The sequence below is a fragment of the Pongo pygmaeus genome, chromosome 19 (genome assembly GCF_028885625.2).
Source record: "Pongo pygmaeus isolate AG05252 chromosome 19, NHGRI_mPonPyg2-v2.0_pri, whole genome shotgun sequence".
Lineage (NCBI taxonomy): Eukaryota > Metazoa > Chordata > Mammalia > Primates > Hominidae > Pongo > Pongo pygmaeus.
Genome location: NC_072392.2, coordinates 74,465,681 through 74,535,282, shown reverse-complemented (window position 1 = coordinate 74,535,282; position 69,602 = coordinate 74,465,681). Strand labels below are relative to the sequence as shown.

Sequence of the window (69,602 nt, the reverse complement as noted above, 5' to 3'; positions counted from 1 at the left end):
TCTTTGTCCAGATTTAATTATGGAGCCCTAAAGTACCAGGTATAAAGTACCTAGGCAAAAATGAGAGAGGGGAAGACAGCTGAAAGCAAGGGATAAGGAGCTGCAGATCACCATCAGGCACCTGGCTATTCTTATCTTTGGTAACTGACAGCCCCTGCTATGGCATGAGCGACTGGACTGGGTCCCAAGATGCATGATCTTAGGCAAGTCAGTTGATCTTCCTGAACTGCAGTTGCCACAGAATACGAAGGCAAAAATGTATATTGTGCAATGTAGTGCTGTGATTGCTTCATTAGACCATGAGCTCTTTGAGAAGAGGGGCTGGGTCTAATTCACCTTTGAGGCCAGAGGGCTAAACAGAGTGAATAAATGAGGATCCAAGTGTGGGAGGTACGAAGCCAGGGCAGCCGAGAGGGGCTCTTGGGGGCATTCTTTTTGACCCCGTACCTCCTGTGACTGAAGGCTGGAGAGTGAGCGCTCCCTGCGCCAGCTGGTGGAGGCGGACAAGTGCGGGACGCAGAAGCTCCTGGATGACGCGACCCTGGCCAAGGCCGACCTGGAGGCCCAGCAGGAGTCCCTGAAAGAGGAGCAGCTCTCCCTCAAGAGCAACCATGAGCAGGTGTGGCCCTGGGCGCTCAAACTCCTGGGGAGGGCGCTGGGCAGACAGGGGAGCTCCCTAGCCCTGGGGCTCTCAGAGCATTGCCTGGGCTCAGCTGGTATCAGGATGGAGGGCTGAGGTGGGTCTGAGGGTCCAGAGGGCCTCTGTGGAAAGTGCAGACTTGCCTTGGGCATGAGGAAGGTGTCCAGGTGGGCTCTCCCGAATGCACTCTGGGCAAGACTTTCCCATTTGCTTGTGTGTGGGACTCCCCTCCTACTGCTTGCCAGGGACGGGGTCCTGGTGCTGTCTGCTCCATCAAAGACCTTCTCCTCACACAGGCTGTCTGTCCCTTCCTCATTTCTGCAGGAAGTAAAGATTCTGAGGAGTCAGCTGGGAGAGAAGCTCCGGATCGAGCTGGACATTGAGCCCACCATTGACCTGAACAGGGTGCTGGGGGAGATGCGGGCTCAGTATGAGGCCATGTTGGAGACCAACCGCCAGGACGTGGAACAGTGGTTCCAAGCCCAGGTGAGCAGGGGGGTACAGAACCAGCGGATACCTGGCCTCTATCTGGGCAGGGAGGTGACCATGTCTCTCTGTGCTCTAGTCTGAAGGCATCAGCCTGCAGGACATGTCCTGCTCCGAGGAGCTGCAGTGCTGCCAGTCGGAGATCCTGGAGCTGAGATGCACGGTGAATGCCCTGGAGGTGGAGCGCCAAGCCCAGCACACCTTGGTACGTGTCCTTCACCCTCACTGCACTGCAAATGCCCGGTGCCATGGCCTAGGAGCATTTTATTTTGGAGGTCTCACTACCCAGGTTTCTCCCACCTGTTATCACCATCAAAATTTGAGGCATGTAGCAGTTTCCCTTGGGGCCTTGTATATTTTATCCCCTTATTTCCCACTACAGAAGGACTGTCTGCAGAACTCCCTGTGTGAAGCCGAGGATCGCTTCGGCACGGAGCTGGCCCAGATGCAGAGCCTCATCAGCAACGTGGAGGAGCAGCTGTCTGAGATCCGGGCCGACCTGGAGCGGCAGAACCAGGAGTACCAGGTGCTGCTGGACGTGAAGACCCGGCTGGAGAATGAGATTGCCACGTACCGGAACCTTCTGGAGAGTGAGGACTGCAAGTACGTGTGATCTGGGCAATTCCTGGCCAAATTATTTACTCAATTCTGATGAGGTCCTCAGGGCAGCAGAAGGACTGTCTCTACGTAGAATGAGGCTCTCTGTGCACTCCTTTTCAGTGAGTCATTGCCCTGTCCTGCACACTCCATGTGGTTGACAGAGTGACGGAATGACCATCCACTTAGAGGACATTTACCAGGTCTCCACCGGGGCTGCTTGGGGTAGCCATGGACTGATGAGAGTAGACACAGGGTCGCTGCTCAAACAGGAGATATGTCCATAGATCCAGCAGATTTTTGGACTTGCTTTTCTTTTCTTAAATTCTTCCTAGGAATTTTTATTCTATAGGATAACTTTAATCATGGAAGGCATTTAAGAAACCACTTGTCTAGTCTAACCCTGGAGGTGCTCACTAGATGCTAATGGTCACAGGGTCCAGCTGGGTCCATGTTCTGTTGTTTTGCAGTGGGGATCCCTTCCTCATGCCCCTGCATGGCACTGAGACCCCATTCATTTCTTGCCTCTCACTTCCCTCACCTTGCTGTCTCTCTGCAGACTCCCCTGCAACCCGTGCTCCACGCCTCCCTCCTGTGTGACTGCCCCCTGTGCTCCTCGCCCAAGCTGTGGCCCCTGCACCACCTGTGGGCCCACCTGCGGAGCCAGCACCACCGGAAGCCGATTCTGAATTCCTGTGGACCCACAGGGGCTGGCTAAGGCAAGGGATACCCAAAGAGAGATGCTTGTTATACCTTTAGAAAATCTGGCTTCTAACTTTCTGTATGTATAGGCCTGTCCAAAGGCTATGAGATACCAGGGACAGTGGAATCTTGAAGGAAATCCTTCCTTTCTTGCTCTTGGTTTTCCCAGGTGAGCTCTATGCCCTCAGTGGCTGGATTGCAGCCACCCATGGTGGCTCAGAATATCTGGATTGGAGAGGCATAAGGTTGAAAAGCATTTTGGAGTAGGAACACGGCGTGATTTAAAATTGCACTTGCACTTCAAGAACACCAACTTTAACTTGAAATTTTTATAGTTTATGACAAAGAAGTGAAGAACAGACTTCACTGTCTGAGATTTCCCACATTTCTTGGGTTGCTTCTAACATTGGCAGCCTGGATTATGGCCCTAGGGAGAAGGAAATAGAACCAGAATTGTACCTGACCCTGTCTTTTCTAATTCCCTTCTCCTATCCTCCTGCCTCCCTACCTTGGAAGCTGATTAAGTGGAAACTTTCCTTGTATCAAATCCTGAGTTTTCTCTACTTCAGGGTTTCTAGCTTTGACAAAGGACCAGGCTTGCCTTTTCTGTGGCAACACAGCCTCTTACCTATGGCTTCCATAGCTTCTTGCTATGTGAAAGGAACTTTCAGATTAAGAAATTTCTCTTTTTTTCTCTATAAATTCTGACTCTCAAGACTTGTCTGGCTATAACCCCTGTCCCTGTCTAATTCTCCCAGTCTAAAATCTAAACAATGACTTCATTTTTTTCTAGTACTTTCTCCTGAAGTATTGAAACCTATTGATTTAATGGGTAGAGATTTGCTAAGTATGATGTGCTTCCACCTCTTCTCTTCATACTCTCTACCTTCCTTACCACGATTCAGCCACACTGGCCTTTCTGTTCCTTGGACATGCCTGAAGACGTGTCCCTGCTCTTCCTTTTCTCTGGGGTGCTCTTCCCCCTCCTTATAAATGTTCAGGTCAGCGGAAATGTTCCTTCCTCTGAGAGCTCCTGCTTGGCCACCAGCCTAAAGGACTCACAACCCTGGCACTCTGTCCTGCTGATTAGCACCTCCAACAGCTGAACTTGCCTCTGTATCTATTGTTTTCCCAATCAAAATCCTTACCCAAGATTAGCAATTGTTCATTGCTGCATCCCCAGAGCCTAGCCCACTGCTTGGTACATAATAGATGCTTAATAAATATCTGTTGAAAGAATGAACATGTCTAGTCCTGACTTTATCTCTGACTTGTTGTGGGGTTTTCGAATCATCACTTCACACGCCTAAGCCTCAGCATTTTTTTTCCTGAGATAAAATAGGGATAATGTTATTGTTCATACTTATATCCCAGATCTGTCATGGATTCTAAGATAACAGAAATAAAAATACCCTGAAAAAGAGAAAGCACACAAAGAAACCTCACCCGGAGCCAGTATTGATTGTATAATATTTAAGGAGTGCAGGGGCTGACCCACATGGCCAGGTTTAAGGGCCACCCGTGACCTCAGGCTTCTTCTTATGGGCAGGTAAATAAATTTCCTCTAGCATCTAAATTTAATCAGAAGCAAAATGGTGCACATAACAACTTGCTTCCCAGAGCAAACTGTATTTGAGTATTTGCATTAGGCCAAAGAATGAGAAAACTTTCTTTGAGGGGCAGAACCTTCTAAGCAACTCCTTTCTATTGAGTCCATCCAAGGAGAGAGGACTCACTTTCATGGGTGGTCTTGTTTCCATTTTTCCCCTTTGGGTTCACCAGGGTTAAAGTGATGGGAGAACACACCTCAGTCTTGTGAGGCACTCAGTAATTCCAAGGGCCATTATGATCCCTGCAGGACTTCAATTTGGAGACTTGGAGGGAATGCAGATTAGGCCCATTTGTGGTCCTGATTTCTGAATGCGATTACCAGCTATTTTTCGTTGGAAAAATAGCTTGAAGTTTAGCCTCACTCCTCATCACGTCTTGTAGCTTCATCGGAGAAAAAGCAACCGGGGATATGGAGAAGTGACATGGACTGCTGATGTCAGAGTAAAGGCATGGTTCAAGCCAGCCTCCTTTTCCTACGGAAGGAACTGTCTGGTTGCATTTGGGGGCTTCAGCTTGCAGTGCTAAATGTGGGCCTGGTGGTAAGGCGTGTCCTTCTGGAAGACCCTTTCATGCTACCAAGCCATTTTGTCTGAAGCTAATTGGCTAGGCTATGTTATGAAGCAAAAACAGGAATCTTCCAGGAAACTGGCTTTTTTTTTTTTTTCTTCATGATCTGAGCTAGAAAGCTCCCTCTACAGGGGTGACTTTTTCTGAGAAGAGAAGCAAATGAACATGGGACCTGTTGTGTTGATGTGCCCCTTGGAGATGCTACTTTTTAGGGTAGAGTCTCCTGCTTCAGGCCAGCCTCAGCCTCCTGACTGTACCTTGGTAGATTTTTTATTTTATTTTATTTTTGCTCCTCTCATACTTTAATGAGGAATTTGACCACAATTCTAGTATAAAGATTTCTTGCCTTACTACGAACAGCAGCATCTACATCACCTGGAGCCTGCTTTTGCTTTCTTTCTCTTTGATTGTTAAAATAAACATTTGAAAGTAACTGGATGGTTTTCGAATGGAGTTTTATATAGCAGTGGTTTCCTCCTGCCTGGTGTTAAAGGCTGTCTCCTCCCTCTGAGAACAGAGTGCCGCACTACAGCACTCTTGTAGGGCAGACATCATAACTGCTTCTAAAAGACGAAGTTCACAGATGTTAAATAACTTGACTGAAGATATGCATTTAGCAAGTGTTTGAGCCAGGACTTGGACCTAGATTGCTCTGGCTGTAAATCAACTCTTACTGTATCACATCACCTGAGTATCTCATCTGTGTTTCTTCAAGCGGCTCTGAGTTGCCTTTTAAAGGGAGATCCTGCAATGTGAGCCTTGGATGCCCGTGTTTCTCAGGGTCACCGACATAGTGTGATTTGGAAAGGAGACAGACGTGGGTTTGTTTAGCACAAGACTTATAGAAGGACAGTTATAAAAGTCAGTTTCCTGAACCAGCTACCCTACCCTGAGCTCATTGCTACCCAACTGTTGCTAAGTGCTTTGTCTGTGTTGAACATTTCAAGGGTCAATATCAGTGTTTGAGAAGGGTTAAACACCGGCTCTTGAAGACAGAGTATGTCATTAGCAGAGAAGAGCCCTTCCCAGTGATGTAAAACCAAATGAGCTGGCCCTTCTCTTTCCAGAGATTGCCTGCGCGAGTGGTGGGGTGAAGCAGTTGTGGGCTTAAAGGCGGCCAGACAGCCAATTTATATAATTCTCTTCTTTTCATAAAAGGACATAAGTTAAATGCAAAGTTAAATGTGATCTGCCTTTGAATGTTCTGTAGGACTTTTCATATAAATAAATTTTTAAATGAAAACAAGTCTTGCCTTAATTCTGACTTGATTTAGCACCACGGAGTTTAGAAGTCAGGGATTTTGTATCATTGGTGCAACATGCTATGGTTTGGCTTTATACTGTGTCTATTCATGTACGCATGCAGGCATTCCCTCAGCACACAGTTACTGAGTATCACCGTGTACCGGATACTGTGAAGGATAATACTGAGTATGATTTGCTCCAGAGCTGAGCTCATTTAGTCACTTCTGTTTTTATTGATTGAGTGCTTCATTATGTCAGGTGATGTACTGGGAATTACAGAGATGAACAAGACAAAAGCAGTAAGACAAAATTCCTGTTTTCCAGGGACTTCCAAGAACACTAACAACAGAATGAAGAGGGTTACATCAAGGTAAACTATGGGTCAATATGTGTAGAGAGAAGAGGAACTGATTGAATGCTCAGTGAAGCTGGAGAAAGCTTCCCCTTGAAGGCATCTCTTGAGCTGAGAAATATAAACTCTCAGGGGTAGACTTGACCTTCAGAACCTTTCAAAATCAGAGTATTCAATACTACTGGATTTTTTTTTTTTTTTTTTTTTTGAGATGGGGTATTTCTCTGTTGCCCAGGTTGGAATGCAGCTACGCTACCTCAGCTCACTGTAACCTCCACCTCCCGAGTTCCAGCAATTCTCCTGCCTCAACCTTCAGAGTATCTGGGACTACAGGCATGTGCTACCACGCCGAGCTAACTTTTGTATTTTAGTAGAGATGGGGTTTTGCTACTACTACTACTGCTACATGTTGGCCAGGCTGGTCTTGAACGCCTGACAGGTGGTCTGCCTGCCTCAGCCTCCCAAATTGCTGGGATTACAAGTGTGAGCCACCAGGCCCAGGCACAATACTATTGTATTTTTAATGAAGAAAATGAAACAGGGTTGTCAGTATTTCCCTATTTTACTGCACATAATTCATGAAGTGGGCCAAATAAATAGTTCTACAATGATTTATTCAGAATTTAATATTTTCCCTAATTCCTAAATCATTCACTCTTCAAGTTCCCAGGATTGTGCTTTTCTCCTTTCTACTAACTGCATCTTTGCCCCATGATCATCCACAGCTTAACACCCATAGGAAATGGTCCCCTGAAAGATACAGAGGAATGGACTGAGGAGACATTGAGGGGAAATCCATAGGCTGAAGGAGGCACAAAACAGTAGAGATTGTTCCTGGCTTAACACCCCAAGGACTTCTATAGGGTACCCTTATACTTTTTATCCTTATACCTCTGTCTATGTAAGTATGTCTATAGGATAAATTCCTATAGGCGGAAATTATTGGTCAATAGTGTATGTGTGGGCACGGTGGCTCACGCCTGTTATCCCAGCACTTTGGGAGGCCGAGGTGGGTGGATCATGAGGTCAGGAGATCGAGACCATCCAGGCCAACATGGTGAAACCCAGTCTCTACAAAAAACACAAAAATTAGCTGGGTGTGGTGGCAAGTGCCTGTAGTCCTAGCTACTCAGGAGGCTGAGGCAGGAGAATTGCTTGAACCCGGGAAGTGGAGGTTACAGTGAGCCGAGATCATGCCACTGCACCCTAGCCTGGCAATAGAGTGAGATTCCATCTCAAAAAAAAAAAAAAAAGCATTTGTAATTTTAACAGATACTGCTGAACTATTTTGTAAAGAGGTTGCACAACTTATTCTCCCCCTCAACAGTGTATGAAAATGCATGTTTTCTATATTTTGCTACAGTCATGACATTAATCTATTTTGTTTTATTTTACTTTATCATAGAAAGAACACCTAACATGAGAGCTACCCTCTTAATAAAACTTTAGGTGTACAATAAATTACTATGGACTCTGGGTATAATGCAGTACAGTAGATCTCTAGGCCTTACTCATCTTGCTTGACTGGAACTTTATGTTCATTGATTAGTACCTTTCCATTTCCCCTTTCCCCACAGCCTCTGGAAACCACCATTCCACTCTTTGATTCTATGAATTTGCCTATTTTAAATACCTTGTATAAGCAGAATTATGCAGTATTTGTCTTCTGTGATTGGCTTATTTCATTTAGCATAATGTCTTCAGGGTTGAATCTGACTATTTTAGATACCTTATATAAGCAGAATCATGCAGTATTTGTCTTTCTGTGATTGGCTTATTTCATTTAGCATAACATCTTCGAGGTTTATTCACATTGCATATTGCAGAATTTTCTCCTTTTTAAAGGCTGAATGGAATTCCAGTGTTTGCACATACCAATTTCTTTTTCTGTTTATCTGTCAATGGACATTTAGATTATTTCCACATTCTGGCTGTTGTGACTCCTGCTGCAATAACCACAGGAGTCTTAACATCTCTTTGAGATCCCGATTTCAATTCTTTTGGATAAATACCCAGAAGTGAGATTGTTGGATCATATGGTAATTCTATTTTTAATTCTTTGAGGAGTCTCCATACTGCTTTCCATAGTGGCTGCATCATTTTGCATTTTCCCAACAGTGTGCAATGGTTCCAACTCTTCTATATCCTCACCAATACTTGTCGCCTTTTTTTTTTTTTTTTTTTTTGATAGTAGCCATCCTGAGTGGTGTGAAGTGATGTCTCATGGCTTTGATTTGCATTTCCCTTATGGCTAGTGACTTTGCATTTTTTCATATACCTGATGGCCATTTGTATGTCTACTTTAGAGAAATATCTATAGAAGTTCTTAGCCCATTTTTAAATTAAAAAAAAATTTTTAATTTTTTACAGTTGAGTTGCAGGACTTCTTTATATATTTTGGAGGCTAACCCTTTATCAGATATATGATTTACAATTCTTTCTCCCATTCAGTAGGTTGTATTTTTACTCTGTTGTTTCTTTTGCTGTGCAAAAGCTTTTTAGTAAGACTAAACTTCTGGTCTTTGCTAACTTAAATAAGTAAAAGATAAGTAATTTATTAAGCATTTTTGAATTATGAATGGTGTAAGCATGTAAACACACCAGTAAAATCCATTAGAAAACACAACACTCATTTAGTGCTTACCATGTACTCTGTGCTAGACACTATTTTATGTGATTTACAGGTATGATTTTTTTTAAAACTTAAATCCATTAGCTAGGTGCTATTGTCACTCCATTGTGCATAAGCAGAATTTGAGGCACAGAGAGGTCAAGTCACCAGCCCAAGTTCACATAGCTAATAAGTGGTAGAACCAGAGTCTGAACCCAGGCAGGCTGGATCCAAAATTCATTGTCTTAAACCTCTACTATGCTGCATTAAAGGATTTTGTAATAGGTCTTGGTATGAGGTAAATAAGGGGAAATGTCCTGCCTTAGCATGTAGGTAAAGAAACTCTAGGATCAGGGAACAAAGTGGGGGAGGGGCAATGAAGATAACTTTTTCAGTATTTAGTCTCTGATGACCTTAAGACCTGGGATAAGAATAAGGCAAACTAGGCAGGGCGCTGTGGCTCACTCCTGTAATCCCAGCACTTTGGGAGGCCGAGGTGGGTGGATCACCTGAGGTCAAGAGTTGGAGACCGGCCTGGCTAACATGGTGAAACTCCATCTCTGCTAAAAATACAAAAAATTAGCTGGGCGTGGTGGCATACGCCTGTAATCCCGGCTATTCAGGAGGTGGAGGCAGGAGAATCTCTTGAATCCAGAAGGCAGAGGTTGCAGTGAGCCAAGATCAGACCACTGCTCTCCAGCCTGGGCAACAAGAGCAAAACTCCATCTAAAAAAAAAAAAAAAAAGAATAAAGCAGAATAATAATTTAAAAAATACTTAAAATCAAACCAAAATTTCCCAAGTAACTAGATTTTAAAATCCTTAAAGTATAATAATAATAAAAAAGGATATGAACAAATACTTCTCAAAAGAAGACATTTATGCAGCCAAAAGACACATGAAAAAATGCTCATCATCACTGGCCATCAGAGAAATGCAAATCAAAACCACAATGAGATACCATCTCACACCAGTTAGAATGGCAATCATTAAAAAGTCAGAAAACAACAGGTGCTGGAGAGGATGTGGAGAAATAGGAACACTTTTACACTGTTGGTGGGACTGTAAACTAGTTCAACCATTGTGGAAGTCAGTGTGGCGATTCCTCAGGGATCTAGAACTAGAAATACCATTTGACCCAGCCATCCCATTACAGGGTATATACCCAAAGGACTATAAATCATGCTGCTATAAAGACACATGCACACGTATGTTTATTGTGGCACTATTCACAATAGCAAAGACTTGGAACCAAGCCAAATGTCCAACAATGATAGACTGGATTAAGAAAATGTGGCACATATACACCATGGAATACTATGCAGCCATAAAAAATGATGAGTTCATGTCCTTTGTAGGGACATGGATGAAACTGGAAATCATGATTCTCAGTAAACTATCGCAAGGACAAAAAACCAAACACTGCATGTTCTCACTCATAGATGGGAATTGAACAATGAGAACACATGGACACAGGAAGGGGAACATCACACTCTGGGGACTATTGTGGGGTGGGGGGAGGGGGGAGGGATAGCATTAGGAGATATGCCTAATGCTAAATGACGAGTTAATGGGTGCAGCACACCAGCATGACCCATGTATACATATGTAACTAACCTTCACATTGTGCACATGCACCCTAAAGCTTAAAGTATAATAATAATAATAATAATAATAATAAAAATAAAATCCTATTTAATAGAAAAGAAAATGGTGACTTTTTTTTTTTCAAAGCCTGCTGAGGTGGACTTTTGAAATGATAAATGTGTTTCGGGGTATCCTTCCTCAGACTCTGTTTTCACTCAGCAAGTCTGAGAGCCTTGTAGGCACCCTGGTATCAGTACAGCCCGCTGGTCGTGGTTTGCAGATGTTTTCTTGGCATAATTCACATCAGGATGCGGTGTGTGGGCAGCCCCTGTTTCCTTAGGTGTCTTCAGAATTTTTCCTCTGCAGCTGGAGCAGGTGGTTGCAGATGGACTCACACCCTGTGGGCCGCCCAGTGCCTCTGCTTTTGTCTCACTCAGAGATGTGTCAGAATGGTCAGACTCAGAGATGCGTCTGCACTGTGGCACCAAGTGATGCTCTTCTGAACCCAGTGTTTCCCCTCTGCCTGAAGACAGATTACAGCTCAAAATCTTTTACTCCTGAAGAGAGAAGAGGTGGCCCCTGTGAAGGAAGGAGGGCTGCAGGACTACCTCTCTCTTCTGTCTTCATCTCTGATACTTCCCTTCATGCAACTTGGCATATATGTTTGTTTTCAGGGGCTAGAAACTCTTTTTAAAGAGGAGCAAGAGGGCCGAGCACGGTGGCTCACGCCTGTAATCCCACCACTTTGGGAGGCTGAGGTGGGTGGATCATGAGGTCAGGAGTTCAAGACCAGCCTGGCCAACATGGTGAAACCCCGTCTCTACTAAAAATACAAAAATTAGCTGGGTGTGGTGGCAGGTGCCTGTAATCCCAGCTACTAAGGAGGCTGAGGCAGGAGAATCGTTTGAACCCAGGAGGTGGAGGTTGTAGTGAGCCGAGATCGTGCCATTGCATTACACTGCAGCCTGGGTGATAGGGGGAGACTCTCTCTCAAAAAAAAAAAAAAAAAAAAAAAAAAAAGGATTAAGAGGAGGCTCATCTGTTCATCTGCGATGTCAAGGATGGGCTCCTTCCCACCTACACAGCTGAGTACATCCCAGCCACCTGCCTCAAGCCTTCCACCTACTGCCCGTTCCTTTGAGACCAAAGAAAATCAGAAGAGCCCTCTGCTTTACAAAGGACTAGGCAGTGTCTATGTCATTATGCAAAATGGACCATGCAGAGCCCAAGCTTTGGGGAGGTGTGTCAGGACGCAAAGGATGCAAAGCTTCAGCTGTGATGCTTAAGAATTAACAAGTGTCATATGTTCTGAGACGAAAGGAACCATGATTTTAGCCAATGGGATAAAATCTTGCCAGAGGATAGGGTCAAGAGAGGGTTCCTATTTAGCAAATCAAAGGGAACAATTTTAATGCTTCAATTCTCTGGATTATAGTGATGCTATGTGTTGAGGCGGAAGATAGGAACAAAGGGATCTTTGAAGATGGAAAATGCAGATTGCACCCAGAGGCCTCTGAGGGATGGTCTGGCAGGGAGAGGCCCTCTAAGGATTGCCCCAGTAAAGAATGAGTCATGGCTGATCTCAGGGCCGCTGGAGCCACAGCTGACCCACAGTGGGTTTTCCTCTTGGGAAGAATTCCAGACCCCTTATTTCTCCTTGAGAGAATTCCAAGAGCCCAGGTTTCATCAACACCCTCATCCCCTGACTCCCTTGTGGTTTTCATGGGGGTGCGTGTTCAACTTTTTCTCAGAGCAAAGATGTATTTATGCTCTTTAAAAATATATGCACACAGTTTTATATATAATGCGGCATCACACCTTTTAGGGCATTTACTCTTACTTTATACATTCAGATATGTTTTTTTTTTTGAAATACTTCTTAAGGCTACACAACAGGACAGAGAAAAATAAACAGGAACATATTCAACAATTACAAAACATGATATGATAAAGAATATAAAGTACTAGTTTCCTTTCAATACTTCAAAAGATACGTATATAAACTTTAAAAAAAAATGCTCAACATCACTAATGATCAGGAAAATGCAAATCAAAATCACAATGTGATACGATCTTGCTCCTGCAAGAATGGCCATAATCAAAAAAATCAAAAAACAATAGATGTTGGCGTGGATGTGGTGATCAGGGAACACTTCTACACTGCTGGTGGGAATGTAAACTAGTACAGCCACTACGGAAAACAGTGTGGAGATTCCTTAAAGAACTAAAAGTAGAACTACCATTTGATCCAGCAATCCCACTACTGGGTATCTACTCAGAGGAAAAGAAGTCATTATGCTAAAAAGATACTTGCACACACACATTTGTAGCAGCACAATTCACAACTGCAAAATCGCAGAACCAACCCAAATGCCCATCCATCAGTGAGTGGATAAAGAAACTGTGGGCTGGGCACAGTGGCTCACACCTGTAATCCCAGCACTTTGGGAGGCCAAGGCGGGTGATCACCTGAGGTCAGGAGTTCAAGACCAGCCTGGCCAACATGGCGAAACACCTTCTCTACTAAAAATACAAAAATTAGCTGGGCATGGTGGCAGCACCTATAATCCCAGCTACTCGGGAAGCTGAGGCAGGAGAATCTCTCGAACCTGGGAGGTGGAGGTTGCAGTGAGCCGAGATGGTGCCACTGCACTCCAACCTGGGTTACAAGAGTGAAGCTCTATCTCAAAAAAAAAAAAAAAAAAAAGAAAGAAAAAAAAGAAACTGTGGTACATATATATGATGAAATACTACTCAGCCATAAAAAGGATGAATTAATGGCATTTGTAGTGACCTGGATGAGATTGGAGACTATTATTCTAAGTGAAGTAACTCAGGAATGGAAAACCAAATATCATATATTGTCACTGACATGTGGGAGCTAAGCTATGAGGATACAAAGGCATAAGAATGATACAATGGACTTTGGGGACTTGGGGGGAAGGGAGCGGGTGAGGGATAAAAGACTACAAATAGGATGCAGTGTATACTGCTTGGCTGATGGGTGCACCAAAATCTCACAAATCACCACCAAAGAACTTACTCATGTAACCCACCTGCGCCCCAATACTTATGGAAAAAAACCCCACCACTTATGGAAAAAATACCACCTGTACTCCAATAACTTATGGAAAAAAACCTAAACTTTTTTTTTATAAGTAACATCACAGATGCTCACATCTTCACATGCTTTTAAGTATTATTTGTACTCAGTGTGTAAGACTATTATCATTTTTCATACATAAAGTTTTTTTAGCTGTGTAACAATACAATTTGTAATCCATTCAAGTAAATTCAACCCCAAAGTTGTTGCTTCCCAGCATTAAGACCTGCGCCCACCCCTCTTCTAAGATTTTCTAAAACTTGTATTTCAGGGGAAAAAAGTGTAGCTGAAGGGAATGCATATTTGATGCATATTTGGCTACACTATTTCTGTTTACTGTATTTTGCTTCCTATTTTATGTCTAAATCCTATTATTTTCATTTAAAATCTTAATAATGGCTCATTTCCAGTATGTCAATTTCAAAGACTTAAGGTTTTGCTACTAGTATCAGCCATTTACTTTCCCACTAATTGGGATTTTTTCTTTTTTTTTAAAGAGGTTATTTATACTCTTTTAGAGCTTGTCCCATGGTCCTTCTGGTTTCCCTCTACCACTTGGGAGGGATGACTCCTGGCCACACCCCCATTAGTTGACTTGTTTTCCAGCTCTACTGGAAATCTCTGGGATTTGGGATATACAGTCAGAATGTTTCTGTCAACGACAGACCACATATATGGGCGGTGGTCCCACAAGATTATAATGATGCTGAAAATTCCTGGTCTCTAGTGATGTGGAGGTGGTTATAATGTTGTAGTGCAATGCATTACCTTTTATATGTTTAGATACACAAATGCTATTGTGTTAATAACAGTTGCCTATGATACTCAGTACAGCAACATGCTGTACAGGTTTGTAGCCAGGCGCTATACGCTGTACTATACAGTCTAGGTGTGTAGTAGGCTCTACCTTCTAGGTTTGTGTGAGTTCACCCTATAATGTTTCCACAATGAAGAAATCTCCTAAAGAGGCATTTCTCAGAACGCACCCTGTCTTAAATGATGCATATGTTACAAACTAGTGTAACTTTTTTTTCTTTTTTGAGACAAAGTTTCACTCTTGTTGCTCAGGCTGGAGTGCAATGGCACAATCTTGGCTCACGGAAACCTCTGCCTCCCGGGTTCAAGCAATTCTCCTGCCTCAGCCTCCTGAGTAGCTGGGATTACAGGCATGTACCACCATGCCCGGCTAATTTTGTATTTTTAGTAGAGACCAAGTTTCTCCATGTTGGTCATGCTGGTCTCGAACTCCTGACCTCAGGTGTTCCGCTCGTCTTGGCCTCCCAAAGTGCAGGGATTACAGGTGTGAGCCACCGCGCCCGGCCTAGTTTAACTTTTTAATGTGCATTTTCTTGTCCTCACTGCCGTAGTATTTAAATCTTTTCGTTTGCTGGAACACAAAGACCTTCAGTAATTTTCTTTTCACCACAATTTCTCGTCCAGTAACTAAGCCCCTTCTTGCCCTCCCCTTAGGTCCAGCACTGATGGGGCAATGACACAGTTGTTCTCACTGGGGGCCATGGTGAAGTGAAAAGAGAATGGGCCTAGCAGACATGAGGCTGAATCAAGCCTTTGCCAGTTCACAAACTGTCAATCAGAAAATGTACAAATGTACTTCACTCTAGTTTTCTCATCTGTACCTTGAGGCAATGAGTAACCACCTCATAGGTGGTAAGGGTTAGATAGGAAAGAACACAGTAGAATGCCTAGCACACCTAAGTACTCAATCAATGTTAGTTCTGGAACTTTTGTTTGAATACTGCTTGAGCTCTGTGCCCAATCTCCGTTTCCTGGATCAAATAAGATTTTTGTTAGTAGTTTCTTTCTAGATACTTCCTTGGCCAGAACTATAGAGCCCCTGTCTTTCAGTAACTCTTGTTGATCTGTGGTTCTCATTCAAGTTTGTGTAGAACACCCAGAGATTTCAGAGGCATTGTTTACTCCTGATGAACAGGGAACATTGCCTGTCCAGGAACCAGCACACTGCCTGAGTTATGGGGGATATTCAAGAAACATGCTGAACCAATGAACAAATGAACAAATGAATAGCTGATTCTGACTTGTCAACCAAACGTAATTAGCGCCAATGCGTCCAGATGTTTTATTGCTTCTCAAGGGAGTATGCAATGTGAAAGAAGAAAGAAAAAAAGGTGCCTCAATCATCAAATATCAGTAGATGCATTGGTTTTATAAACTGATATTTTCTCTTCAAAGGAAAGGCTGATTAAGTCTTGCACAGGCGAAAGAGCCACTGGGTCCCATTGGTTCTCAGTGTCTCCTGCTACACAAATTACTGACGGAAAGATTTGAGCCTTCATTGTGACCACATCCACAGAGACCATAGTCCAGAGAGAGCATTTGGGGCCTGAATCAACTGCTGGTGTTTGTTGAGCAGAAACAATGAATCTCTGACTTCCCACCAACAGCCAACCTGATATCAAAAAGCCAAGAGGCATCTCAGATTTGTCAACATTGCTTTAATGAGCTGAGGAACTTTTCATGGTAAACTCAGCAGCTGAGTAACAGGATGATGGCACCACAACAGGTAGATAATCAAGGCAGGAGGTCAAAGAACTGGAGCCAACACCCGCCCAGGATGGGGTATAAAAGGGTTGGGAGGAGGCTTCAGTTTCAGTAGCTCAGCCTTCCCAGCTGATCTGAAGCTCCTGTACAGCCTCAGCCCTACACCATGACCTCCTTCTACAGCAGCTCCTCATGCCCTCTGGGTTGCACCATGGCTCCTGGAGCAAGAAACGCCCCTGTCTCTCCTATCGATGTTGGGTGCCAGCCCGAGGCAGAGGCCAATGCTGCCTCCATGTGCCTCTTGGCCAACGTGGCACATGCCAACCGAGTCCGTGTGGGGTCGACTCCCCTGGGCCGTCCCAGCCTCTGTCTGCCCCCGACCTGTCATGCTGCTTGTCCCTTGCCAGGGACCTGTCACATTCCCGGCAACATCGGAATCTGTGGGGCGTCTGGCAAAAACACCCTGAATGGCCATGAGAAGGAGACCATGCAGTTCCTGAATGACCGCCTGGCCAACTACCTGGAGAAGGTGCGCCAGCTGGAGCAGGAGAATGCAGAGCTGGAGACCACACTCCTCGAGAGGAGCAAGTGCCACGAGTCCACCGTGTGCCCCGACTACCTGTCCTACTTCCGTACCATCGAGGAGCTCCAGCAGAAGGTGAGGTGTGGGATCGCCTGGGCATGCTGGGTCTGAGAAGGCAGAAGCCTTCGCAGGAGGAGTCTGCATAAGGTCCAGAGAGCTTTGGGTTCTTGGTTTCTCTTGGACATGAGCGTAAATACCACACGTGGAGTGGGAGCTTAGAGTATGGTGCTTTGTGTGTGAACTGTCTTTCCATTTTCCTCAGATACTGTGCAGCAAGGCTGAGAATGCCAGGCTGATTGTACAAATTGACAATGCCAAGCTGGCTGCTGATGACTTTAGGATCAAGTAAGTCAGGCTGAGGAGGGTCAGTGTGACTTCTCTCCTGCTGTATTTCCAAGGGCCCGCCCCATTACTCAGCCTATGTTGTAGGTGTTCAAAAACAGTTTTTGACTAGAAGAATATTTCTCTCCACACCTTAAATTAGCCTATTGCTAGAAATGGTCATTATATAGGAGGAAAGTGAATATAAGCATTAAAAGAAAAAGAAGGGCTATAGTATATATTGGTTAGAACCTATGTCATTTTCTCCCATATCTAGAAGATGAGAGGATTTTGCTTTTCAATCAGAAGTAAAACTGAGTCATCACAAAAATAAACTGTCAATGCATAGGCTGTTGCTAGACTTATTGACTCTTGGCCAAATCCGTCAGCTGGAGGAATTGTCATTGAAGCTCCTTGGTAGGTAGAGTTGTGTTTGAATGAAGGGGAAAAGCAGGAAAACAATGAGAAGTAATGAACCCAAGAGGAAAAGCAGCAAACTGAAGGTCCAGAGGCTTATTCTTAGCCATTCTTTTTCCTGGCCAAATGACTCCTATTATGGTAGAATAAATGCTGCATTTGAAGTCAGAACACTTAGGATAAGTCCGTGCATTTACTATTAACTGGGCATAGAATTCTGAACAACTCATGTTTTGTTTCTGAGCCTCAGTCTTCCATCTGGTCAATGGGCATAATGTCCTGAGTACAAACTCTGTCGCTGCAGGGTTGAGCATAGTGTATACTGCCCACGTGAACAAATGAGGATCCAAGGTGGTGTGGGAGGTACGAAGCCAGGGCAGCCAAGAGGGGCTCTTGGGGCATTCTTTTTGACCCTGTACCTCCTGTGACGGAAGGCTGGAGAGTGAGCGCTCCCTGCGCCAGCTGGTAGAGGCGGACAAGTGCGGGACGCAGAAGCTCCTGGATGACGCGACCCTGGCCAAGGCCGACCTGGAGGCCCAGCAGGAGTCCCTGAAAGAGGAGCAGCTCTCCCTCAAGAGCAACCATGAGCAGGTGTGGCCCTGGGCGCTCAAACTCCTGGGGAGGGCGCTGGGCAGACAGGGGAGCTCCCTAGCCCTGGGGATCTCAGAGCATTGCCTGGGCTCAGCTGGTATCAGGATGGAGGGCTGAGGTGGGTCTGAGGGTCCAGAGGGCCTCTGTGGAAAGTGCAGACTTGCCTTGGGCATGAGGAAGGTGTCCAGGTGGGCTCTCCCGAATGCACTCTGGGCAAGATTTTCCCATTTGCTTATGTGTGGGACTCTTCTCCTACTGCTTGCCAGGGACGGGGTCCTGGTGCTGTCTGCTCCATCAAAGGCCCTCTCCTTACGCAGGCTGTCTGTCCCTTCCTCATTTCTGCAGGAAGTAAAGATTCTGAGGAGTCAGCTGGGGGAGAAGCTCCGGATCGAGTTGGACATTGAGCCCACCATTGACCTGAACAGGGTGCTGGGGGAGATGCGGGCTCAGTATGAGGCCATGTTGGAGACCAACCACCAGGACGTGGAACAGTGGTTCCAAGCCCAGGTGAGCAGGGGTTACAGAGCCAGGGAGTATCTGGCCTCTATCTGGGCAGGGAGGTGACCGTGTTTCTCTGTGCTGCAGTCTGAAGGCATCAGCCTGCAGGCCATGTCCTGCTCCGAGGAGCTGCAGTGCTGCCAGTCGGAGATCCTGGAGCTGAGATGCACGGTGAATGCCCTGGAGGTGGAGCGCCAAGCCCAGCACACCTTGGTACGTGTCTTTCACCCTCACTGCACTGCAAATGCCCCGTGCCATGTCCTGGTAGTAGCATCTGTTAAAGTCTCACAGATCAGTTCCTTCAACATTAAGTCAAGATCTGGGGTCCTCTATACCCGATGGAGACGTCTTGCTGTCAAGTTCAGTGTGACCCAGGAAAATGGTTTCTTCAGAAAATCAAGTCCACTTCCTTTACAACACAGTGCAGAAGTTCAGGCACTCATGCCACAAGATTTTACGAGGTGCCTGCTTTTTGTCAAGCACTGGGGATACAGGGATGAACATGACAGTTTCTTAAGTTAGATTTGTGTGTACGAGAGGCAAGTCATGGTCATGTTGACAGTGATTCCTCCAGAGCTCTGAGAATGTCCTATGACATTTTGGAATTTGCCCTATGTGTGATGAGTTTGGTCATGATTTTCACTGCTGAGTTTTGGGGCACCTGGATCTCTTACCCCATTATTTCCCATTACAGAAGGACTGTCTGCAGAACTCCCTGTGTGAAGCCGAGGACCGCTATGGCACAGAGCTGGCCCAGATGCAGAGCCTCATCAGCAACTTGGAAGAGCAGTTGTCCGAGATCCGGGCTGACCTGGAGCGGCAGAACCAGGAGTACCAGGTGCTGCTGGACGTGAAGGCCCGGTTGGAGAACGAGATTGCCACATACCGGAACCTTCTGGAGAGTGAGGACTGCAAGTACGTGTGATCTGGGCAATTCCTAAGCCACACACATGACTGTCAGGCAATTCCTCAGAGGTAATGGAAGTGCTTGCAGAAGATATCATCTTAACAAACAAGCCTTCCTGTGCTCTCTTGCTCACTGACTCATTAACCTCTCCTGGTCTGTGCAGACTGGATTATTGAGAAAATGTTCTCTAAATGATAGCCAGGTCCCTAAGCCAAGTCTTCCCCAAGGACTCCTGGATGTGAAAAGACACAGATGAGAGAACTGTTGGTATAGATTCTCTGGTCTGCGTGCCTTGTTGGTGGCAGGCCCAGCCTTCACCCTGATCTTACCCTTGTCCATCAATCACTGAGACGTCTTTTTAATGTAACTCTTCTTTCTCTCCCTGCAGACTCCCCTGCAATCCCTGTTCCACGCCTGCCTCCTGTACTTCTTGTCCAAGCTGTGGCCCTGTCACCGGTGGGTCTCCCTCTGGCCATGGAGCCAGCACAGGGAGATGATTCTGAAGGCCCGAGTTAGGAGATTGAGGCTGGTTGCACTGGGGTCAGGAGTGCCCTCACCTTGCTCAGTCTTCCTTCAAGACCAGACTCACTGAGGCATTTTCCCTAAATCAACCAGTAGCAGATACTTCCAAGGAGTGGCTCTCTGCCTATGCCTCTAAGCTGTATTTTTTGTTGTTGCTAAAATGTTGTAATTATCTTCCATGAAAGCGATTATTTTTCCCGGTGTCTCTTCTTGGTTCTTTTGGTTCTATTCCAGTGTTTCAGAATCTCCTAAAATGTAACTGGGTTCCCTGCATTAAATGGTCAATAAACCTCCTTCCTGCACCAAGTGCTGTCCCCCCGGTGTTGGTTGTATGTGAGATGTCGGAGAGTCCTGGTCGTCAGGTCCTGTGTCCTCACTGGCTCTGACATTTGCTTCCAGGAGCTCCCTGGGGTGCTCTGGGGCCTCTGGATGAAGGTCCTTTCCTGACCTTGGATGTGTATTCACCTTTCCCAGGGATCCCTATAGACTGGTGGAAGGAAGTGATGCCAGTTGCCAAGTTTGAATTCTTTCAGAACAGCTCAGAGCTAACATGTCCCTACCATGCTTTTGGCATCTTCAGCCTCTTGTTATTTTGTCCAAGAGCAAAATCACATCACTTAGCATTCTAATCTTGTCAAAGGAAGGTCGTGTTGAGAATTGCCTGAGCCAAGTTGCCAAGTTTTTCCTCTCACTCCAGTTGGCCCCTTTGACACAGCCATGGAATTCTCGCCCACTCTCCCAAATGCAGAGGCCCAGATTGGGCACTGGAGACTGGGGTCTTGGTCCTGGGTCACTTCTAGGCTTTAGTTTTCTCTAGAGAGATGCTGCCACTGATGTTTCTGCTGTCTATTCTGCTGCTGTCTTGGAGGTGCTGGCGGTGAGGGCTGCCGCTGCCATCAGAGCACTCCAAGTCCCTGCCTGCCTCTCGGATGTGGCTTTGGCAGTGGCCAAGGTGGTTCACAGCCAGATGCAGTTATAAGCAGGTGGAGGAGCAGCCTGGAGAGGCTGCTGCCTCCCACGCCATGCTAGTCAGTTTATGGCAAGCACCAAGTGTGTCCAGAAGAATGAAACTCTTGGGTCTCAGCTTGTCCATGTGCCCTGGTGCAAAGAGCAACAAACAACTGGTCCTTCTTCATGGCGGCATAGTGTGGTGGAGGTGGATCTTCTCTAGGGTCAGGGAAACTTGGGTTCAAATCCCACCTTGGTGACTCTGAAGTGGGATTTGAATCCACCTTGCTGAGTGAAGTTGGCCAGGTTGCTGCATTCTCTTGAGACCTATTCCTTCTTTGTGGAAGTAGGATAGTTGTATTTCCCTCTCACTGTGGTTGAGGGGTAATGCATCTAATGTTCCTGGCATCTAGAAGGTGTTCAGTGGATATTGGTTTATTGGGGCTCCCTAGGAACCAGCAGGTACAGTCTCTTCCTCCCAGAGTGAAAAAGGAGCTGAAGAGATAGTAGCAGAACCCACTCTCAGCATCGGGCCCCTAGATTCTACGTTGATGTCTGGGAAGTTTGGCCATATTCCTTGTTCACGTACATGCAGTAATAAAAGCCATCTTCTGTTGTCATTAGGCCTGTTTCTCACTCCAAGTAGCCTAACTGAATCCAAAAAAAAGCATTCATTGGGCTGTCAGAGGACAAGACTGTTTGGTGGGCTCTTCTAATGAGGAACCCACAAGAGTCATGTTTTAAGAAATGGCCATGACCCTCCCTGACTCTCAGTGTGATGGGGTTGTGGAGATCCGACCTGTCCCCACCTTTCTTGGCCAGGTCACACCCTTAACAAGCTCTACGTATGAGGTCCCATGGCTAGGTGTGACAGGAGGTGCCACTCAGCTACATAGAAAATGAAGGCTAGAGGCTGGCAGGTGGGTAACCAGTGCAGTTAGGACACCTGGACCTGGGGTTTTACTGACATTCGTTATTCTAGCCTGAGAGCTTAGGGCCCCCTCTGGTACCAAATCCCAGACATCTTTTCTTGCAAGTGATTCTCCCGCCTGGACATTCTATGCCTGTCCCTGGCCTCTCTGCCTCACATACTCTCACCGACTGGATGGATATAGCCCTGAATGTGGCACAATAGGCTTTGCTTTGGCCACAATAATTGCAACCAAGTGTCTCTTATTTTCCCCCGAGGGTTCTGCTCCCTTGGCTGGGGGCCACATCTGGTTCTGAGCCACCTAGTGCTTAGCCCGTCCCTCTTTAGTTCACCAATCCTGCACTGCCTGTGGGCTCATGTGTGATATTTCTTCCCAGCCTTCGCGTGGTAATACCAGTTGTGGCTCATGAGGCCCATGCACTTACGTATTGTTTGACACCAAATGCCATTTCTCACAAATTCCAGCAAAGTGGAAAGGAGAAAGGGTAAACAGCTACAGGCTGCTGGGGTGGACACTGCAGTCACCGAGAGAGCTCTGGGGAAGGGCCCACTCCTGCTCCCACCACTGTCTACACTGGGAAGCCAAGAAGATTGAAGTGAATTTCTGGACTTTCCTGAACAGGAGCATTTTTTATTTGGATAGTTTTTTTGTAGACGATGATATGTGATAGCTAAGGCTGATGGTGTGTGCCCCACCCTCCCCTCCTTCCCCCCAGCATCTTCTCTTTGTCTTCCTGACCAAAAACAAAATCAATTTCATCTGTTCTCACGGCCACTTATAATTTTCATGAGCTCAGCTTGGTGAACCATTTTTAATTTATCTTTTTTCTACCTAATTCAGTGTTTCATAACCATGCCTTCCCATTTAATGAATATAAAGATACCTTGCCTTCTCACTTAATGTTTTAACTTTCAAAAATGTAAATACCAAACTCGTATCATGACTAAAAGACAGCTCATTTCGAATACAGGTTATGCTTGTTTTCAAATGACACTTCCTCTAACTAAAATAGCTTCCCTGACATCTGTTTTAGATATTCCAAACATCACCTCCCCGCTGGGGCTTGGGGGTGATACACAGACTCTCCCAGTTAGAATCACCATTCCTATTCAAATATGAGCCCCTGGGCTAAGCTTACCTGCTTTACCTGCCTGCTAAGTGTAATACGTTTTAGCATCTGAGGAGGAGGGTTTCTCAGTGATCCAGGCTGCTCTGCCCTGGCCCCAGGCCTTTGCCTCTGACCCCCTAGTGGCCAGTCCCAGGTAGCTATATTTCACACTCATCCTTTCCAAACTTGAATGCAGCTTCTCCCGCTCTAGCCAGCTATTTCCTTTGACTTCTGAGCTCCCTTGAAGCACACAATTGTCCTAGGAACTTGGGGGTGACCTTGGGGCCACTTTTGGTTTATCTTCCTCCTTTGACCCCATATACAGTAATTTGCCCTGTCTTGTAGAGTCCTTTTGCAGCATCTATGTCCTCTGTGCCTTCCTTTGCATCAGCACTGCTGGTGGTTGGTTTTGGGTTCCATCACATCCTGCCTGGATTCTTGTAAGAGCCTCCTCCTGCCCTCTTCTGTGCCAGGTTTGCTCTGCACACACCACCAGCCCTTCACTCTTTTGTGTTCTATTTATTGAGTAAATATTATGTACAAGGCACTGTACTGCATGCTAGAGAGCATACGAAATGGAGATGGAGTGTTCCCACTCCAGGGTACATACTGGGCATGTAAAAAAGAAAATGAGGCTGGGCGCAGTGGTTCACGCATGTAATCCTAGCACTTTGGGAGGCCGAGGCGGGTGGATCACCTGAGGCCAGGAGTTCGAGACTAGCCTGACCAACATGGTGAAACCTCATCTCTACTAAAAATACAAAATTAGCCGAGCATGGTGGCACGTGCCTGTAATCCCAACTACGCCGGAGGCTGAGGCAGGAGAATCGCTTGAACCCAGGAGGCGGAGGTTGTAGTGAGCTGAGATCACGCCACTGCACTCCAGCCTGGGCGACAGAGCGAGACTCCATCTAAAACAACAACAACAACAACAAAACAAAAAAACAAACAAAAAGAGAAAATGAAATGTCAGGGCTTTCTAAATTTATTATGCTGAAGTGAAAAATTAAGCCTTGGAAACTGGGTCATGCCATATAGCTGTTTTTCTTCTCTCCTGCAAAGACAGTTGCTTCCTGACTTGTGTGTTGACATGTTGCATAGTAACCAGGCTCCCTTGTCTATATTCAAACCTAGAGTAAATGACATTGGAGAAGGAGGCCCTGTCTATATTCAAACCTAGAGTAAATGAGATTGGAGAAGGAGGTCCTTGTGACTGCTACCTTTTTACAATAGAATGTTAAGCAACCCCATGAGAGTGTAATCAATAGCAGTCAATCAGATCTTACATCTGTACATTAGTCTTTGTGTGGAAAACGTCGTAATTCTGTTCAGCACCTCTATTTTTGCCTATATAAATGATTTTCATTTTCCCCCCACACTGGGAGTACTGATTGCCATTCTTTGGTGTTTGTGTGTCCCCAGAAGACGGCTCTCACATGCCATGCTTGAAAAAACTCTTTTAACCAGATCCTGAGCCTTTTAATTATTTTAGGTTTACAGGCACTGGGTTAATTTTCTAAAATTTCTCCTTTGATTCTCTCTTTCATCTGCTCAAAAACCTCCAGAGGACTCTGTTCTGTTTCTAGTTCTTCAGGCAGGTTGTGTGGCCCAGAGCAGGAACTTCATAGCTATTTGTTGAATAAATCCAGTTGGACAGCTGGCATCTAGGAGTGTTGGCCTGGTGTTCAGTCCAGACTCCACTATCTGGCCCTTTCTGGGTCACTGGGCAGAGCAGAAAGAACTGGGGCTTCAGGGTCAGGCAGACCTGGGCTGACATTTCAAGGCCCATACTTTCATTCCAACTTGGTGAGTTCGGACAACATCCCTAACTGCTCTGAGCTTTGTTTTCTTTACTCTACAGTGGGATACTTGTAACTGCTTTGTAGTGTGGTTATAAGGATGAAAAGACACAACTATATGGGAAGCATATGGTATAATACTTGGTGGCACATAGTAGGTGGTCAAATAATAACATAGTAGGTGGCACATAGTAGGTGTCTATCTAATTTGGGCATATAGATTTGTGAGTGTGTGAGAGAGAATTAAGTAAAATATTGTATACCAAGTGCCAAGCTTGGTTCCCTGCACATAATAGATGTCAATAAATATTACTTCATGTGACCTTTATCTGTCCTTTATGAATATTGTTTTTCACGTGGACTGGCCTCTTTCCCACAGGCATAAGCAACACAGTGTGCATATTTTCCTTCTTGTCTCCTCTCTCCTTCATCCTACATATCCTTCTAAAACAAACCTCAGCAAAGAAGAGCGAACTAGGAAAACAAACAGAACTAGCTTACTACGTTGGAGAAAACTGCATGCTAACTGATTCGAAGTACAGTAATCCAAACACTGGCTCCTCTTGAATTCATCAAATCCTGTTTTGTGACCTGGTGCTTCATTTACCTAGGATGAAGTCACCACAAAACTTGTCTATTGCTATGGAGCAGTGGTTCCGTCTTCCAAGGGTGGTCCCCAGACCAACAGTATCAGTGTCATGTAGGAACTTGTTAGAAATGCAGACTCCCTGGCCTGACCCCAGACCGCTTGAATCAGAAACTGTGGCATGGGGTCTGAAAATCTACATTTTTGCAAGCCCTCTGGGTGATTCTGATGCTGGTTAAAGTTTGACAACCACTGGTGGAGATGTTATGAAAATAGAAGCAGACAATATTTTTAGCATAGAGGAGTACAAACTTCAGTCTTAGAGGCTTTAGAAATGCAATTTGGCTCTTTGGGTTGACACTTTGTGTCATTCAAACTCATTTCTTTGGGGGTCCAGTACTTGGGACAGGCCTGTTGTTGGCTGTTGCATTTCTTAAGTTGTACCCAGTTCTCTTGAGCCCACTTCTACTTCTGAGTGTTTTCTTGTGTTCATCCTCTTTTTTTTTTGTCACCCAGTCTGGAGCACAGTGGCGCGATCTCAGCTCACGGCAACCTCCACCTCCCAGGTTCAAGCAATTCTCCTGCCTCAACCTCCTGAGTATCTGGGACTACAGGCACGTGCCACCACACCCAGCTAATTTTTGTATTTTTAGGAGAGATGGGGTTTCACCATGTTGGCCAGGATGGTCTTGATCTCTTGATCTCATGATCCGCTTGCCTCGGCTTCCCAAAGTGCTAGGATTGCAGGCGTGAACCACTGCACCTGGCCTGTTCATCCTCTTTTTCTGGAAAACTGTCTCCCGTCTTTCCTGCCCATCCAAGTCTTCCCAATCTTAAGTTCTAGACAAAGTGTCTTTGATGGCGCCTCTATATCTCTAAGCCCCAGTCACTTCTCCCTCCACTGAGTTACATGAACTCTTTTTCTGCTCTCAGCTTTTTGAGGGTGGAAATTTCTCCTTTTCATCTCTGCATCCCCCATTCCCTTGAGAAGGGCTTTGGTATAACAGGAGTTCCGGAATATCAGACATTTAGAGTAAGTCACCAGGACAAGGCAAACCATGCCTTGGAGAATATCACCCACATCTGTATAGAGTTACAGAGAAGGGTCCCCCTGGGTCTCATTGACTGTATATGGGACCAACTGGTGGCTGGCTGGTTGTCATGGCTGAACAGCCAGTGGCTCCAGCATGGTTTACACAAAAGTCCTGGGCAAGAAGGTTTTCTGGCCATCTACTGGCAGCCTTTCAATCTAAACTAATCAGAAATCCCACTGTACAGCCCGCACTTAAGAGTGATAGGAACTGTTACATCATGGAGCATGTCCAGAGAAACATTCTTGGAATGGCAAGGGGACTTTGAACCATGCTGAATGCAGAACCAGGAGTAAGAAATCTCACATCTGCCACAAAGAGCTGAGAATATGGCAGAATGATTAGATTTATCCTGTATGGGACACCATGGGGAGAACTGGAGAGTAAATGAACTAAAGGGCCAACTCTCTGACTTACTTGCCAATGTATTACTAGCCTCCAGCTCAGTCCCTGATTGGCACAGAATAGGTACTTCATAGGTATTTGTTGAATGAATGAATGAATGACCCAACAAAAGCTATAGGGAGAGGTAACACGAAGGTAGATTTGTGAAGACTTGCTAAAAATTCTTTATAATGTGAGTGCCTTAAGGCTGAGCTACTTGCTGTTAATTTTCTGGATACCAGTGTCTTGCACAAAGCCTGGGAAGCTGTTTGTAAGCCACAGGAACTGATGGTGTGAGCTCTCCTGGAAAATGGTGGACTGGATGACTAGTTGGAGGAAGGTCATCAAAGGGATTTAATGCAAATGGGTACTAGACTAGAGGACCCTGAAGTCCCTTTCGTCCTGGAGATGCTATGTTGTAGGGCCAGCTGAAACACACACTTACTGCTTCAAGGGCCCTTGTGGTGAATTCATTCATCTTAGGAATGGGGTCAAATTAACATCTTTGTTAGCATAGACTGGAAGCTGGCTAGCTGCCCTTTTCCAGGGTTTATTGAACAAATGGCCACTGGCTTATTTGTTTTAGAAATAGGGGAGGCCATAAAGCTTCTGATGCTCTGAGTGTGTCTGAAGATTAAGGAAATTTAAATTTTGTTCTAGAGTCTCCCAAGCAATGGATAATCAAGGTAGATGCATTTCAAAGAAATGCAAAAATATTTCAAAAGATGAAAGATCAAAGTTCTTGAGTATGTATCTTCTGTAAACAAGGGTGATGAGGGACTCAGTCTGGTGAAAGGGTCAATAGAAAGGAAAGATGCCTGGGAAGGTGGGTGAGGCCCTGAGAACAGACACCATAAAGTGTTAATCACTGCCTGCCTTAGTTAGCCTGTAGACTCCAGTACACAGAAGCATAATTTTATTTTCTGAAAATTGCAAACCATCAGTTTTATTATGAGCCGTTTTTTTCTCACTCCCAAAATGCTTATCTGTTTCATGTATGCACAGGGAAAGTCTTAATTGCCAAAATCTGTTTTATAGGTTGTGTATTGATTTTAATTCAGTTCAAAATACTTAAAAATTTTTAAATTTGATTGCTTATTTAACCCAAGGAATATTAAAAAGTGTGTTAGTTTTCAAACACCAAGATTAATTTTTGAACTTAGGTTTCATTTTCAGTTTTCTAATAATTTGTGTAAAGGAACTTTCCACCTTTTTTCTGCTACTTTCCTTCAAAAGGAACCTGGCTGTTTATTTTTCCTTATACTTGAAAGTCGTCTTCCAGGGCAGATCCCTACCTTTCACTCACCTTTGCCTCAAGACCATGGTCCTGGTATTCAAGACTTTTCACAACCTGGACTCAATGCAACTTTCCAGGGCTTGGGGATAATGTCTCCATTATAAATACCAACACAACTAGACTATTTTCCATTTTCCAAATGTTTGATCGTGTTTATTTTGTTCTGTATGAGAGAAACTCACTCCCCAACCCTTTATAAAAAATATCATTAAAAACATATTTGGAAAATCCCCTACTCCATGAAGTCTTTTTCTGGTCTCTCAGTGAGCTTTCTTCCACCTCAAAATTTTTGCAGCTCTCTCTCTTTTTTTTTTTTTTTTTTAAATACCTCCTTTTACTGTCTTCATACTATCAAGATCATTTACTTTCTTATCTCTCTTATTAAAATCTAAAATCTCCTTCTTACAAGACAGCCTAGATGTGCGTTTGTTCTGCACTGGGCACTCTACAAATATCTATCAAAACAAACAAATCATGATTTTTCCCTTTCTTCAATGTGCCTGATTGACTAATATTTTAGGTTTTGCTGCATTGGGAACATTCAGAGGTAGGAAAAGAATGTGGGAGTGAGAGAGACTTGCAGGAAATTTTAGGAGCCTTTAGTTCTTGATTATTTCATAGACATAAGCTGACAGAAGGGGAAAGATGTCACAGCCACAGAAAGTGGGCTGCTTGAAGAAGACCTTGTTTTCTCTGTTTTCCAGGACCCTGAAGTGATGGGAAGAAAGAGGTTAGGGCCTCTTTCATGAGCTCATTAACTCTTTATAGGAAACAAAAACCACTGACTAATAGAGTGATTGTATAACAATTGACATAAATATTAATGAGGAAAATGCCAGTTTTCTTGCACCAACACCCACTAAGGCTTATATAAGGTCTACAGGAGAAGGAAGATTTTGGTTTCAAGCAGATCCAACTGTGGGCAAAGCAGGATCTTGCCTCTTAGCACCATGACTTCTGGCCATTGCAGTTCCCTCCTCAGCAGGCAGGTTTCAGAGGCCAACGCTGCCTCTCTGTGCCTCTTGGCTAATGTGGCACATGCCAATCGAGTCCGTGTGGGGTCGACTCCCCTGGGCCGCCCCAGCCTCTGTCTGCCCCCAACCTGCCACACTGCTTGTCCCTTGCCAGGCACCTGCCACATTCCTGGCAACATCAGAATCTGTGGGGCCTATGGCGAAAACACCCTGAACGGCCACGAGAAGGAGACCATGCAGTTCCTGAACGACCGCCTGGCCAACTACCTGGAGAAGGTACGCCAGCTGGAGCGGGACAATGCAGAACTGGAGACCAAACTCCACGAGAGAAGCAAGTGCCACGAGTCCAGCGTGTGCCCGAACTACCAGTCCTACTTCTGCACCATCCAGGAGCTCCAGCAGAAGGTGAGGTTTGCGGTGCACCAGATCAGGGGTCAGGAATCTACTTACTGCCTGTCGGACAAATCCGGCCCACCACCTGCTTTTGCAAATAAAGTTTTATTGGTTCATGGCCATGCTCATGCATTTGTATGTTGTCTGCAGCTGCTTTTGTACTACAGTGGCAGAGTTCAGTCATTGTAATGGAGACTGTATGGTCTGCAAAGCCTAAAATATTTACCATCTGACCCTTTACAAAAAAAGATTACTGACCCTGGGTCAGCAATGGATTTTTTTTTTTTTTTTAAATGTGGGAAGAGAATCTCTTGAGTGAAGGTGAATGGGAATTTGTAAAGGATGAGATGTAGAATTTATCACTCCAGGATTCTGAGTTCATGCTTACTTAACTTCAGCACAAAAAATTCCTAAATCGTAGTCACAAAAATCATGCTATTTTCATGAAAACCATGCAAAAACCATGCTAAGTTTATGAAAGTTGCAGTATACTGAAACTTCTGGTGCAGTAAACAGGGCAAAAGGAATATTTCCTAACATCCTTGCCAAGGCAGTGTCTATCCACACAACAGCATCAACCTCTTATACATATCTATTGTCACCTTTGATTATCCAGTTAAAGCTTCTGAAGAGCCTACATCTTAGTTTTGGAGACAAGAAGACAAGGAATGTCAAAATAGGGGTTACAGAAACCTGGCTAGATTCAGAGAAGACCTGTGGGGAGGTTGGACAACCAGAGGAAAGATCTTCTTTAGAACAGATCCTACTTTATCTAAAACATTCATAGCCTGTCCACTGTTCTGTGGCCTAGATTCCAGATTTTTTTTTTTTGAGACAAAGTCTTGCTCTGTCACCCAGGCTGGAGTGCAGTGGTGCAATCTCAGCTCACTGCAACCTCTGCCTCCCAGGTTCAAGTGATTCTCATGTCTCAGCTTCCTGAGTAGCTGGGATTACAAGTATGCGCCACCACTCCTGGCTAACTTTTATATCTTTAGTAGAGACGGTGTTTCACCATGTTGGCCAGGCTGGTCTTGAACTCCTGACCTCAGGTGATCCACCTGCCTTGGCCTCCCAAAGTGCTGAGATTACAGGCATGAGCCACTGCATCTGGCCAGATCTTCTTATTTATATTGGGCTAAGCATCATATCTGGCAAAATGAAAGCAAGTCTTTGTTATATGTTCAGTTTGCTACTGTCTTCCATCTCCTGGTTCCTTTGACTCTATGTCTTCATCCTTTTCCAAGAAGTCTCTTGCACATCTTCCTTCCCACACCCACAAAAGCATCTCTTGCATGTTTGAGAGTTTGTGTTGTCCAGGCGGATGCTGTAGATTCAACTTCAGCCAATAAAACTTCCTCTCACCCGAGGCTATAGGTGTCTCTGGGATCAGTAAGTCACTTACTGAGCCTACTTTCTTATCCCAGATTCTGTGCACCAAATCGGAGAACAATAGGCTGGTTGTGCAAATAGACAATGCCAAATTGGCTGCGGATGACTTCAGGACCAAGTGAGTTGGGGTTGGACAGGGATGGGAAGGAGCCAAGTGAGAGTTGGGGTTGGATGGGGATGGGACAATGCCAAGTTGGCTGCTTCTGTCTCATGTGGCATCGGATGTCATTGACCCCGACGCCAACCCAGTAGTTACAGCAGGAGAGAACAAAGGGCATTAAGCTCAAGATCCTGAAAAACTATCCACTCTCCAGTGGTTTAGCATTAACAGTTTACAACATGTGCTAGAATGCACCATCCACCTGGTAAGCAACTTGTGAAGCAGGCGGGCAGGGATAGCCTCTCCTCCACAGGTGGGGACCCTGAGGCTTGGGGTGCTGGTGTGACTTGCCAGAAGCCATGTGGGTACTGAGTGGCAGAGCTGGGACTTGGCTTTAAATTTTGTACCAAATTTTCCTTTCTTGAAGCAATTTCCTGTGAAACTGTTGCCTTAATAAGGATATGTTTCTGTGCTGCAGCTTGATTAATTTGTGAGTGCTGATAATTCATAGCAGAAATCACGCTCCATAGCCTAAGACGAAAACATGTGAAAGTCAAAGGGTTGACACCACCTGAGGGGGGTCTACCCCGGGTGCTGGAAGGGGCATTGTGTTTTTTCATCTTTCTTCAGGGCACTGTGCAAGTCTCACTCTTCTAGAGCTAAAGAAAGCCATTTCCTTCCTCTCACGCTGGCAATGTGGCTTTTACTCTAAGAGGGAATCCAGGGTCCCTTTGGGTATGGGGCTTGTAGAGAGGGGTCTGCAGTGATTGCACCGTGTTGCAAATGCCTGGTTACTTTGCCTCCTCCCTTTTGGGCCATTGTCTGTAAAGGCAGGTGCTGGCTGTGTGTCCATCACAGTATCCTCAGTACCAGCTGCTCCCCTTGGTTCATCTCAGGTGCTTAGTATTGACTGAGTGGGGAACATCCTGTTGCTTTCTGGGCTTTGAGCACACTACACAGGATAAGCCAACTCACAATTAGATGGCAAAGGGCAGGCCAGTGGACTTACAGCTGCGAGCTGGGAGTCATGTCCTGGTGCCCCTTCCTGCTCTCTAACTGTAACTCCTGTTACAGGTACGAGACAGAGTGCTCGCTGCACCAGCTGGTGGAGGCTGACATCTGTGGCCTGCGCAGGGTGCTGGACAACCTCACCCTCACCAAGTGTGACCTGGAGGCCCAGCTGGAGTCCCTGAAGGAAGAGCTGCTTTGCCTCAAGAAGAACCATGAGCAGGTGTGTGACCCTTGGTGTGATGCATTGAGACTTTCTGGAGGTGAATTCAGGCTTATCTGGGGGAGAAAAACGGAGGCTTCCTTCTGCTTGGGATTGAAGCTTTGCAGGTGAGCTCTGGCTTTTGGTGGGAGATTGCTTCTCATCCACAGCTTCTGGAAGCTGCTAGGCTGGTGAAGGCAGCGGTTTATCTTCAGAGAAGCACAGGGAAATTACTGGCGAGGATGGAAAGTGGGAGTTGAGAGTCTGGGTGAAGGGCAGTTGGGGGCCCTGCAGGTGGGTCATACTCCTCTGATGCCTACAGGAAGCCCACACTCTGAGGGGTCAGCTGGGAGACAAGCTCCGGATTGAGCTGGACATTGAGCCCACCATTGACCTGAGTAGAGTTCTGGGGGAGATGCGAGGCCAGTACGAGGCCATGGTGGAGACCAATCGCCAGGATGTGGAGCAGTGGTTCCAAGCCCAGGTGAGGAGGACTGCTAAGCAGCGGGGATTGGCCTCCATCTGGGCAGGTAGGTGACCATGTTTCTCTGTGCTCCAGTCTGAAGGCATCAGCCTGCAGGCCATGTCCTGCTCTGAGGAGCTGCAGTGCTGCCAGTCAGAGATCCTGGAGTTGAGACGCTCGGTGAACGCCCTGGAGGTGGAGCTTCAGGCTCAGCACACACTGGTGAGTCCCTCTGCACGCATGGGAGACCCAGCTTGGCACCCACTACCCATGAGTAGCTCTCTGGGGTCAGTACAGGCCTCAAATACCAAGCACAGACTCAGCTTAAACCTTGGTTTCAACTCTTTTGGAGGCACTTCCCTGTAGATGTGGATGCTGAGTGAATCAACATTAACTCAGGTCAGAGGGCTCTGATCTTAAAGGTCTACCATGAAGAGTGTTAGTTATTCTGGCTGAAGACAGCTAAAGGGAGTTAGATTGCTCTCTGGACCTGGCAATGTCTTGGGGTGTCACAATCTTAAGAGGTTGGAGATCCATGATTTTTAACTTGCTTCCTCCTTTCTTTGATATTATAGAAGGACTGTCTACAGAACTCCCTGTGTGAAGCCGAGGACCGCTATGGCACAGAGCTGGCCCAGATGCAGAGCCTCATCAACAATATGGAGGAACAGCTGTCTGAGATCCGGGCCGACCTGGAGCGGCAGAACCAGGAGTACCAGGTGCTGCTGGACGTAAAGGCCCGGCTGGAGAATGAGATTGCCACGTACCGGAACCTTCTGGAGAGTGAGGACTGCAAGTACGTACCCTGTTGTTGTCTATGTCAACACTGTGTGCAAACCAGATAACTTCTCTTGGGAATGACCTAAAAGGAGCTCTGGAGGCCAGGTGGGGGTGGCATTGCAGATCCCATCTTTGGAGACAAACTTGCTACCACTAGGCCTGGTGAGCTAATGCCTGCCTAGACGTAGATGAGGGTGTACAGGAGTTTTCAGGTCATGGCATTTGTTTTGCTGACCACGTTGTGCTCCCAGTTGCTGGCTACTCCCATAGAGGGCTAAAATACTGAGTGCCCAGCACATTCAGGTTTTGCTAAATTCTCTCCAGGAGAAGTATTCCAATAATGAGTATTCTTTGTGCTCACAGCATTTAAAGTATTGCTAAGGGCGTGTGCACTGACTCTTTCATTTTAGTTCCACAGTAGCCCTGTGAAAAGGGTCAGAGGGCTGATATACCCTTTTAAGCACTAAGGAACACTATGAGGGGCTGTGTTTAAATGGAATCAGTGGCTGACTTCTGGGCCATTCTTGTTCCTCTGGCCTTTCTGCCTTTCTCTCTGCTGTGTTCCTTCCACATGGGACGTGACCCTGGCCTGGCACACAGGTACACTGAGTTCTGGCTCCAGCTCCACTGTGGACTATGGGCACGTCATTGCCCCTTTCAGGCTTAGAGGGACCTCTAAGGTCTAAAGTCCTCTTTCACACTTTAATTCTAAAGTGTCTATAATATACTTTTGTCTTTCACATACTTCTCATGCCAATGTTTCAAACACCTTTTTTCTCTATACAGATTTCCCTGCAACCCGTGCGCGACCCCAGCCTTCAGCACTCCTAGTCCAGCCCCTGAAGCCTGTGCCCCCTGCTCCTGGGCCACCCAAGGGCCCTGCTCATCAACTGGATACTGACACACTCCTCAGCCCGAGATGCTGGGAAAGGGGAGGTGTCTTCAGCTCGTTAGGCTCTGCTCTGCAGGCCTGCTACCTGGGCCTTGCCTCCCTGGCCAGCCAGTCAGGAGACTGAAGAGAGACAGTGCCACTCCGTGGATAGGTGCTTGAGTCCAGCAGCTCAGCCCCTATGGCTGGATTTGTTTCTTCCCCTCAATGTGTCTCAAGTGCTCCATTTTCTCTCTTCTGTTGCCTCCTGATCTCTCTGAGATGGGGCAGGCACCCTTGTTTTTATTTTGCTATTAAACTTCGCTTCTGCAGCAGAATGAGCCCAGTGCAGTCCGGCCTCAGCATCTCCATCCCATGCTGAGAGCCTTGCTGGGAACTCCTTGAGCCACATGCTTCTGTAGACGGGGGTTGTGGCTGGCTCACCAGAGTGGTTCTGGGAGATGGCAAAGCCAGTGAAGGCTAGAGTTAAAAATGGGACTGCGACAAGGTGGCACAGAGGAGAGATACCCAACCTTGGACCTCACCAAGTGTATTTGGAGACAGATTTACAGATAGAGCTTTTAAAATATAGACGCTAAGTAAAATTTCCCTTTTATCTGGATAAGCCACCTGGTCCTCGTGTAAAGGAAGAGCTCAAGTCTGCGGCACCACAGACCACTGCGAAACTCTGAAAATATTAAGTGATGGTAATTGCTATCAGTCTAGAAAGGCCCAAACAACCTGACCCATCCAAGCTCCCCAGTAAGCTCCACTGGTGAGTCCTGGCAGCTGTATGGCTTGGAGTTTGTAGACAATAGAACACGAACCAGAAGGCCCAGAACAGGTTACTTAAATTGAGCTTTTAGGATGACATGCCCATTATGAGCAAGGCACTGGCTGGGGCTTCGCCGACATTGTGTCACAGGGCTCCACATCAGCCCTGCAAAGAAGAAGCAGCTGTTATTATTCTCAGCTGGTGGCTGAGTCAAGACTTGAAACCCAGTCTCTTTGAACCAGATCCAAAGCCTGTTCTTTGGAAGCTTTGAGGGGGAAATAAATTAAACATTAGAAGGTTTAGGACAGTGGTTCTTAAAGCGTGGTCTGCCAGCCAGTAGCGCTGGCATTACCTGAGAACTTGCTAGACATGCACATTCTTGAGCACCACCCCTGACTTTCTGAACGAGCATTCTGCTTTAGCATGACTTGCAGGTGATTCTGATGTTGGTTCAAGTTTGAGAAACACTGGGTTAGGAGATTTATTTGAGGAATGAGCCCTTGACTAGCCAGACCCTCTACAGAAAGGGCTGGCCTTGCCCTCCTGATATGTCCTCCAGTGAGGAATCCCTCATACCATCAGATCAGGATACAGCCTTTCTCTTTTACATTGCAAGCTCTGAAAACATTACATGATGGTTATTTCTATCAGTCTAGAAAGGCCCAAACAAGCTGACCCATCCAACCTCCCCAGTAACCCCCATTGGTGAGTCCTTCTGGCAACTGTCCGGCTTGGAATTTGCAGACAGTAGAACATGAATCAAAAGCTCCATATTTTGATAGCCATGGCTGAGAATCAGCACACCCCCAGAATTCAGCATCACAGCTGGCCAGAGAAGAGAAGCAGTGAGTTCTCCATCCTTGGAGACAAGCAGAGGCTTCAGAATCACTGATGGGGATGTTGAGGGGAACACTTAGGGAACTGATGGAGCTGGTTGAGATGGCTGTAGGAGGTCTTCTAGCCCCCCCAACTCTGTGCATCCCTGCTTTCTAAGTCTTATTGATCAGTGAAACCACAAGCATTGAAGTGGAACCACCAAACCTACTTTAGGAGCTGGTTTTGGTCTTCCCTTTCTGCTCTGTGAATTCTCCGAATCACTGTAGTTTGCTGAAAAATTTACAATTACAGCTGGTTCTGGTTTAATCCAGGTCTTCCTGATACAGAGCTGTAGTGCCGGAGTGACCACAGTCCCGAGCCCCAAGGCTGGAGGGAGCTTAAGTGAGAATCTGGTTGCTCTGCCTCCAACTGCTCTCAAGCCCAGCATCTTACTTGTTGGTCACTGCTCATGTACATAGGACTGATCTGCTTGAGAGACACTGGGATTTCCAGCATAGGAAGCCCAAGAACGGTCAGAGGCTGCCACACCCTTCCCTCCTCTGTTCTTTTTCTCAAGTGATAAAACTGTTTTGGCACACGTGACACACCCCTTGGGCACCTACCCAAGAGAAGCTCTCAATAATGAAGAGCCATCTTGATTAGTCTTAATTTAGTACCTGACCCAGCTGCCCTCACCTCCTTTGTACTTAAATAGCTCCTTTCATCCAACAAGTTCAAAGCTGTCTAACAAAATAAACCCGCTTATTCTTGCACCACGACGGCGTAGGCAAGCATTGTCCTTCCCATTTAAGGGAGAGAGAGAGAAGGTGAGTCATTCAGTGGTTAAGGGATTCTGCTGGTGACATAAAGTGAGTCAGTGGGGCCCCAGGGTGATTGACCTGTGTTTCTTAAGTTCACATCCAGTGTTCTCTCATTTCTAATTAAAAGATTAGCTTTGATGAGACAGTACGTGTGTGTGTGTGCACGCGCGTCTGTGTGTTTGTTGTGTGTGAAGAGTTTCCCTGGAAACCACACAGGTCATCATTACCATCACCATCACCAGAATCATCATCATCATCATCATCATCATCAAATCATATAGCTTCATCATCATCATCATTGTCATAGAACCACATATCCATGAAGCTCTTACTATGAGCCAGGCGCTGGTCTAAATTATAGCTACAGTCATATGGGTAAACTCATTTAATCATTACAACAATCCTAGAAAGCCAATGCTATTGTTTCCTCATTTTGCAGACAAGGAGCCAAGACTCAGAGAGGTTAAGTAACATGCCCAAAGTCACACAGCTATTAGGTGGTGAAGCCAGGATTCAGATCCAAGCAGCCTGCCTCCAGCAACTGTGCTCTTAACCACTGTGCTTTACAGAGGCCAAGTCTCAGATTTTGTCAACAGGATGATAGAATCATAATGACCCCATTGTTTTGATTCCTTTCCTTGAAGGAAATGAGTATGTTTACGTTCGAAGAAATGTTTCTGAGAATTTATGCCACAAAGGGTGGTACAAGGAATAAAAGTTCTTTAGTATCTCACAGGATCTTGAAGCTTGAGGACTCTGGCAATTTTAATAAACTGGGAGTTGCCAAAGAATCTCAACTTACCTCCTGCCATTATAAAACCACCTTGTCTATTGAGAAAGAGGAGGAGGGAAATAGAATCCCTATAGATGTTCATTGTTTCACCATTTACAAAGTACTTGTTAAAGTACTTCGTGTTGTATCCAAATGGAGGCCCCAAACAACATTGAGAGAGGGGAAGAGACATCACAATCCCCATCATGCAGAGGGAGAAGTACAGGCGTAGGGAGGTGAAATGACCCCTCCGCACCTCACAGCAGGTGAGGGGCAGCTCCACGCACTCAACCCCAAGTCTTCTCATTTCTGTTTCCCTGCTCTTTCCCTGTTCCCAATTGTGAGGGCCTTGCTGGAGGTACATGTGGATAAAACTTCACGTTCAGACCACTCTGAAATCCTGGATGGATTTTACGGCAAAGGCATCCTAGGGTCTGGGATCTCCCTAGGGATGACCTTCTCGGTGCTGTCTCCCATCAGCATTTTAGACTCAGCTTCTGGCCTTTAGCCATCGCCTGGAGGCTCCCCCGTTTGATGCTGGTTATTGCATCCAAATGTCCCTTTCCCTTCCTTCCTCCCTAGTTCTTGGACATCCTATACAACCTGCCTCAGTCATTCACATTGGTCTCCAAGGCCCTCTGCCCTCAGGAGGTCTCTCTAGTCTCAAGGGGGCACAACTGTGTCCACTCACCAGCAGGACTGCGTGCTCCCTCCATTTCCCTCCACCAGCCTTATTCTCCTTTCTATTTCCTCTGTCAATTTGCTTGATTTACTGTGGGTGCTTTTCTTTTTCTGCGCACACCACATCCCTGGAATGATTTCTTATACTGCACCTGGCAAAAGCCTCTTTCATTTGCTTTGAAACTTACCTTGATGCCCATGGATCCTGTGGGGATGCCACAGGGCTCAAGTGATGGGCCATCACCACTGCCTCTCCTGTGGTCTCCAAAGCAACAAGAACAAGATGCCAAAACAATTCATTACCCTACCTGGCTGAAGACTAGATTATTAAAGGGAACAAGATTCTAATGAGAACACTTCTCTGAATTCTGCTTATGAGTCACTTAGAGAACGAAGCACAAACAACCCTTTGGGATCAAGTGCATAACCTGAAATGGCTTCAACCCCTCGCCGTGTGGCTGAAAATCATGAGCTAGATTGGAATGCTCTGAATGGGGTTTGGGTCAGAGCTGGGTGTAGGAAGAAATGGAGTGGGTAGGGGAAGGAGATATTTTTGGGTGAAGGCCCAATCACATTACATTATGCTAGCTGTGGACCTGTCTGCTCAGCAGGACTCAGAGTTCCTGGGGGCAGGGACATGACATATCCCCCTTCCCCACCATGTCCCCTGCCCCTGGGACTGTGCCAACCACACAGTAGATGTTCAACAAGTGACTAATGCCCATAATGTCACATGTACAGTTTTCTTTTTATTTATTTTTAATTTTTAGATGGGGTCTTGCTGTTGCCCAGGCTGGAGTGCCGTGGTGTGATCATGGCTCACTGTAACCTCAAATTCCTGGGCTCAAGCAATCCTCCTGCCTCAGCCTCCAGAGCATCTGGAACTAAAGTGTGCTCCACCAAGCCTGGCTCATTTTTAAATTTTATTTTATTTTTATTTTTTTAGATGGAGTTTCGCTCTTGTTGCCCAGGCTGGAGTGCAATGGAGTGATCTCCACTCACTGCAACCTCCGCCTCCCGGGTTCAAGAGATTTTCCTGCCTCAGCCTCCCAAGTGGCTGGGATTACAGGCATGTGCCTCCATGCCCGGCTAATTTTGAAACTCATTTTTAATTTTTTTTGTAGACATGGGGTCTTGCTATATTGCCCAGGCTAGTCTTGAACTCATGGGCTCAAGTGATTCTCCCACCTCAGCCTCCCAAAGTGCTGAGATTACAGATGCAAGCCACTGCACCCAGTACCCGTTTTCTATTTATATTGAATACAAACATATTTTTAAACATCCATCTTACACCTTCTAAATATCTCCTTTTCTTAACTTCTGGCTATTTCTCATACGTATTGAGGACCCATCTTGGCCTGAATTGTTCATAAAAAGACATTTTTTTTCACCAGAACTATGATTCTTCTGTTTTAGTTTAGTCATATGCTCAGCATAGAGAAGCTGTCTAATCAATGTGTTCTGAATTAAATTGAACTGGATAATGAATGTGGGTTTGATAGTCCATTGACAGCTCAATTTCTCCTTGAATGAAAAAAATTTAAAAATATTCCAACTAGGAAATCAAGAGAATACATGAATTCCACCCCTTGCCTGTGTGAGGTCATGGGGACCTTACAACCCTGGGGTCCCATTTTCCCCACTAATTCAAGGAGAAAATTCACTCAAGCCCATTGAGATCTTGAAAACACTGCAAGAAAGAGGCTAGATTCACAAGAGATGGCAGCATTGTGTTTACTCACCAGCTAGTCTGTCTGTGGTCCCCATCCTGAATTCTTGTGCCATTTCACATTCTGCAGGGCAACAAGCAGAGAGAAAAAGGAATATCTAGGAGTAACCAGAAGATAACAGGGGTTGCTTGTTCTCTCCTACATCTTCTGTGTGGCTGCCGACTGGCCATGACCTGCAGCCAGTGCAGGACTGACTCTCCCTGCTGCATTTCTCCTTTCTTCTCTTCCCACTCCTTATTCCTTCAGGAATAGGCAGTGTCGCTCGTTTTAGACTTTACACTGCCTGGGTATAGACGGCAGTATATTTCTCAGCCACAAACAAATCTCAAGCTGGATCACAGAGGTGATGCTTTGGTCTGGACACCTTGGAACAATGTCACTTCTTTCAGAGGCCTCAGAAGCTGTAGTCCTGTGTCCATAGATCTTTTATGAGTCAACTCCATTTACGCCTTGTGGGACACTCAGCACGGTGGGCCACTCCTCAGTCTATTGGCTTATTTTGTCGTGGCTTCTTCTCAGCTTTGCATTTTCCAGGTTAGTCCCTTGGAAGCTGGGCTAACTTTGTTTGATTTGCTGCATGATTCTGAGGATTCCTCCCAACTTTCTTCCTTGTCTCTTCTTTTTCTTGTTATCTCTGCTTGTCTCCATCTCTTTCCATTTCTTTGATCTCTCTGCATTGTACAAAAATTCTATGTTTGCTTTCTTGTCAATCCAGTCCTTGAATCTTCTCATACTTAGAGCCTAAACACTCTTCTTTGACTACAGTCTCCATGAGGCTGTGCCAGCCAATCAGTAGATAGGAACCAAGAGCTTGGAGAATACTGCTGGCATTTAGTTTTGGCTTAGGTTAAAGCCTCCCTGGCTGGGGAAGAAGAAAGGGCTGAGGAAATAGCTGCTTGCTGGAAAGCCAGTGCTTGGAGCAGGCTGACAAGGGTTAGGAAGCAGAAGACCTGTGCTGTCATCTACAAGCTAGTGCTCATCAATCAGATGCACAAGCCTTTCCATTCATCCCAAGCCCAGATGAAATGAGACAGAAGCTCCCCACAGACAGCTGCCACCTAGCCTTGCGTCCTTCCTCTGGAGAGTCTCAGGGGTAACAGCCTGTAGACCCGCCTATTTCTCCCCCTTTAATTGTCTTGCAAGGAAACAAAGACGTATTGATTTTATTATAAGTCTAGATCTTATTTGTAGTGCTGTGGGGTTTTTCATCTGAATGGCATTATAATAAGCAGTGCTAATGGTCTTGGGGAGTGTAGATGAAGGACCTTTTATCTGAGACTCAAGCAGAGTGCGACATGAATACCATCATGAAAGCTCAATGGGAGAAGCACTCCAATAAGTTGTCAATAAAACAGCAGCTCTGGCTGGCAGCCAAAGCCACAGTGGAGATGGGGGTGCTACCTCCTGAGATGCAGGTGGTACCTGACGGTGCCTATAATTATGCAACTTTTATATATTCAGAACTTTGGCTACCCCTTCCTCAGATCTTCTAGTGCCTTCCTTCACCTCCCAAAGCAACCCCAAATGACTCCAGCTTGCCTTGCAAAACCCCCTTGCTCATGCCGTGCTCAGCATTTTCTTTCCCGGTGCCCAGGTCCTTGGATTTAATTATACAACCACAGAGACCTCCTTTGGTACCTTTAGACCTTTGGTTCTTAAAGCAGATGGCATCTCCAGTCGGGCTGGAGATGGGAGGCCCAGGGCAGAATATGGTACATCTTCCTGATGTATCCATTTCTCTTAGAGAATTGGGCAAAGTATTTGAAAGTTTAACTGGAAATTTAAGAGGGGTTTTTAAAAAACATTAAAGCCGGCTGGGCGTGGTGGCTCATGCCTGTAATCCCAGCACTTTGGGAGGCAGAGGCGGGCGGATCACGAGGTCAGGAGATCGAGACCATCCTTGCTAACATGGTGAAACCCCCATCTCTACTAAAAATACAAAAAATTAGCCGGGCGTGGTGGTGGGCACCTGTAGTCCCAGCTACTCAGGAGGCTGAGGCAGGAGAATGGTGTGACTCCGGGAGGCGGAGCTTGCAGTGAGCCAAGATTGCGCCACTGCACTCCAGCCTGGGCGACAGAGTGAGACTCCGTCTCAAAAATATATATATATATTATATATATATAAATAAAAACATTAAAGCCAACATGGATATATTATGGAATATAGGGTCAATTCATATGAAGTTTAAAGATCAACTACAAGTGATTTCAGGCTGTGGAGGCCCCTTTGGGCTATCTCCTGACTTTCCTAACATATCCATCTACTCTGTTCGGATACTATGGATAACCTTAGGAAATGTTTGACAAAGACCTCCTTATTCCTTTCTCTCTGCCCCTAAATATCTTTCCTAGATTATTTAAATGCATTTTTTTTTTTTTTTGAGATGGAGTCTTGCTCTGTTGCCAGGCTGGAGTGCAGTGGCACCATCTCGGCTCACTGCAACCTTCACCTCCCACGTTCAAGTGATTCTCCTGCCTCAGCTTCCCTAGTAGCTGGGACTACAGGTGGGTGCCACCATGCCCAGCTAATTTTTTTGTATTTTTAGTGGAGGTGGGTTTCACTATGTTGGCCAGGATGGTCTCTATCTCTAGACCTCGTGATCCGCCGGCCTCGGCCTCCCAAAGTATTGAGATTACAGGCGTGAGCCATTGTGCCCAGCCTTAAATGCATTTTTTATGGCTCTCTCAGTTTGCACTTTTCAGCCTTCTTTCAAAACGATCTCTTACCCCAGAAACTTCTCTGTTCTCAAACTAGTTATCAAAGCCTCTACCTTTAAAATTCTCTCCTCTACAATTTTCTTAAGTAATATGTGGTGATGGGGCGGGGGAAGTAGTACATGGGCCCATAAAACACAAATCGCTGTCTAATCTTTTCAGTCATGTCCTCCATTGATTCCAGTCATCCACCTTAAGGCTTCCAAGGCATGGAATGCTCCATCATTTGAAGATTCTTCTCTAAATGCAGAGGGAAAGACAGTCCACTGTGGCCTCTTAATGCAACTTCTTCCTCAAACCAATCCATGTTTCTCCCTAGAAATGGCAGGTGGACCAGGACATAAGTATGTTTATGGGCCTGCAGGATTATGTGACACAAAAGAATGTCATTGGATGGATCAGCACCTCAATTAATGAGGGCAGATACTTGGGCTGGACTGTGTAGCCTCTTTGAAGGCCTACCACAGAACTCTGATTTCATGGGTGGACTGTCTGCAGAGGAGTCCTGACTTAGCAAGAAGCCCAAGTAAAGATTTTTATGGGAGAAGGGACTCTTCAGAGGAAGGCAAATAACAGACTGAAGGAAAGCGCGTTTGAAAAGAAGTGAAGAAATAAAAAGAAAAAAGACATTACATACTGTGTCCACACCCTCTGCAGTAGGATATAAATGCTCCCTAGAGGAAGGAGACCCACAGCTCTGTGGCTTGGAGAATTTAGACTCTGTCTTCAGCCAGGCACTCACTCCCTCCCTCCCAGCACCATGCCCTACAACTTCTGCCTGCCCAGCCTGAGCTGCCGCACCAGCTGCTCCTCCCGGCCCTGTGTGCCCCCCAGCTGCCATGGCTGCACCCTGCCCGGGGCCTGCAACATCCCCGCCAATGTGAGCAACTGCAACTGGTTCTGCGAGGGCTCCTTCAATGGCAGCGAGAAGGAGACTATGCAGTTCCTGAACGACCGCCTGGCCAGCTACCTGGAGAAGGTGCGTCAGCTGGAGCGGGACAACGCGGAGCTGGAGAACCTCATCCGGGAGCGGTCCCAGCAGCAGGAGCCCTTGCTGTGCCCCAGCTACCAGTCCTACTTCAAGACCATTGAGGAGCTCCAGCAGAAGGTGAGCGGCATTGCTGTCATCTCCAAGCAAGAGAGTTTGCTGTGATTCTGTCTGTGATAGAGAAGTGTGTTTCTTGCTTCTGTGCTGTCATAATTCTTGCTTCCTCTTTTATTTCAAAATGGCTTAAGTCATTTCTAAAAGGTTGATGATTTCATATTTATTTTCAGTCCTCACTAAGCCACCTCTCACTCCCCAGATCCTGTGTACCAAGTCTGAGAATGCCAGGCTTGTGGTGCAGATCGACAACGCCAAGCTGGCTGCGGATGATTTCAGAACCAAGTGAGTTGTTCGGAATTTGCACTAGTGTCCATTTCTTCTGTTTAATCTTTAAAGAAAAGGGATTTCCATGGCTGTACTGAAAACAGCTCTACCCACCTGTTGTGAAGGATTCTGCAGAGGATTGGGGAGAACCAAGCAAAGAAATACAAAGTAGATGAGGACTCACATCAATCTCTTTGTTTTGGGATGAATACTGGGTATTGATGGAGCCTCCAGAAACCTCTGTCTCCTAGGCCTATTCATTACAGAAAGTGGAAAGATAAGGCACATGAGGTTATCAAAAATCATTCCTGTGAGTCTTGAAGATCTACCAGGTAGTACTCAGACCCTGTCCTTGTGCAGGTACCAGACCGAGCTGTCCCTGAGGCAGCTGGTGGAGTCGGACATCAACGGTCTGCGAAGGATCCTGGATGAGCTGACCCTGTGCAAGTCCGACCTGGAGGCCCAGGTGGAGTCCCTGAAGGAGGAGCTGCTCTGCCTCAAGAGCAACCACGAGCAGGTGAGACTAGAAATGAGAAATGCACAAACCTGTCTCAGCCTGTGGCTCAGGGTAGCTTTAGTGATTTGGAGCAGCAGAATGCAGAGTATGAGTACAAGGCTGAGGGTTTCCTTTAAAAACATCATGGCAAGAGAAAAATTGGAGAGAGATAAGACCTGTTCATGTTCCCAGACAGGAAACATCTTTCACTTTAAACTAGCACATTATACGAGTTGCTCAGAGCAGCTCCATGTGCTTGAAATTGATCAACAGTTGTAGAATGAGTCCTAGCATTGCAGTGTTATTGCTTTGCAAAGTCTTTTTTTTTTTTTCGTTTTTTGTTTTTTTGTTTTCAGCAAAGGTCAAGTAAAAAAATCAAACCTTATAAATGTGAGTCTCTACTCTTTCAAAGTATTGGTGAAGAGTGTTTGTAAGCTTCTTCCTCTCTCTCGGGAGGGGCCATGACATGCTCTTACCTCTTACTTGATAGCAAGAGTGTTTTGATACACAGTTTGAAATTGCACAGCCTAGTTTTTTTGCATTCTGAGGTCCTCACAGCCAATTGTAAACTGGGAAAGTTGAACACCAATTAGTTCATCCTTCAGTGGCATCCAAGCAAACGTTTGGGATTTTTTTCTGAAGCCAAGTGCCATGGCACAGCAGATGGTGGAGAGGGGGCTATGCCACATGGAGTGCCTTGAGCTGTCACAAACTGCTCTACTCAAAGTTTCTTTTCTGAGAAAATAGACTAACAGGGTTTCAACAAGCAATGTCATTCCTTAGAGTCCATTCTTTGCTGAGCATAGTAACTCTTGTATTTTCTGCATCCATAGGAGGTCAATACTCTGCGCTGCCAGCTTGGAGACCGCCTCAATGTGGAGGTGGATGCTGCTCCCACTGTGGACCTGAACAGGGTGCTGAACGAGACCAGGAGTCAGTATGAGGCCCTGGTGGAAACCAACCGCAGGGAAGTGGAGCAATGGTTCACCACACAGGTGGGCATTTAAACACGTGGCCATTCAGGACCCAAGGCTCACCCTAGGGCCCCAGAGGCAGGGTCTGATCCTTTCTCCCCTTGGGTGTTTCAGACCGAGGAGCTGAACAAGCAGGTGGTATCCAGCTCAGAACAGCTGCAGTCCTATCAGGCGGAGATCATTGAGCTGAGACGCACAGTCAATGCCCTGGAGATCGAGCTGCAGGCCCAGCACAACCTGGTGTGTATTGTTCAGACCTGCTGGTGAGCGATGGGAAGTTGGGAGGCAGAGTCCCAGGGATGTGCTTGGGGCCACACACTCTCCTTAGCTCTTGGAGCTTGTGACTTCCTTAGAATCCTATGAAGAAACCCTTTGAAGGAGCAGCTCTCTGACATTCCCAATCTTCCCCACCACAGCGAGACTCTCTGGAAAACACGCTGACAGAGAGCGAGGCCCGCTACAGCTCCCAGCTGTCGCAGGTGCAGAGCCTGATCACCAACGTGGAGTCCCAGCTGGCGGAGATCCGCAGTGACCTGGAGCGGCAGAACCAGGAGTATCAGGTGCTGCTGGACGTGCGTGCCCGGCTGGAGTGCGAGATCAACACTTACAGGAGCCTCCTGGAGAGCGAGGACTGCAAGTGAGTACATGGACAGATGTGTTTGATGAAGTGATGCACGTGCGAGTGTAATAGTTAGACACCATACAAAGATTGCATGCCTTGGAAAGGAAATTTTATGCCTTCACACTAGACATGCTCAAACAGAACTCAGACAACATAATATGGCCATCATTTAAAACATAAATGGTTTGGTAGCAAGAGTTGTTTGATGTACAAACTGAAATTGCACTGCCAAGTCTTTGCATTCTACTATGATAATATGCATGACTGCATGATATGTGATCATTGCCTTACTTTTTACAATACCGTATTGTCTAGTGGGTACATTCCCATAGGCTACCTGATTTGATCTTATAATTACCACAGGTGGGCTGGATCAGTATTCCCTCCAGTCTACAGGAAAGTAAACTGGGGCTTGGAGAAGGTAAATGACTCACCCCATGTCATCAGTTTGGCATGAATGGATTTGAGAGTAGACATCAGAGTTTCAGAGTTTCTGTTTACCTTGGTGCTCTATGGCAGGGAGACCATTAACAATTTGAGTTATCTTTGTAGCAGGGGAACCTATGCCTTTTATGTTCTAGGCCAGGCCAAGTCCTGAGAGGCATTCTTACCCTCGGGGATATCTCTGGCATATGATTTTAAAATTTCCCTTAACTCACCTTTCCACATCATTCTTTTGTCTCCAGTCTGCCCAGCAATCCCTGTGCCACGACCAATGCGTGCAGCAAGCCCATCGGACCCTGTGTCTCCAATCCCTGTACCCCTTGCGTCCCTCCTGCCCCCTGCACACCCTGTGCCCCACGCCCCCGCTGTGGGCCCTGCAATTCCTTCGTGCGCTAGAACCTAGGGAATGCCGGAGGAGAAAGGATGCAGGGCGCAGGACTCCAGAGCTGTGACCTGGCTCTGGTTCAACAAAAGGGGCCTGAAAACATCATTTGCATGGCTGGAGTTGCCCCAGTAAGGCAGCCAAGAAACTCACCCAAAGCCTGCAGCCTCCCCAACTACTCCAGACTGTCCTGCTCACCCTTTCCTTCCTGGGGGTTTGTTCCTTCCTATGCTCACCCAGAGAACTTTCTGATGTGCCAGTGGCCCTCCCTTTTAACCTCCTAATAAATATCATTTCCTTGGCAAAGCAGACGCCTTTTTCATTTGTATTCATTTGTTTCAACGTGCTCATCACCTGAGTACCCTATAAAAAGCCACTTGAAAGACAAGCCGTATAATGGCCTGACTCTTGGATACCGGAGCAGTTTCATGCCTCGGGGGCAGATGGTGAATCTGGTGCCCTGGACCCAGGAGCGAGGCAGGCAGGCAGGCCAGTGGGAAGGAGGGTGGAGGTGCTGAGTGCTGCAGTCCCTATCTCCCCTTAGCTATTCTTGGATTTCCCTTCTAACTTGGACATCTCCCAGAGCTGCTTGTATCCAAATCTGAATGGAGGAGGCATGAGCTGCTGGCTGGAAAGAAGCTCTGGAAAACTCATGTTCTTTCAGCAGGAGTTTCGGGTTCAGTGCTGTATTATTCTGGGTTATTGGTGGTCCAGGCATTTCCCAGCAAAGAAACCCTCTGACCTGCCCTGCTATGCCCAGGAATTCCTCCTTTCCCTTGTGTGGGTCGATCATTATCAGCCTGGGCTTCCAGCTTCTGTCTTCCGTCCTCGACTCCAGGTCTTAGAGACCCCATCAACTCTTTATTTGATCCTTTGGCCTTTCTCAATTCAATCCAACCAGTACTCATTGAATACCTACTCTGTGCAGATGCTGGGTGGTGGGATGGGGAGAGACACATGAAGAAAGACACAGTTCCTGACCGCAACTTATTTACAATTTGTTAAAAAACTGGTCCCCAAGTAGTGCTATTATAAGGCCCAGTCCCCTGGCACTGTAAACAGCTGATGGGTGCTAGAAGGAACTCTGAGTACTGAAAGGGACAATGCTGGTGCCCAATGGCATCGGTGTTTATCAAGAAAGGGCATCTTTCTTTGACTCTCATGAAGACCCATGGAAGTGTTTAAGCATAGACCTCCTGAAATCATAGAGGGCCATTTTGATCTGAAGGGATCAGAGGTCTCTGACTTTTCCCACCACACCAGGCTTTCCCAGCGGGTATCAGACTCCACTTGGGTGAAACATAGTCCTGTGTCCTAAAATGATCAAGTGAATCGGAATTTTATATATATATATATATATTTTTTTTTTTGATAAAGCAGTGATTCTCTCCACCATTATTTCTCCCTTGATTCTTCTTTTTAAAACTCAAGTTCCAGGATGGATTTGGATTTGTGCTTTGCTGCTTGGCTTGTGAGAAGCCTCTGACCTGGAACTCTGTCTCTACTATGATTCACCCTGTGTCTGTGATTTCCTCCAAACCCAAGGTCAAACTCAGTCCAGAGGCTCTCTCTCATGTTGCTTGTTTGTTTATTCCACATCCTGCTTATGTATATTATTTTACGATAATACAGAAGTACGCTAATAGCTCCTGTGGTAGACAGAATAATTGTCCCCTCCATCCCTCATCAAAATGTTCATGTTCTAATTCCTGGAACCTGGAAATATGTTAGATTACATATTAGATTACATAAAAAAGGAAATTGAAGTTGCAGATGGAATTAAAGTTGCTAATCAGCTGACTTTATGACAGGGAGATTATCTCGGATTATCAGGTGGACTCAGGGTTCTTAAAAGTGGAAGAGGGAGGCAGAAGAGTGAGAAGGAGATGAAACTATGGACATAGGTCAGAGTGATGCGATGTGAGAAGAACCTGCCTTGTCCTTGAAGGATTTGAAGATGGAGGAAGTGGGTCATGAGCCAAAGAATGCAGGTCATCTCTAGACCTTGGAAAAAGCAAGTATTCTCCTCTGGATCCTTTAAAGAGAAACACAACCCTGCCAGCCCTCTGATTTTATTTTTATTGTGGTAAAATATGTACAACATAAAATTTACCATTTTAGCCATTTTTAATGTGCAATTCAGGGGCGTTAAGTACATCCACATTGTTGAACCCCATGCACAGATTCCCACTAATTTTTGGCAAGTCTTTTCAGGAACTGCCTTTAGATTCAATTATGAGTCACAATCCTATGGAGGTGGTTTTAAAAACGATCCAAATTGATTGTCTATGTCACTCACAAGGTTTCTTTTTGAACAGCTTCAAAAAAGTCAAACCTATCCTCAGAGGACAAAGGTTTGCTATCAGCAAACTGGATATTAAAAAGATACAGACATTAACAAAACAGAAATTTCTTAACATGCTTTGACTAGAGATGGCATCCTGGAATAAAGGAAAATTCTGGCTGGAGGCAAAATTTATAGGATCTGTAAGTTCTGCCATGTTTTTTAAACCATAAAAATCTCAATCATTGTAGCTATACCTCCCCTTAAACTTTTCCATGTGGCTTTCAAATTATTTCCAGGTGCTCTGTCATCATCATCAGACACAGGCAGGACAGTGGTTCTCAACCTTGGCTGTGTTTGAAATCACCCAGGGAACTTAAACAATTTTTTGAGGCTTGAGTCTGCCCTCAGGGAGTCTGATTTAATTGATCTGGGATTCAGCCTGGTCACTGGGAGTTTAAGAAGCTCTACAGGTGATGAGCCTCCAATGAGCTAGGTTGAGACTCACTTACCAGAACCTGGATTCTAGTTCTGACATTTACGACCTTAATAGCCCTGTGTCTTTGGATAAGACATGTGGCTTCTCCTAGCTTTAGTTGCCCCAAAGGTAGAGTGGAGATAACCAAGTCTTCTCTACTTACTTTATAAACTTGCCAAAGGAAGCATGGAAAACTGTTTATGGAAACACTTTCTAGACCACATATTTTTATTAGGATTATTGATAATTTTTATTATTGCTGGTATAGCTAAGCTTCTTAAGGGTAAAAAAGTATCACCATTTTCTTTTTCTTTTTGGATTTAGGTTCAACAGCAGGATTTGTATATTGTCCTATTGTCTTTCACACCACAAATTCTTCTTTAAACCCAGTTGTGCACCAGAAGTGTATGGTCTGCTCAGCATATTTGATACTTTTTTGCCCTAGGCTCCTTTTGTGATGGGTGGGAGAGCAGCTCCTTTTTCAGTTGTCTGGGCTATTTGGCATGTCTGACGCTCTTTGGTGACCTGTTTTATTGCCTCCTGAGCTGTCTTGGTCTAAACTCTTAGCTGGCAGGATCTACCACTCTCCGACCTTTGACTTTTCCCTATGCTTATCTCCTGGATATTTTTGCTGTTTCTTTTCTTTTCTGTTTCCCTGCAAATTTTATGTTTACTTTGGGATGGAGCTAAGACACTTTTTTTTTCCATCCTTACATCTGGAGTTAAAGCCATCATTTGAGTTTTTTGAGGCCTGAGGCTGCTGTCAGCATCTGCAGGAAGAACAGCAGGCTGTCCAGGACTGCTCAGCATTTTCCTCTATATAAGCACATCCCGTTACTCCCAGGAGCCAAGCCGTGCCATCATAAGCTTGTGGGATTTGTTACTTTTTTTTTTTGAGATGGAGTCTTGCTCTGTCACCAGGTGGAGTGCAGTGATGCGATCTCAGCTCACTGCAACCTCTGCCTCCCAGGTTCAAGCAATTCTCTTGCCTCAGCCTCCCAGGTAGCTGGGAATACAGGCGCCCACCACCATGCCCAGCTAATTTTTTGTATTTTAGTAGAGACGGGGTTTCATCATGTTGGCCAGGATGGTCTCCATCTCTTGACCTCATGATCTGCCTGCCTTGGCCTCCCAAAGTGCTGGGATTGCAGGTGTGAGCCACTGCGCCCAGATGGGATTTGTTACTTTTTAAACTCCCAGTTTGCTGAGGAGTAAAGCAATGTGCGGGAAACATAGGTGTGTCTTGTCTGGTGCTCATAGCTGGTGTCCAATACCAGCTATCCATAATCTCTCTTCTGCATTTGCTCCCAGCTGTTATGTTTTGTCACAGCCTGGCCTAGGTCAGTGTCTCATCTCTCTAACTCACAATAAATATGACGGATCAGGCCGACTGGAGCCTGCTTACTTGTGTCATTTTGAATGAGTTAAATTTCCTCCCAACATTTCAGATTCTTCATCTCTGCTACATGGTGACAAAAATGGAACCTGAACACTCAGGTTCTGGGGTGAGGATGAAATGCTATATGCAAAGGTACCTAGTAGACTATCTGACTAGAAAGTGATTGATTGATATTCATTTCCTTACTACCTTACTGTCTGGGCATTAGTTTTCTCCTCCATCAATTCAGGTCCTTCTAGCTTTAGAATTCTTTGATTCTAGGAAACTGAATTTACTTCTGAGATGAACTTTTACAAGGTTAAAACTCATGGTTAGAAGGGTAGTCTTTCTTCCAAGTTCTAAATCACTTAGGTCACGTAATTATGCATTTTAATTTGCTTAGATGTTCAGAAAAGACAATCTAGTTTCCAGTTTGGATCAATTATGCAAAAGGACGATTATTTCCCTGTGGAGAAAAGTAAATGAGTAAGACTTGGCCTTAGTTCAGGAAGATACCATAGAGATTAGCTGGGTGCCCAAAGGCTTGGGCAGAGAGGCCTTTGGAGGAATGATGGAGTATGAAGGGGTGGGGAACAGGGCCCTAGAGGGGACCAGAAGGAAAAACTACGAAGTAAGGGGCAATGGGAAGCAATGAATATTTCCCTCACAAACCAGAGAAACCTCTGTGCCAAATATAAAGGTTTTGTACTGTGTTCAGGTGTTCATGATCAGGAGTAATAGACCTGAATTGTTCAAATCCCTGTTCCACCATTTATTGCCTGTATGTAGGGCAAATTTGGAGCTTTTCCCAGTTTATTTCTTTATCTGTAACATGGGAATAATAGGCCAACCTTATGCAGTTGTTGAGAGAATCAAATGAGAAATGTGCCAAAGTGCTTAGTGCCTTGTTCGGCATCTAATAAGCCTTGATGAAATGGCAGAATCATCATCAACAACAACACTGCCATTATTATCATTATTACAAATGCTTGCACAGAGCTATAAGGCTAGAAGATTCCAAGAGGATAACTAAAGCACATTTCAATCCCAGTACCAGAAAAGAGGCTTTGGTGATATTACAATTTCATGTGGAGAACTTGTCCTCCTCAAGAACTACCCCAAATAAGATAACCAAACCCACAAGATCAGGAACTTAGCAGAGAAGATAGAGGTAATGGTTATCTGCCAACTTCCTATTTCAACCACTAAGTTAATGTTAACATTTGCATTTTGATGGTTAATTTATGAATAGAGTTCTGTGCCCCTAGTACTTACAAGGTAAGTGGGTGAAGTTTGAGCACTACTGGGTTGGGATGGGCAATGGGCAATTTGTCTGCTTAACAAAGTAGAATTTTCACAAAATTCTTCATCTGAGCCACCTGGGTCAACAATAGGAACAATGTTTATGGAAATAAACATCATCACTCCCTCCCCCAAACATGTTCACACACAATACCTTACCTTTTGCAAAACAAAAACAAAAACAAAAACAAACAAACAAACAAAAAACAAAACTATGAGGTAGGCAGCATTATTATTATTTCATTTCAAGAGATGAGATAAACAAGACTCAAAAAAGGGAATGAACTTCTCTGAGCTCATATCATAGGTAAGGATGTAAATCCAGGTCATTTAATTTCAAATTCGTGTTTTTTGTAGAGTGACATCAGCAAGATGAGGGAATAAGCAGCCCTGGACCCTCCTCACCCTCATGGACACACTGATTCAATAATAATACTCAGATAAATTTTATTTGTGAGAAATCTAGTAACAATTTGAGAGGCTCTTGCACCCTGGATGAGTGTAAAACCAGCCAAATCAAAGTTGGTAGAAAGATTTTAAGATACTCTATCACAATAATCCCTGCTTTCTCAGCATAGTGTCATATGGTTAGGAGGAAATCCCCAGCTCCCAGCTTCTTTGCAGGGAGAGAAGGAAATAACTGGACCATACATCCAACATTCAGATTTTTCTGAGGGCTGCCAATGCACTAGCTTCTGTCTTGCCTGTCTTAGAATGCGGATGGAATCCAGCATACTCCAGACATCTAGGAGCCATTGAGAACAAAGAGGGTAATTTTAACTACCACATGAATATTCACCACAGCCCTCTCCCCCCGGCCAAGTTCAGAGCGAGCCAGTGAAAAACCCTGGGTCCCAGGCTCTCCCTGGAGAGAGAAAGAGTTAGACCTGTGTCCAATATTCTGACTTTTCTGTGGACAGTATCAGGGATGGGCTTCTGTCTCACCTGTGCCAGAGTGCTGATGGAAACTAGCCATACTCAAGATGCCTGGAGGCTGCAAAGATGGTGGTTTGGACTAGCACAAAAATTTGAGAGGTCCCCAGTGTCTCTGGCTGGGCTGATTGGTGAAGGTCTTCTCCAGTACAAGGCCAGTCCATGAAGATTGGGAGAGGTGGCTGTTTTGTCTAATGCACAGACACCAGCACAAAGATCCAAGGATAATGAAGAAACAGGGAAATATGTCCTAAACAAAGGTACAAGATAAATCTCCTGAAGTTGACCCCAATGAAAGAGATATACAATTTACCTGAAAGAGAATTTGAAGATCAGATACTTGTAGATATGTGGCATTATTTCTGACGGCTCTGTTCTGTTCCATTGATCTATATCTCTGTTTTGGTACCAGTACCATGCTGTTTTGGTTACTGTAGCCTTGTAGTATAGTTTGAAGTCAGGTAGTGTGATGCCTCCAGCTTTGTTCTTTTGGCTTAGGATTGACTTGGCGATGCGGGCTCTTTTTTGGTTCCATATGAACTTTAAAGTAGTTTTTTCCAATTCTGTGAAGAAAGTCATTGGTAGCTTGATGGGGATGGCATTGAATCTGTAAATTACCTTGGGAAGGATGGCCATTTTCATGATATTGATTCTTCCTACCCATGAGCATGGAATGTTCTTCCATTTGTTTGTATCCTCTTTTATTTCCCTGAGCAGTGGTTTGTAGTTCTCCTTGAAGAGGTCTTTCACATCCCTTGTAAGTTGGATTCCTAGGTATTTGATTCTCTTTGAAGCAATTGTGAATGGGAGTTCACTCATGATTTGGCTCTCTGTTTGTCTCTTATTGATGTATAAGAATGCTTGTGATTTTTGCACATTGATTTTGTATCCTGAGACTTTGCTGAAGTTGCTTATCAGCTTAAGGAGATTTTGGGCTGAGACAATGGGGTTTTCTAGATATACTATCATGTCATCTGCAAACAGGGACAATTTGACTTCCTCTTTTCCTAATTGAATACCCTTGATTTCCTTCTCCTGCCTAATTGCCCTGGCCAGAACTTCCAACACTATGTTGAATAGAAGTGGTGAGAGAGGGCATCCCTGTCTTGTGCCAGTTTTCAAAGGGAATGCTTCCAGTTTTTGCCCATTCAGTATGATATTGGCTGTGGGTTTGTCATAAATAGCTCTTATTATTTTGAGATACGTCCCATCAATTCCTAATTTATTGAGAGTTTTTAGCATGAAGGGTTGTTGAATTTTGTCAAAGGCCTTTTCTGCATCTATTGAGATAATCATGTGGTTTTTGTCTTTCGTTCTGTTTATATGCTGGATTACATTTATTGATTTGCGTATATTGAACCAGCCTTGCATCCCAGGGATGAAGCCCACTTGATCATGGTGGAAAACCTGACAAAAACAAGAAATGGGGAAAGGATTCCCTATTTAATAAATGGTGCTGGGAAAACTGGCTAGCCATATGGAGAAAGCTGAAACTGGATCCCTTCCTTACACCTTATACAAAAATCAATTCAAGATGGATTAAAGACTTAAATGTTAGACCTAAAACCATAAAAACCCTAGAAGAAAACCTAGGCATTACCATTCAGGACATAGGCATGGGCAAGGACTTCATGTCTAAAACACCAAAAGCAATGGCAACAAAAGCCAAAATTGACAAATGGGATCTAATTAAACTAAAGAGCTTCTGCACAGCAAAAGAAACTACCATCAGAGTGAACAGGCAACCTACAAAATGGGAGAAAATTTTCGCAACCTACTCATCTGACAAAGGGCTAATATCCAGAATCTACAATGAACTCCAACAAATTTACAAGAAAAAAACAAACAACCCCATCAAAAAGTGGGCGAAGGACATGAACAGACACTTCTCAAAAGAAGACATTTATGCAGCCAAAAAACACATGAAAAAATGCTCACCATCACTGGCCATCAGAGAAATGCAAATCAAAACCACAATGAGATACCATCTCACACAAGTTAGAATGGCAATCATTAAAAAGTCAGGAAACAACAGGTGCTGGAGAGGATGTGGAGAAATAGGAACACTTTTACACTGTTGGTGGGACTGTAAACTAGTTCAACCCTTGTGGAAGTCAGTGTGGCGATTCCTCAGGGATCTAGAACTAGAAATTCCATTTGACCCAGCCATCCCATTACTGGGTATATACCCAAAGGACTATAAATCATGCTGCTATAAAGACACATGCACACGTATGTTTATTGCGGCATTATTCACAATAGCAAAGACTTGGAACCAAGCCAAATGTCCAACAATGATAGACTGGATTAAGAAAATGTGGCACATATACACCATGGAATACTATGCAGCCATAAAAAATGATGAGTTCACGTCCTTTGTAGGGACATGGATGAAATTGGAAATCATCATTCTCAGTAAACTATCACAAGAACAAAAAACCAAACACCGCATATTCTCACTCATAGGTGGGAATTAAACAATGAGAACACATGGACACAGGAAGGGGAACATCACACTCTGGGGACTGTTGTGGGGTGGGGGGAGGGGGGAGGGATAGCACTGGGAGATATACCTAATGCTAGATGACGAGTTGGTGGGTGCAGCGCACCAGCATGGCACATGTATACATATGTAACTTACCTGCACATTGTGCACATGTACCATAAAACCTAAAGTATAATAATAATAATAATAAAAGAAAAAAAAAAAAAAAAGAAAGAGAATTTGAAATAATCATATATTCGAAATAGAGAATTCAAAATAACCATATAATCATAGGCTGGGCATAATGGCTCATGCTTGTAATCCCAGCACTTTGGGAGGCCGAGGTGGGTAGATCACTTGAGGTCAGGAGTTTGAGACCAGCCTGGCCAACAGGGCGAAACCCCATCTCTACTAAAAATATAAAAATTGGCTGGGCATGGTGGTGTGCAACTGTAATCCCAGCTACTCAGGAGGCTGAGGCATGAGAAATGCTTGAACCCAGGAGGTGGAGGTTGCAGTGAGTTGAAATCATGCCACAGTACTCCATCCTGGGCAACACAGTGAGACTCTGTCTCAACAAAACAAAACAAAAACAAAATAACCATAATTAAAGATGCTCTGCAAGGCCAGAAGAACAATACACAAACTGAGAATTTTCAACAAAAAGGCAGAAAATATAAAAAGTACCAAACATAAATCATGCTGCTGAAAAATACAATAACTGAATTGAAAAATTCAATAGAGGGATTCAATAGCACACTAAATCAAGCAGGAGATAGGATCAGTGAACTCAAAGTCAGGTTATTGGAAATTATCCAGAGGAACAAAAAGAAAAAAGAATAAAAAAGAGTAAAGAAAGCTTAAGAGATGTATGGGACATCATCAAGCAGACCAACATTCACATTAGGAAGATCCAGAAGGAGAAGAGAGAGAGAAAGTTTAGAAAATTTATTAAAAGAAATAATGGCTCAAAACTCCTGAAACCTGAGAAAGAACATTGACATCCAGATCCAGGAAGCCCAGTGTATCCCAAATAAGATCTTCAAATAAATCAAAGTGATACACATTATAATTGAATTGTCAGAAGTCAAAGACAAAGAGGGAATTTTGAAAGCAGCAAGAGAAAAGTGACATCATGTACAAGGAACCTCCATAAGGTAATTAATAAATTTCTTAGCAGAAACTTTGCAGGCCAGAAGGACATGGGATAATATATTTAAAGTGCTGAAAACAAACCAACCAACCAACAAACAAACAAACAAACTGCCAACCAAGAATATCATTCCCAGTACAATTATCCTTCAAAACTGAAGGAGAGATACAGACTTTTATAGATAAACAAATCTGAGGTAGTTCATCATCACTGGACCTGCCTTACAAAAAATGTTAAAGGAAGTTCTTTAAGTTGGATGTTAAACAGTAATATAAATGCATGTGAAAGTATAAAACTTGCTGGTAAATGTAAATATATTGATAAATATAGACTACTGTAATACTACAATGGTGGTAGGTAAATCACTCTTTTAATTCTACTATAAAATTTATTTATTTATTTATTTTTTTGAGACAGAGTTTCACTCTTGTCACCCAGGCTGGTATGCAGTGGTGTGATCTCGGCTCACTGCAACCTCTGCTTCCTGGGTTCAAGCGATTCTCCTGTCTCAGCCTCCTGAGTAGCTGGGATTATAGGCGCCTGCCACCACGCCCAGCTAATATTTATATTTTTAGTACAGACGGGGTTTCTCCATGTTGGCCAGGATGGTCTCAAACTCCTGACCTCAGGTGATCTGCCCTCCTCAGCCTCCGAAAGTGCTGGGATTATAGGCGTGAGCCACCATACTTGGTTCTCTACTATAAAATTTAAAAGATAAAAGTATTAAAAATAACTATAACTATAAAAATAGGTTAATGCATGCACAATATAACAAGATGTAAATAATGACATCAATACATAAAAGATGTGTGTGGGAGAAGCAAAAGAGTAGTTTTTGTATGCAGTGAAAGTTATCAGCTAAAAATAGACAGTTATAAGTTGTTTCATATAAGCCCTATGATGATCACAAAAAAATACCTATAGAAGATACACAAAAGAAAAAGAAAAAGGAATAAAAACGTATCAATACAAAAATCCATGAAACACAAAGGAAGACAGCAAGATAGGAAAAGAAAGACAAAAGAACTCTGAGAAAGACAAAAGAATTAACAAAATGGCAATATTAGTCTTTCCCTATCAATAATTTATGGAAATGTAAATGAATTAAACTCTCCAATCAAAAGACATGGAGTAGGTGAATGGATTTTCAAAAAACCAACCAGTTCTATCTACATACTATCTAGAAGAGACTGACTTTAGATTTAAAGACAATGTATAGGCTGAAAGTGAAGGAATGGGAAAAAAAATATTCCGTACAAATGGTAACCAAAAGACAGCAGGATGGCTGTACTTATATATCAGACAAAATAGTCTTTAAGTCAAAAACTGTCACAAAAGGCGAAGAAGAACATTATATAATAATGAAAAAAATCACTAGGAAGATATAACAATTACACACATATATGAACCCAACATCAGAGCACCTAATATATATAAAACAAACATTGACAGAACCAAAGGGAGAAATAGACAATGTAATAATAGAAGAATTCAGTAACTCACTTTTGATAATGAATAGAATATTCAGATAGAAAATCAACAAGGAAACAACGGACTTGAGCAATACTATAGAACAAATGGACCTAACAAATAAAACGTTCTATCCAATGGTAGCAGAATACATATTCTCCAGTGCACGTGGAACATTCTCCAGGATAGATCACATGTTGGGTCACAAAAGAAGTCTTAACGAATTTAAGAGGATTGAAATCATGCTAAGTATCTTTTCCTACCACAATGGAATGAAACTAGAAAACTAGAATGGAAATAGGAAAAAAACTGAAAAATACACAAATATGTAGAAATTAAAAAACACATTTAAATAATCAATGGGTCAAAGAAGAAATCAAAAAGGAAATTAGAAAATATCTTGAGACAAATGAAAATGAGAACACAACATATCAAAATTTATGGGATGCAGCAAAAGCAGTACTAAGAGGAAAGTTTTATATATGTATATACATAAACATATCTAAACATACACACATGCCTACTATGTACCTACAAAAATTAAAAAATTAAAAAAGATAAAGAACAAACTAAGCTCAAAGTTAGCAGCAGGAAGGATATAATAACACTTTTTGCTCTAAGTTTTATTATGATACTTATGATAAAACTTAGAGCAGAAATAAAAATAGAGACTAGAAAAACAATAGCAAAAAATCAATGAAACAGTTTTTTTTGAAAGACACAGAAAATTTACAAACCTCTAGCTAGACTAAGAAAAAAAGAGGAAACACTCAAATAAATAAAATCGAACATGTGCTTTTCTGCTCCTCTCCTGCCGCCTTTGAAATTCAGATGCATCCTTCTTTAAATGATTTGTATTGTGTTCCACAAATAATCTTTTGGGACTTCTTTCTGAAACATGACTTTGTTTCTATGCAGAACAAAGGCAAGGTAGAGTGACAGGGAAAAGAAGTCAGGTAGGGAAGGCTATTCTGTGAAGAGTGATTGTTGGGCAATAGAGAGGCTCTCTAGGTTATGCAAGAGTCAAAGGGTAACTGGATCCCAGAGGTGATAGAAGCACACTTACCAGAGACAGTGTCTACTTGTAGGGACAACAGTAAATCTGCATTCTCATGGGCACTGTGGCTTGTCCTGGAAGCATCTCAGGCTGGCATAGTCATACCTCTAGGAGAGTTAATACTCTAGAAAGAGGAGCAAGTCTAGAAATAAGATGATAGAAATTTCCAGAGAATTTGAGAAAAAGCTACCATGGATACAAAGATACCTCTGAGCACCCTTGTTCCAATTTTCATTTCTTGGTAAGTCTGTGGTATTATGCTTCATATTCATGCTTCAGTGCTGCCATCTGAACTCTCACTGCTCCAGACTGTTTCCAGCATATTTTTTCTTCTAGATATTTCTACTCTTGCTTATCTTTAGAGAGGCTGTTGCTTTAGTACAAGTTGGCAAATTTTTTAATTTTAGGGCTTTGTGGACACTATAGTCTCTGTCACAACTACACAACTCTGCCACTGTAGCACAAAAGCAGCCATATACTATAGCTAAACAAATGGGCATGGCTGTGTTCCATTAAAACTTTATTTACTGCTGGGTGTGGTGGCTCATGCCTGTAATCCCAGCACTTTGGGAGGCCGAGGAGGGCGGATCACGAGGTCAGGAGTTCAAGATCAGCCTGGCCAACATCGTGAAACCCTGTTTCTACTAAAAATACAAAAATTAGCCGGATGTGGTGGCAGGCGCCTGTAATCCCAGCTACTTGGAGGGCTGAGGCAGATAATTGCTTGAACCCGGGAGGTGGAGGTTGCAGTGAGCCGAGATAGTGCCATTGCACTCCAGCCTGGGTGACAGAGCGAGATTCTGTCTCAAAAAAACAGAAAACAAACAAACAAAAACTTTATTTACAAAAATTCAGCAGGGTAAACTTGACGTGTGGGCTGCTGTTTGCAGATGCCCTCTTTTAGGTATATTCCCATCCATTCCATTGGTTTCCATTTTACTTTCTCATTTCTCAGCCATGAACATGCCATTGTTTTCAGTTGCTCCATGTGTTGGCAAGTTCCCTAAATCCCAATAGTAAGGCTCAGGATCATTTCAGCGAAAACAGGTTAAGTTTCTGCTATAAAAACAAATTGAATTCTGAAACATGGATGAATGTGGGAGGAAAGAGTTACCTGGAAGAGTAACTCTCACAGCTCTCTCTCAGAGCTCTCTCTCTGGGGAGAAAGAACAGTGGCAGAACCTCCTGGGTGAGAAATCCCTGATTCCCAAACAACTCCACCCCACATCCCTGGCTGTCCTCCCCTCTGAGTAATGCGGACAGCCCTTTGGGGCTGTGATGATTCTATCTCCTATGAAGCCACCTGATGAAGCTCTGATTTCGCCAACCACTAGCACCCAAGAAGAGCCTGGTGTGACATAAGCTGAATGGAATAATTTTATGGGTTGAGGGGGGACTCTTTAGAAGCATCTAACTAGCATATTTTGGAGAAAAATTAGCTGAAGCATTAGGAAAGGAAACTATGCTGTATGCCAAGCCCCCACCCACCATTAGTGGTATAAAAGGACTGCAGAGGAAGGAGAGACTCAAACCTGCCCACATCCACCTCCAGCAGCTTACCTGCTTTTCCATTACCTGTTCCAGCACCATGTCTTACAGTTGTTGCCTGCCCAGCCTGGGCTGCCGCACCAGCTGCTCCTCCCGGCCCTGCGTGCCCCCCAGCTGTCATGGCTACACCCTGCCCGGGGCCTGCAACATCCCCGCCAATGTGAGCAACTGCAACTGGTTCTGTGAGGGCTCCTTCAATGGCAGCGAGAGGGAGACCATGCAGTTCCTGAACGACCGCCTGGCCAGCTACCTGGAGAAGGTGCGTCAGCTGGAGCGGGACAACGCGGAGCTGGAGAAACTCATCCAGGAGCGGTCCCAGCAGCAGGAGCCCTTGCTGTGCCCTAGCTACCAGTCCTACTTCAAGACCATTGAGGAGCTCCAGCAGAAGGTGAGGGGGTTGGCCATGTGCGGGGCCAGCAGCAGCTGGCTCTCTTTGAACAGTAAGACATTCTCAAGTTCAAGTGTACCTCATGAGAGAAATTTCTTTTCAGATTCTGTGTGCCAAGGCTGAGAATGCCAGGCTGGTGGTGAACATTGACAATGCCAAGCTGGCCTCTGACGACTTCAGAAGCAAGTATGTTGAACTTCAAGGTCCCTGTGGTTCTTGCATGGCCCTAGGGACCTACTATTGCCTGGAAGAGGAGAAAGCCATTTCTCCCTATTTCTCCTCCTAGGGCTGGTTATGTAAAATCAGTTTCAAATAGAGAACTAGACTCATGTGCTGCCTGCTCTTTGGTCTATACTGGTCTTTCTGGAAGTGTTTCTTAAACCACAAAATTCAGAGATTGAAATGAATTGTTCTTTGGGAATTGATTTGGTGATATATTAGCTAATAAAACTGAGAGCACAGTGAGAGACTTCATCTCATGCATGCATGTGGGCTACTCGTGGTGTTAGGGTGAGTCAGGGAACCTCTTCAGCCTATCCATGGACAGCTTGACTGAAGCATATGAAAGGGAAGAGGCAGAAAACTGTGTAAGTTCAAGAAGATTCAGACCAATTCTACCCAAGCAACACATGAGAGGGGAAGGTGGTTTTCTTTCCTGACTTATCCTCCCACTCCAACATGTGCAGGTACCAGACGGAGCAGTCCCTGAGGCAGCTGGTGGAGTCGGACATCAACAGCATACGCAGGATCCTGGATGAGCTGACCCTCTGCAAGTCAGACCTGGAGTCCCAGGTGGAGTCCCTGAGGGAGGAGCTGATCTGCTTGAAGAAGAACCATGAGGAGGTATGAAACAAATTCACAAAAGCAGTCCTCAGAGCTAAGCTACTAGCACGGGGAATCAGGAGACGATTACTGTCTGGATCCCTGGTCTGGGACCCTTCTCTGAGGAACTCAAGGTATTCTCAGAGAGTGACGGTGCTACATCCATATCAAGGAGTGGAGTGAGCTGCTCATTCTCCAGCGGCTGGGTGAGGGTTAGGCAGGTGTTGGAATTACTGAGGAGGGACATCATTCACTGAGCCCTGCTCTCTGCTAATCACTGCTAGGTCCTGAATTTGGTGGTGGAGATGGAGGGACAAAAAAGAAATAAGACATAAGACATGGCCCTTTTCTTAAAAGAGCTCACAGTCTAGTATAGAAAGACAGTCATATAAACACAGTGATATAAACAAGACAGAGTGAAACAAGTACCATATGAGATGTACAAACAGTATGCTCTAGAAATAATCCAGGCTGCCCAAGAGGAGACAGGGAACTCTTCTCAGATGCAAAGAGGAGGATTTCAGTACTTGGGTGTTTCAGTCTGAGGGAAGAGGTTGAACAAAGACACAGAAGTGTCAGGGCAGGGAGTATCTGGGTATGGCTGGGCATGCAGTACCTCCAAGAGTGTGATGAAAGTGAAGATGTGATGGGAAGCGAGGAAGGACTTGCATATGCCAAGGAGTTTAGACTTAGTCTTGTAGAAGGTGTGAGGTTGTTTCAGTTTCTATGGGACAACAATTGATGTGATCCCTGTTGGAGTTTATTGCTATAAAATGTGTGTGTCACTCTTTGGGAATGATCAGAATCTTCCTTTTAGTGCTTTTTTTTTTTTTGACGGAGTCGTACTCTGTCACCAGGCTGGAGTGCAGCGGCGTGATCTAGGCTCACTGTAACATCCGACTCCCTGGTTCAAGTGATTCACCTGCCTCAGCCTCCCGAGTAGCTGGGATTACAGGCACGTGCCACCACACCCAGCTAATTTTTGTATTTTTAGTAGAGACAGGGTTTCACCATGTTGGCTAGGATGGTTTCGATCTCCTGACCTCGTGATCCACCTGCCTCTGCCTCCCAAAGTGCTGGGATTACAGGCGTGAGCCACCGTGCCTGGTCCCTTGTAGTGTTTTTTGGGCAGCATCAGGCTCATTTTCCCGGAGCAGGAAGATGGCAGATCTTCTATGGGACAATTGATGTGATCCCTGTTGGAGTTTATTGCTATAAAATGTGTGTGTCACTCTTTGGGAATGATCAGAATATTCCTTTTAGTGCTTTTGGGGCAGTATTGTGCTCATTTTCCTGGAGCAGGAAAATGGCAGATCCATTGCCATACGTTCATTGTTTCCCTTTTCTCCATCAGGAGGTCAACACCCTGCGCTCCCAGCTTGGAGACCGCCTCAACGTGGAGGTGGACACTGCACCCACTGTGGACCTGAACCAGGTCCTGAACGAGACCAGGAGTCAGTATGAGGCTCTGGTGGAAACCAACCGCAGGGAAGTGGAGCAATGGTTCGCCACGCAGGTGGGCATCTAAGCACATGGCCACTCAGTACCCGAGGTGCCCCAGGGTCCTGGAGGCAGGGTCTGATCCTTTCCCCACTTGGGTGTTTCAGACTGAGGAGCTGAACAAGCAGGTGGTATCCAGCTCAGAACAGCTGCAGTCCTACCAGGCGGAGATCATCGAGCTGAGACGCACGGTCAACGCCCTGGAGATCGAGCTGCAGGCCCAGCACAACCTGGTGTGTATTGTTCAGCCCTGCTGGTGAGCGATTGGGAGGCAGAGTCCCAGGGATGGGCTTGGGGCCACACACTCTCCTTAACTCTTGGAGCTTGTGACTTCCTTGGAATCCTATGAAGAAACCCTTTGAAGGAGCCCCTCTCTGACATTCCTGATCTTCCCCACCACAGCGAGACTCTCTGGAAAACACTCTGACAGAGAGTGAGGCCCGCTACAGCTCCCAGCTGTCCCAGGTGCAGAGACTGATCACCAATGTGGAGTCCCAGCTGGCAGAGATCCGCTGTGACTTGGAGCGGCAGAACCAGGAGTATCAGGTGCTGCTGGACGTGCGTGCCCGGCTGGAGTGTGAGATCAACACGTACCGGAGCCTCCTGGAGAGTGAGGACTGCAAGTGAGTAAGGGGCAAAGAATGTCTGGGAAGAATGTGTACAGTGGGATATTGTAGGCACACAAATGGTGGCCATTTTTTCAACTAGTCAGGCAACACATATTAACAGTGTAGCGTGTGTCCAGTGATCTGTGATAGCTAAGCAAAGGGAGGCCAAAGGTAAGCGAACAGCCCCTGACTCAGGGGCCTAATAATGGAGGAGTGGTGGTAGGAGCTGGCCAGTCATAGGAATAACATTTGTGTAAGGCACATTAAGTTCCAGGAGACCACAAGAGTATGAGATAATATTTTTGAAAAGCACAATTTTTCCACCTCTGCACATGGCATTCTGGGAGAGAGAGAAGCGTTTTGTAGTAATCAGAACTTGATTCTGGCTGGGTGTAATGGCTCATGCCTATAATCCCAGCAATTTGGGAGGTTGAGGTGGGTGGATTGCTGGAGGTCAGGAGTTCAAGACCAGCCTGGCCAACATGGTGAAACCCCATTCCTACCAAAAATACAAAAAATTAGCCAGGCATGGTGACGCATGCCTGTGATTCTAACTACTTGGGAGGCTGAGGCAGGAGAATCGCTTGAACCTGGGAGGCATAGTGAGCCTTGGCTCCCACTTGCAGTGAGCCAAGATCGCACCACTGCACTCCAGCCTAGGCAACAGAGCAAGACCCTTTATCAAAAACAAAACAAAACAAAAAGAACTTGATTCCAACTGACTCCAACCACTGAGAATTCATAGGTTGTGTCATTAAGCCCAAGGTATTATGTGCATTAAAACCTCCTCCTAAAGCCATTCTAAACCTCCTTGTCCTCCTAGGCTCCCCTGCAACCCATGCGCCACCACCAATGCTAGTGGCAACTTCTGTGGACCCTGTGGCACCTCTCAAAAGGGTTGCTGTAATTGAAAAGCTTGTATCCTCTTTGAAGACATCTACAAAGCCATTTAGATCAACCACAGGAAGGATCCTCAAGTCCTGACTTTTCTGGAGCTCAGCTGACATCAAGAAACCTCATCTTGCCTCTATGTTATCTCTAGAATGCTGAAAAGCTTTCCCGACCCAAGCAAAGACATACATCATCAACTTCCAATGTTGGGACAACTCCTTCCTGTTGAGGGTCGAGCCTCTTTGTTTCTAAACATGTTCAGCTCCATGTAATCTGAGCTCCAGTTACTACTTTAGGGTGTTTCCTGAACGTACTACTGCATTTCCTATTTTCCTTTCTTCTTTGGCATTCTCTGGAATGCAAGGAGGAGACTTCATTTACTTCCCAATAAACTTAATTTCTCTGGCATAATAAATGTTTCTCATTCATATTCATGCATTGTAAATTACTCGTCATGGCTGTTTCATAAAAATACCCCTTCATTAGGAGAATAAAATGAAGTAAATGACTGAGCCAAGCCTTTATGCTTCACCAGAAACACTGATGTAGACAGGGAAGGATGTCCTTCTGGACTCCCACCCAGGGTAGGCCATGCAGGAAACCTGGCCTTCAATACCCATGCTTGCCTTTCCTTGACTACAGGGCCCTTGGCAATTTTGCAAAGCCTCCCCAGGCTTCACTGCTATCTCCAGCTCTCACCCTCATCAGAATAGAATGTTCTGCTTCCCTTTCTCCTAAACTGCCGGAAGAAACTACAGAAATTGCTTCTATAGAAACTGTTCAAAGAGCAGTGATTCTCTCCTCTCAATCTCTCTGCTGCTCCTGCCTTGCTAATATAGATACCTACTCCTCCCTTAAAATATACCTTCACTGATTTCCATAACCCTGCACACTCTGGGTCTTCTTGTAATATCTGTAATTACATGTTCTCTGTTGTCTTGTTAGCTGTCTTCCCCTTTTTGTCCCAAATGAAGGAAACACCTATATTCTCAGCCCTCTGTCTTTCTCTTTCTACGTCCCTGTTCACGTAGAACTAGCTCCTCTATGCTGATGACTCCCACATCTCCCTCTCATCTCAGCTCAGTTTCCAGGTTTTCTGTTGCGCATATGACAGCTTCACTTGGTATTAGGTCATTACATCATGTTTAATTGGACTAAAACGTATTTTTCCCAAACTAGTTCATCTCCCCGCCCACTTGTTATGCCTGACATGTTGTCCTCCAGATAGACCCTTTAAATGAAGTCGTTACCTTTCCCCTCTTCAAGTTTATTCTTTCCCCTAGATCTTTGGTCTTATCCATAATGTTCTTCCATAGCCTCTTTATCATTTCATTTTCTATAATTACAAGAAAGGCCAATGTTCATTAAGCATCTCCCCCAAAACATTAATCTTACCCCACACCCCACTTGCCTCATCTCTGAATTTTTAAAGCTTTCAATTTTATAGGCCACAGTTTCAATTATCCATTTAATTTAATCCTATCTGATTGACACAACTGCAATCAATCATCGATTGTGTGTGCCAGGTACTGTGGGCGGTACTGAGAAACACAAATAAGTGAATCCCAGTCTCAGCCTACAGCATGTTTCACAGTTTAGAGTGGATGAAACAAAGCTACAGTCATTATAGACAAATATCAGTGTGGCTCAAGAAAGGTGTAGATAAAGAATTACGAATTTCAGACGTGTGAGAGAATGAAAAGAAGAGGCTCCAAGAAGGAGGGAGCACTCAATCAAAACCTTGAAAACCCAAATGTTCTGTTGATATAAATTTTGTCTGCCTGTCTTGTTGACTGCAGGCCCTTCAGCAGAGGCAATATCATCCCTAATTAAAGACGACGTAAACCATGGAATACTGTAAGTGGAATAAATAAGGAAGAGTAACACTAATGAAAATTCATGAGAAGGTTATTAAAACTTTATATACTTCCCATAGTTTCAACTTCAATCAATGATTACTGTATGATACTAGCATAATTCTGAAATAAATTTGCTGGGAAATGTCTGGTCAGGTGAGTGTGTGTAGGCCATAGAAGAGGGAAAGTTTTGGCCAGGTGCAGTGGCTCACGCCTGTAATCCCAGCACTTTGGGAGGCTGAGGCAGGTGGATCACGAGGACAGGAGATTGAGACCATCCTGGCTAACACGGTGAAACCCCGTCTCTACTGAAAATACAAAAAAAAAAAAAATTAGCCAGGCATGGTGGCACACACCTGTAGTCCCAGCTACTCAGGAGGCTGAGGCAGGGGAATAGCTTGAACCCAGGAGGCGGAGGTTGCAGTGAGCCAAGATTGTGCCACTGCACTCCAGCCTGGGTGATAGAGTGAGACTCCGTCTCAAAAAAAAAAAAAAAAGAAGAGGGAAAGTTTTCCTGAGCATGAACTTTGCCTGGAGGAGTTATGAGGTGTGTTTAGAAATTGACAACCCAATTCCTAGCCTAGAACAGAGGGTAAGTGTGGTAATAGGAGATGAAACTGCAAGGTAGTTAGGTACGGCCATATTTGGAAGTGCTCTGAATGATTATGCATGAGATTTTCTTGTAAGGGAGTTTGCCATATGATATATCTGGCAGCTGTGTACAGGTTGGGTTGTGAGGAGTCCTAGAAGCTGGGTTAAATAGAAGGAAGATCAATTAGGAGGTGAGAGACAATAAGGACTGAGATAAGTGGAGGAGAGTGAGGCCGAAGAGGGGTAGGTTTTAGAGGCATGGCTTAAATATGGAAGCTGAGTAGAGGTAGAGGAACAATGGAAAGAAAAGGAAGGAAACTAGTACTGATCACACACTGTATTAAGGTTATCCAGAGAAACAGAAACAGTAGGCTATATGTAGATACATAGAAAGAGATTTATTATGAGGAATTAGCTTATATGATTATGGAGGCCAAGAAGTTTCATAATCTGCTGTCTTCAAGGTGGAGGCCCAGGAAAGCCAGTGGTATAGTTCCAATCCAAACCCAAAGGACTGAGAATCAGGAAGGCTGATGGTGTAAGTCCTGGTTTGAGACTGAAGGCTCAAGAACAGGGAGCATTGATGTTAGAGGGCAGGAGAAGATGGATGTCCCAGCTCAACTCTATTCCCACTGGGAGTGCAGGACTGAGTGTAAGAGAAACAATGATGGCTCTGGGGAGGGTTTGTGGAACTAGACCCTGAGTTCCGTTTTGAGGTGTCTGTATCTGTCTTTGCTCAGCATAGCTTACTACTGACCTGGCCTATTCTCCACAGCCTCTCCTGCTTCTCCCTTACAGGTCAATAAGAGAGAAATAATTTGCCTTTCTTCTACCTTTTGGTTCTATTTGACTACTCACATTGGAGAACACCTGCCCACATTGGTGAGGGTGATCTTTACTCACTCTCCTGATTCAAATGCTGATCTCTTTTAGAAACACCTTTACACACATACCCAGAAATAATGTTTTACCATCTATCTGGGCATCCCTTGGCCCAGTCAAGTTGATACATTAAATTAACCATCACAAACACCTACTATGGGTCTGAAGATTTTCAGCCTGAGAAAATGAAACAACAATGAGTCTTCATTGGAGAGACCTGGAGAAGAATGACTAGATTTGAGGGAGATGTCAGAGAGCTGGGTAAATAAAGATGATAATTAGAGCTATAGGAATTGTTAAGACTGTCCAATGGAGGCTAGCAGGGAATAGAAGAACCTTGAGGACCACTGATAGAAACCACAGAGTTGAGCTGGGGCTCTTTGAAATCCCTGATGTGAGGTTCAGCCTTGGTTTTGCCAGATCTTGAGGACAGAGATGACCTCTGGTTGCAAGCAGTTTGAAAGGGAAGTGGAGAAGCACCTTAAAGGACACAGAAGTCAAAAGAAGTTGGAGCTCTAATGAAAGAGTTGTCAACAGCATCCAGGGCAAGGATGGTGAGAATCAGACAAATCTACTGGTTAAAGCAATGGGGAGACTCCTGGTGATTATAAAGAGAACAGAGTCTGTGGGAGGCTGAGGGAAGAAGCTGTATTTCCATGTTTTTTTCATGTCTGCCTCAAAACACCAACGTGATAGTGAGTGTAATGCAAAAGTTCAACACAACACATTTGTACTCAGCTGACTTTGCTTTATCTTCTGTGTACTGTCAAAAGGTTTTAGCATCTGCGTTCTCCCTTGATCTGCAGAGCAGGACACATATATAGGTTTTCATTCCATCTCTGAGTGGGCCCTGGATCCAGCTTTTTCAGGAAGACTAGCACCATTAAATTACATTGTCCTGGATTGTGTCATACTCTTGTCTATTCTAGACTGAGTTGATAGTCTAGAGTAGTCAAAAACATAGCATAGATCTCGTGGGAGCTGAATGATGAGAACACATGGACATATAGAGGGGAACAACACACACTAGAGCCTTTTGGAGGGTAGAGGGTGGAAGGAGGGAGAGGATCAGGAAAAATAACCAATGGGTACTAGGCTTAATACCTGGGTGATGAAATAATCTGTAAAACAAACTCCCATGACACAAGTTTATCTATGTAACAAACCTGCACTTGTATCCCTCAACTTAAAATAAAAG

At 44.9% G+C, this 69,602-nt stretch overlaps 5 protein-coding genes and 1 long non-coding RNA gene across 7 annotated transcripts in view; 5 read left to right on the top strand and 1 right to left on the bottom strand.

Moving 5' to 3' along the window:
• The window catches only part of LOC129017648 (keratin, type I cuticular Ha8), a 3,633-nt gene extending 1,096 nt beyond the window's left edge, over window positions 1-2,537 (top strand). Inside the window, exons 3-7 of the mRNA XM_054458256.2 lie at window positions 463-619; window positions 965-1,126; window positions 1,206-1,331; window positions 1,509-1,729; window positions 2,283-2,537. Coding sequence (XP_054314231.2) covers window positions 463-619; window positions 965-1,126; window positions 1,206-1,331; window positions 1,509-1,729; window positions 2,283-2,412 — 796 coding nt within the window. The 3' untranslated portion in view covers window positions 2,413-2,537. The remainder of the gene's footprint in view (window positions 1-462; window positions 620-964; window positions 1,127-1,205; window positions 1,332-1,508; window positions 1,730-2,282) is intronic.
• Window positions 2,538-16,124: 13,587 nt separating this feature from the next.
• KRT37 (keratin 37) lies at window positions 16,125-20,165 on the top strand. The gene is made up of 7 exons (XM_054458257.1): window positions 16,125-16,678; window positions 16,866-16,948; window positions 17,776-17,932; window positions 18,278-18,439; window positions 18,518-18,643; window positions 19,125-19,345; window positions 19,726-20,165. Exons 1-7 carry the CDS (start codon window positions 16,187-16,189, stop codon window positions 19,832-19,834), a joined length of 1,350 nt encoding a protein of 449 aa, XP_054314232.1. The 5' UTR covers window positions 16,125-16,186; the 3' UTR covers window positions 19,835-20,165.
• Window positions 20,166-28,133: 7,968 nt separating this feature from the next.
• Window positions 28,134-38,326, bottom strand: LOC129017651 (uncharacterized). The gene is made up of 3 exons (XR_008495082.1): window positions 38,235-38,326; window positions 30,416-32,303; window positions 28,134-28,303 (listed from the first exon to the last, which is right to left on the bottom strand). It is a non-coding gene; the product is annotated as an uncharacterized LOC129017651 (long non-coding RNA).
• On the top strand, window positions 28,955-34,214 carry LOC129017650 (keratin, type I cuticular Ha7-like). The gene is made up of 7 exons (XM_054458258.1): window positions 28,955-29,383; window positions 30,796-30,878; window positions 31,935-32,091; window positions 32,393-32,554; window positions 32,630-32,755; window positions 33,109-33,329; window positions 34,100-34,214. Exons 1-7 carry the CDS (start codon window positions 28,955-28,957, stop codon window positions 34,212-34,214), a joined length of 1,293 nt encoding a protein of 430 aa, XP_054314233.1.
• Window positions 38,327-43,182: 4,856 nt separating the features above from the next.
• On the top strand, window positions 43,183-47,087 carry KRT31 (keratin 31). Its single transcript, XM_054458255.2, has 7 exons — window positions 43,183-43,599; window positions 43,796-43,878; window positions 44,221-44,377; window positions 45,190-45,351; window positions 45,445-45,570; window positions 45,747-45,967; window positions 46,639-47,087. The coding sequence occupies exons 1-7, from the start codon at window positions 43,252-43,254 to the stop codon at window positions 46,790-46,792; spliced, it is 1,251 nt and encodes a 416-aa protein (XP_054314230.2). The 5' UTR covers window positions 43,183-43,251; the 3' UTR covers window positions 46,793-47,087.
• A 12,212-nt stretch (window positions 47,088-59,299) lies between these two features.
• Window positions 59,300-65,486, top strand: LOC129017152 (keratin, type I cuticular Ha4). 2 transcript variants are annotated; one of them, XM_054457343.2, is made up of 8 exons: window positions 59,300-59,559; window positions 60,903-61,254; window positions 61,358-61,440; window positions 61,941-62,097; window positions 63,431-63,592; window positions 63,684-63,809; window positions 63,979-64,199; window positions 65,008-65,484. In XM_054457343.2, exons 1-8 carry the CDS (start codon window positions 59,510-59,512, stop codon window positions 65,093-65,095), a joined length of 1,239 nt encoding a protein of 412 aa, XP_054313318.1. In that variant the 5' UTR covers window positions 59,300-59,509; the 3' UTR covers window positions 65,096-65,484. The 2 variants fall into 2 exon arrangements, with proteins under 2 accessions (XP_054313318.1, XP_054313317.1); XM_054457342.2 differs by lacking the exon at window positions 59,300-59,559 and having other exon boundaries at window positions 59,726-61,254; window positions 65,008-65,486.
• The last annotated feature ends 4,116 nt before the right edge of the window (window positions 65,487-69,602 follow it).

Coding starts and splice junctions, on each gene's coding strand:
- KRT37 (XM_054458257.1), top strand. CDS start 16,187: ATGACCTCCTTCTACAGCAGCTCCTCATGCCCTCTGGGTTGCACCATG. Junction 16,679..16,865: donor TCGAGGAGCTCCAGCAGAAG/GTGAGGTGTGGG, acceptor CATTTTCCTCAG/ATACTGTGCAGCAAGGCTGA. Junction 18,440..18,517: donor AACAGTGGTTCCAAGCCCAG/GTGAGCAGGGGT, acceptor TCTGTGCTGCAG/TCTGAAGGCATCAGCCTGCA.
- LOC129017650 (XM_054458258.1), top strand. CDS start 28,955: ATGACTTCTGGCCATTGCAGTTCCCTCCTCAGCAGGCAGGTTTCAGAG. Junction 29,384..30,795: donor TCCAGGAGCTCCAGCAGAAG/GTGAGGTTTGCG, acceptor TTCTTATCCCAG/ATTCTGTGCACCAAATCGGA. Junction 32,092..32,392: donor TCAAGAAGAACCATGAGCAG/GTGTGTGACCCT, acceptor TGATGCCTACAG/GAAGCCCACACTCTGAGGGG.
- KRT31 (XM_054458255.2), top strand. CDS start 43,252: ATGCCCTACAACTTCTGCCTGCCCAGCCTGAGCTGCCGCACCAGCTGC. Junction 43,600..43,795: donor TTGAGGAGCTCCAGCAGAAG/GTGAGCGGCATT, acceptor CTCACTCCCCAG/ATCCTGTGTACCAAGTCTGA. Junction 43,879..44,220: donor GCGGATGATTTCAGAACCAA/GTGAGTTGTTCG, acceptor GTCCTTGTGCAG/GTACCAGACCGAGCTGTCCC.
- LOC129017152 (XM_054457342.2), top strand. CDS start 60,781: ATGCTGTATGCCAAGCCCCCACCCACCATTAGTGGTATAAAAGGACTG. Junction 61,255..61,357: donor TTGAGGAGCTCCAGCAGAAG/GTGAGGGGGTTG, acceptor ATTTCTTTTCAG/ATTCTGTGTGCCAAGGCTGA. Junction 63,593..63,683: donor AGCAATGGTTCGCCACGCAG/GTGGGCATCTAA, acceptor TGGGTGTTTCAG/ACTGAGGAGCTGAACAAGCA.